The sequence below is a fragment of the Thamnophis sirtalis genome, unplaced genomic scaffold (genome assembly GCF_051295495.1).
Source record: "Thamnophis sirtalis isolate CommonGarterSnake01/CBP01778 unplaced genomic scaffold, rThaSir2_p1.2 scaffold_2, whole genome shotgun sequence".
Classification (NCBI taxonomy): domain Eukaryota; kingdom Metazoa; phylum Chordata; class Lepidosauria; order Squamata; family Natricidae; genus Thamnophis; species Thamnophis sirtalis.
Genome location: NW_028261382.1, coordinates 104526354 through 104579736, shown reverse-complemented (window position 1 = coordinate 104579736; position 53383 = coordinate 104526354). Strand labels below are relative to the sequence as shown.

The 53383-nt window shown below is 46.2% G+C and overlaps 1 protein-coding gene across 1 annotated transcript; it reads right to left on the bottom strand.

The window, feature by feature from the left end:
• Window positions 1-13647: 13647 nt before the first annotated feature.
• GPR20 (G protein-coupled receptor 20) lies at window positions 13648-24609 on the bottom strand. Its single transcript, XM_087703816.1, has 2 exons — window positions 24448-24609; window positions 13648-15016 (listed from the first exon to the last, which is right to left on the bottom strand). Exon 2 carries the CDS (start codon window positions 14993-14995, stop codon window positions 13964-13966), a length of 1032 nt encoding a protein of 343 aa, XP_087559942.1. The 5' UTR covers window positions 14996-15016; window positions 24448-24609; the 3' UTR covers window positions 13648-13963.
• Window positions 24610-53383: the final 28774 nt, after the last annotated feature.

Below are 53383 nucleotides of genomic sequence, written 5' to 3'. Positions count from 1 at the left end.
CAATAGAATAAACACTAAAAACAGGATATTTCTCAGCTGATTTTTCAATTTTTTAGCTTCAGCCAAGCACTGAAAAAAATGGAAGTCCGTCAGTGAGATCCAAGCAAGATTTTATATTCCTGGCCATAAAACTTTATGGAATCATTTCATGCAAAATACTGAAAAAACTTTAGGAAGTTTTGAGGCCTCATAATCCTCAAAAAATGCATAGAGTTTCATCCTCCGAAAATCCCTTCTCCGTTACGTAGTGGGACCAAGACTGATTTTTATTTTACTTATTTATGTCTATGTCAACTTTGGAAACCATTCATGTCGCCCGTGAAGCCATTCTGGGCAGTGTACAAATAAAAAGGCAGAATTTCAGGTTTAATGCTGCTTTCATAAGCCATCCCCTATTGAGTTTCTCCCTTCCTTTTTAAAAAAAATTCAGTATATTTTTTTTATTTAGTGCTAGCATTCATTTGCTTTGGTTCCTAATAAATTTAGCTCCTAATAAACTAATAAGGGCTAGCAACATTTTTCTTAAAAATGAATATTTTGTGAACGGGGCATAAATATGAGCCAGGTGTGTGATGCAGCTGCCAAAAAAGCCAACACAGTTCTAGGGTGCATCAAAAGAGGGATAGAATCAAGATCATGTGAAGGGTTAATACCACTTTATAATGCCTTGGTAAGGCCACACTTGGAATCCTGCATCCAGTTTTGGTCGCCACGGTGTAAAAAAGATGTTGAGACTCTAGAAAGAGTGCAGAGAAGAGCAACAAAGAGGATTAGGGGATTGGAGGCTAAAACATATGAAGAACGGTTGCAGGAACTGGGCATGGCTAGTTTAATGATAAGAAGGACTAGGGGAGACATGATAGCAATGTTCCAATACCTAAAGGTCAGCAATGAGATTTAAAAGGAGAAGAGAAAAATCAGACTTACAGGTTCCTGTTACTAGAATATAACTCAGTAGAGTAAATTCTACTCTTCCTCTTGAATTGGTTCCTAACCTGATCTGCCTTGTCCAGCTGACAATTAACTAGATTCTTACTTCTTATATACCCCCAATGGTTTAAATGAGTGTTTGAATCCTGATGTGGAATTACTGTCTGCGCAGCCCGGTTTGCAATTAAATTAGCCTCCCTCAAGGTCTTCGCTGCGATATAATAACCTGTTCTGCTTCTCTCTGTCAGTAAAGGATAAATGTGGATTTGTCATTTATTGGCAACGACCATTCTGTTTTTAAGCCGACTTCATTCTTTCCTTGTTTCAGGGTTTGCTATGTTCTTTTGAAACTATGAGGAAGTGTGGCTTGTTTTTCACACAGCAGTAAATTCGATTGTCTTGGAGCATGAGCAGGGAGACTTTGGGCAAAGAGCAGTAGAAGAGGTGCGAGGGATGATGGCGAGGAAGAATTTGTGGGCCCTTGAATCTGATTTATTATGATACGATCTCATGCTAATAGGATCTGCCTAATAGCAGACTGGGTGGGCGTGCCTGGATGGGCGTGGCCAACTCGATGTCACTCATGTCAAGGGACGGCTCACAAGCTTCTATGGCATGCAAAAACCCACCACTGTTCTGCACAGCCTGTTTTCGGCTGGCAGGCTGCTTCTGGAGGGCGGGGAGGCTAAACATTGGCCGCAAGGGGGCTGCATGCAGCCCCCACCCCCATGGCCCATGTGCGCCCCCACCCCGTGGCCTATTTTGGCTGCAGAGGCATTCTGGGCCGGTCCTTTGATATTTCCAGGCTGGCCCCGCAGGCAAGATTTAAGATTTAAGTTTTACACCCCTGACTTACTGTCTGTTTCTTCTGATTCTCATCTCTCTGTAAAAAAAAATTCTCCTCTATAAAAAAATGGGGCCGAATCATGCTGTAATCCATAACCATTTTGGAGGTGTTCCCCCCCTCCCCAACATAGATCCAACCCTTCTCTCTGGCTATATCTATATCTTGGAATTTACCCATCTTTATTCAACATCCTACCAAGGAAGACAAATTCATCTATTTGGCTTTCCCCATTTATTTATAATTTGCAATCATTCACTCCATTTTCCCCGTCAAACACAACTAGCGATCTTGGTCCTTGATATATTAATTTTCCAGTCCATTGCTCCTCATCGCACCATGCAATTGGCTGTAAATCACTCAGGTTCTCCATGAGAGAGAAAGAGAGAGACAGAGAGAGAGACAGACAGAGAGACAGAGAGGCAGAGAGAGAGGCAGAGAGAGGCAGAGAGAGAGAGAGAGAGAGAGAGAGAAGCAGAGAGAGAGACAGAGACAGAGGGACAGAGAGACAGAGAGAGACAGAGAGAGATAGAGAGATAGATAGAGAGAGACAGAGACAGAGAGAAAAAGACAGAGAGAGAGAGACAGAGGGAGACAGAGAGAGACACACACACACAGACAGAGAGACAGACAGACAGAGAGAGACAGAGAGAGACAGAGAGAGGCAGAGAGAGAGAGAGAGGCAGAGAGAGACAGAGAGACAGAGAGGCAGAGAGAGAGAGAGGCAGAGAGACAGAGAGGCAGAGAGAGAGACAGACAGAGAGAGAGACAGAGAGAGAGACAGAGAGAGACAGAGAGAGGCAGAGAGAGAGAGAGAGGCAGAGAGAGACAGAGAGACAGAGAGGCAGAGAGACAGAGAGGCAGAGAGACAGAGAGGCAGAGAGAGAGACAGACAGAGAGAGAGACAGAGAGAGAGACAGAGAGAGAGAGGCAGAGAGAGAGAGAGACAGACACACAGAGAGAGACAGAGACAGAGGGACAGAGAAACAGAGAGAGACAGAGAGAGATAGAGAGATAGATAGATAGCTAGAGACAGAGACAGAGAGAAAGAGACAGAGAGAGAGACAGAGAGAGAGAGACAGACAGAGAGAGACAGACAGAGGGAGACAGAGACATACACACAGAGAGAGAGAGACAGACAGAGAGAGAGAGAGAGAGGGAGACAGAGGCAGACAGAGAGAGTGAAAGAGAGATCTGAGAGAGAGAGGGAGAGAGAGAAAGAAAGAGAGAGATATATCTCTGAGAGAGAGAGAGAGAGACAGAGAGATAGATAAATAGATAGATAGTGAGAGAGAGACAGAGAGACAGAGAGAGACAGAGAGAGTCTATCCCCTATAAATAATTCCCCTGTATAGGTAGTCCTCAGCTTACGACCACAAACGTGCCCAACGTTTCTGCAGATAAGAGAGACAGTTAAGCGAGTTTTGCCCCATTTTACGACCTTTCTTGCCACCGTCGGTAAGTGGATCACGGCAAATTGTTAAGTTGGGGACAAGTTTGTTAAGTGACTCTTGCTTTCCCGTTGACTTGGATTGTCAAAAGTTCATAAAAGGGGATTACGTGACCCCCAGGACACTGCAACGGTCATAAATACGAGACGGTCGCCAGGCACCCAATGTTTAGATCAAGTGACTTTGGGGATGTTGCAGTGGTTGAAAAACGGCCATAAGCCACTTTTCCCCCCCAGTGCTGTTGTAATTTAAAACCGTCACTAAATGAACTAAATGTAAGCCAACGACTACCTGAATATTAAATGATCAAGGGGACCCCCAACCCCCACCCCACCGGTCCTCTCTTATAGCCTGCTCATTGCTACGGCATTTACTGAAAAATTTATTTAGACTCTACTTCCAGAAAGAGTGCAGAGAAGAGCAACGAAGATTGCAGTTAGGAACTGATATTTTAACTCTCTGTTTATGCAGAACTTTTCAGAATTTGAGCCCACTTCCTATTTACTGATACCCTTTCAGTAAACTTTCCCATGTTCATCAGTTCGCAACCAGCCACCGGAGAGCAAAATTCTCTTCTGCAGATCCAGGATTTGGCATCAAGATGCTACACAAATCCCAAATACTGTTCATTCTCCCCTCTGATTGGTCCTTTTGATCAGATTTCTGCCAAACCCCTTCCCGGACATCTGTAACACATGAAGCCTCTTGTAGGTTCTTCATCGGCTTTGGTGTTGCATAACGCCATAAATAAAGACATTCTTGCAATTGTCAAGTGGGGTGCAGTCTTCACCCATACATTATAGAGGTTTCGTAACTATCCAGTTAGTAAACTAGCTCCTTATCTTCCTTCCTTCCTCCCGCCCTCCTTTTCCTTCCTCCCTCCCTCTCCTCCCCTTCTCCTTCCTTCTTCCCTCCTTCTTCTTCCTTCTTTCCATCCTCCCTCCCTCCATTTCCTTCTTCTCCCTCCCTACTTCTCCTTCCTGCTTTCCATCCTCCCTCCTTCTTCTCCTCCCTCCCTCCTCCTCCTCCTTCCTTCTTTCCATCCTCCCCCCTCCCTTCCTCCATCTCCTTCTTCTCCTTCCCTCCTTCTCCTTCCTTCTTTCCATCCTCCCTCCTTCTTCTCCTCCCTCCCTCCTCCTTCTTCCTTCTTTCCATCCTCCCTCCTTTCCCTTCCTTCCTTCCTCACTCTCCTTCCTTCCTTTCTTCTCTCCCTCCCTCCATCTCCTTCTTCTCCTCTCTCCCTCCTTCTTCCTTCTTTCCATCCTCCCTCCCTCCATTTCCTTCTTCTCCCTCCCTACTTCTCCTTCCTGCTTTCCATCCTCCCTCCTTCTTCTCCTCCCTCCCTCCTCCTCCTCCTTCCTTCTTTCCATCCTCCCCCCTCCCTCCCTCCATCTCCTTCTTCTCCTTCCCTCCTTCTCCTTCCTTCTTTCCATCCTCCCTCCTTCTTCTCCTCCCTCCCTCCTCCTTCTTCCTTCTTTCCATCCTCCCTCCTTTCCCTTCCTTCCTTCCTCACTCTCCTTCCTTCCTTTCTTCTCTCCCTCCCTCCATCTCCTTCTTCTCCTCTCTCCCTCCTTCTTCCTTCTTTCCATCCTCCCTCCCAGTCCTTCCTCCCTCCCTTCTCTCCCTCCCTTCTTTCCATCATCCCTCCTCCTTCTAGTCCCTCCCTCCTTCTTCTTCCTTCTTTCCATCCTCCCTCCCTCCCCTTCCTTCCTTCTTTCCTCACTCACTCTCCTTCCTTCCTTCTCTCACTCCCTCCGTCTCCTTCTCCTCCCTCCCACCTTCTCTTTCCTTCTTTCCATTCTCCCTCCCTCTCCTTCCTTCCATTCCTCCTTCCTTCTTCCTCTCTCCCTCCCTCCCACTCCTTCCACCTTCCCTTCGCCCCTTCCTCTTATTCCTTCCTCCCCTCTCTCTCTCTCTCACTCCTCCCTCCCTTCCGCCCTCCCTCCCTTTCTTCCACTCCTACCCCCTGCCCTCCTCCACTCCTCTAACAGGGCAAGCCACAACACATGCTGGGGCTCCCATAGATACCCTGCCCTTGCATCAATCATGACTGTCACATAACTCTTTTTAGAGCAATAATCAGTCCATTAAATCCTCCTCCTCCTCGCCAAAGCCACCATGCCTATAACTTTCTGTGCTGGCAGTCAGATCTGCTGGAGCATCTTTTGATCCGATGAGTATCCGAAGAGAAACCGAAGGCCAGTGTTTACCTCAAGGATGCTCCCAAGATTCTCCTCAAGCCGGGATCTCTAATCTGGAGAGAGTTTTCCGGCCCCATCGACCACTCCTTAGATCAGGAGGCATCCCACCAGCTGCTGACGCCTTCTCCACCTTCCCCATTTCCTCGGGTCTCATCTCCCTTCCTGCCTGCAGGCAAATGGAACCGTCAACAAATGGAAAAGCTGTTGCTGCTACCGGCCTTGAAATATTTCAAAGTATTCCTTCTCCGAAGCAAACTTACAAACTCTAATTAGAATGATTATTTATGCAATTGGGTGAGAAGGAAAGTGTGAAATCGATTGGCTGGAAATGCTCAGCAGTCAGGGAAATGTTGACATGCCTCCCTTCTAAGCAGCTTCTAGGGGCGAGGCCCCCCTCCCCTCTTAAATGGATGGGCGTTGTTGGTACGCTGAGTGTTGATAAGCCCCCATTAGCAAAGTGGAAAATAAAACGGGCTGAACTTTAAAGGAGGGTCATGAGGGTAGGTGGGTATTGCAATTAAGCAGCTCATATTACTGGCTTCCAAGAATAAAATAATGGCGTTCTTTGCCCAATTAAATGCCTTTCAAATAGCAAAAGCACTTCGAGTTATCTACTGTTTTCCAGGACTTTCCAGCTCCCTCTGCATCTCAATGACTTGGGTGACCCTGAGGACACCGATAAACCTCCAAGTGGCCTCAACAACCCTCTCAAAGGATGCAAATGACCAGCTTTCTCTGCAAGGAGTATAAATCCTTCCATTCCCCACCATCCAGTCAGAGCTGAAGAAGCTTCTTGGGTGAGACGCGGTTTAGTCGAGCGCGGTTTTGTGGTGGAACCCCATTCCTGCAGTGATATGTATAAAGAAATATAACAAATAAAAAATGTGATTGAAAAAAAGAAAAGAAAAGAAAAATCTGTTTGGAAGCACAGAGGAGAAACGGAGAGACCCAAGGGCAAAGCTCTCTCTGTAGGTGGGGGCCACCCTGTGGCCAAATGAGGAACAGCACATGGGTACCAATTCTCCCCTGCAGGAATTGGACGGCCTCAAAATACCAAATCTGGATGATGCGTTGAAGCCCAACTGTAACGTACCTGAATAAAAGAGGCAGGAGAATCCCCTTTCAACGTTGACATTCCACCATTACATTGCTCCTGGGGGCTGGGGGGGGGAGGATGAGCAAAAAATGGCCTGTTTTTCACGAAAACAGGCCTGGTTTTTTGTCAAAAAAAAAAGGACATACATAGCCTTTAGGAGGCTTATAGAGAGCTCCTGGGGGCTGGGGGGGGAAACAGCCTGTTTTTTGCTCATTTTTGCCCTCCCCAGTCCCCAGGAGCTCTCTATAAGCCCCCTAAAGGCTCTGCATGGCCATTTTTGAAAAGGGGGTGGGGTTTCAGGAGGCCAAAAATGCTGTATTCAGTGTATAAGACGCACCCAGATTAGACGCACTCCATCCCTTCCCCCCTCTCTCTTATTTTAGTCTTTGAAAAATTGTTAATAAACATCAATAACATTTTTAAAGAGAGAGGTTACACCTGCCTTTCACAGCAGCTTTAGGCAGCCTCTGGAAGGGACCACAGAGGGCAAGATGACTCAAGGCCTAAAGATGGGACTTTTCCTAGTCAGAGTTGGGAAAGCAGCACCTGTTGACATTCTGCCTGATTGACACACAGCTGTTAAAAGGACAGAGCACCTTTCTGCCCACGAAAAGGAGATGCCTTAAAGCAGTGTTTCTCAACCTTGGCAACTTTAAGTCCTGTGGACTTCAACTCCCAGAATCCCCCAGCCAGCATAGCTGACTTGTTCTATTGTTTTTGTTCTGACTTGTTCTATTCTATTTTCATTGTTATTCTATTCTATTTTGTTCTATACTGTATTATTCCATTCCGTTCCATTCTGTTTTATTCGGTTCTATATTGTATTATTCTATTCTATTCGGTCCATTTTTGCATCATTTTGGACGACGGCTGGCTCTCCCATTTCTGTTACCCTGGATTGTTGGATTCCTTTAATCCAGTGAAGCCAAGTGTGACGATCATTGGCACCCGACCTTTGAACAAAATGGGACACCCCATTCAAGAGGGCAGCAAAGGCTTTGAGCGCTGTTTCTTTAAGATGGCTGGACTTCAACTCCCAGAATTCCCCGATCTTAAAGGGGCCAAGGTTGAGAAACTCTTCTGCAGAGATTTAGGAACCCAATGGTCATCACCCAGCAGATCTATATCCAAGCCATTTTGATATAGCGATTAAAGCATCAGGCCACAAATAGGAAGAGTTCAAGTCCTGTTTTGCGCTGAACACCAACTGTAGGGACGTGGGCCAGTCCTCTCTCTCTCTCATCCCGAGAAAAAAGGGAAGGGAAAAGTACTTTTGAAAAATCTTAACCCCCCCCCCCAATTGCAGAGAACAAATCCCGGCAGGTGCCAGACCAAGCAAGATTATGGGATATTTCCTTGGCAGTTTAAGAAATTATTAGGCACGCTTGTAACAAATAGTTGTGGTCACCAGGGGTGAGATTCAGGCGGGTTGCGCTGGCTCGGGCAAACCGGATGTTAATTTTACATCCAGTTCTGGCGACCGGCTGGCCATGCCCAATCCTGCCCCACCCATCCTAGGACTCACCACGCGCCTCATTCTGGTTCCAGGTAAGTGCAGGGAGGCCTCCTAGGCCCAAAGTGGGGCGCGAGTGCTGCCTGTCACACCCCTGGCCACGCCCACCATGACCCCACCCATCCAGCCGGTCATTAGGGCGGAGAACTGGTTGCTAAATTAGTTGAATCCCACCACTGGTTGTGGCGATGTTAGAGGGGTGTGGCAAATGCCCATAGGATTTTGTATGCAGATGATACAGTGTTGTTGGCTGAGAATGCACACAATACTACACAAAGCACCACCACAAGCAAAAACTTTTAAGTAAAAACGCAGAGCAACACATCCATTTGAGGAGATGAATAAAAATGAGGCTTGAGATTGAGAAAAGAATAAAAAAAAAAACATGTAGGGATTGCCTCAACAAAGGCGAATTGCATGCTTTATCAGAATAATTACATCAAAACATGGCATGCAAGTTTTAAAAAGATATCTCTGGGTGAGTTAAATTGCAGTTGTTTCTACTGGGAAGAATTTCCATAATCAAAACGAACAGATTCCCAAGAATGTTATTTTTATTCCAAACAATATCTATTTTGAATACGGACCCATCCTTTAAACAATGGCAGAAAGAGAGATTTAAGTTTATTTGGCAAGCAAAGTTAAATATAAGACTTTGCGTGATGCGAGAGAGAGAGAGGGGATTCTTAGGCCCTGCCAGAGTTCAAATTGTATTTTGCAGCCTCTTGCCTTGTTTGGTTAAAAATCATGGGTGATGTTGAGAGATACACCATTATTAGATTTAGAGGGTCACGATTTGTGATTTGAAATGGCATGCATATCGATGGTACGGTGAGGTCAGGATTAATGTTGATTTTAGAAATCACTTCATTAGACATGCCATTTTGAGAATCTGGAACAAAGATAAATCAAGATTCTGCTGGGAAAAAACCCTTTACGATTCTCCCCGCCTCCCCCCCCCCCGGTGAAATATACCATAGAAAGGAAATGATGGTTGGGGAAAAAAACAGTCCTTTGGTGCGGTCTCCGATCCCAGATATTTGGTCTAAACCAGCCAAAAATGCAAGTAGAAAAATAGGGGCCACCTTTGGTGGGAAGGGAACAGCGTTCTGTGTGCACCTTCGGCATTTAGTTATGCCGGCCACATGACCACGGAGGTGTCTTCGTGTCCGGTTCAAAGATCTTGCTTACAGTTTTGGGAAGGACGCAGTGGCTCAGTGGCTAAGATGCTGAGCTTGTCCATCAGTTGGCAGTTTGGCGGTTTGAATCCCTAGCACCGCATAACAGAGTGAGCTCCCGTTACTTAGCCCAGCTCCTGCCACTCTAGCAGTTTGAAAGCACGTAAAAAATGCAAGTAGAAAAATAGGGACCACCTTTAGTGGGAAGCTAACAGCATTCCGTGCCTTTGGCGTTTAGTCATGCTGGCCACATGACCACGGAGGCGTCTTCGGACAGCGCCAGCTCTTCGGCTTTGAAACGGAGATGACCACAGTTTCCCAGAGTCAGGAACGACTAGCACATATGTGAGAGGGGAACCTTTACCTTTATAGTTTTGGGATTGTGACTCCATCCAAAATTACAAATTTTAATTTCTTAGATTGCCACCAAAGATAAATTCCTCCAATTTTTTCCCAACCGTGAGAACCTTGCAAGATTCAGAGGCTGAGGGAGAAGGTGTGGCCCAAAGCTTCAGGAAAGTTCTAAACCAGGAATGTCCAACCTTGGCAACTTGAAGAGTTGTGGACTTCAATTCCCAGAATCCCCCACCAGCATGGGGATGTCAACTCTGGGAGTTAAAGTCAACAACTCTATAAGCTGAGAAAAACTTACCAATATTCCTTTCCCCCCTGAAATACAGCTGGTCCTCGACTTACGATCATTCATTTAATGACGACTCAAAGTTACAACGGCACTTTAAAAAGTGAGGTATGACTCACTTTTATGACATTTTTTCATAAACTTCTATGAAGATTCTCCATCATCCAGGTCATGGTTGTCCCAAAGGTGCTTTTTTAAAAGAGGCAACAGAAGAAGATCCAGCCGATCACCTGGGACTCGGGAGGCAGCGAATACATGGGGGCGGGGCCAGCCAGAAGTGGTAATTGCCGGCTCTCCAAAGTACTCACAATTTCCACTACCAGTTCTCCAGAACCGGTCAGAACCGGCTGAATACCAGCTCTGATGTTATCCACATATCCTTCTGAAGCTTAACATCTAAGTGGAGTTTAACTACATGGATCCACCCGATTCTGGAACCTTCCAGTTCCACCATCTTTAAATGAGAAGCCTATAAGTTGCAGGAATATTTTCAGCCCTTAATAACTTTTCTTCTCTTTTTCAACAACGTTAAACAACAGAAATATTTATTTTTCCTCTCTGCTTCTTGGTGTCCAGGCTTTTGAATTAATTGCCCTCAAGTCTTTATTTATTTATTTTCCCCTTATTTTTCTCTCCCTGGGGATGCAATCTTATTTTAGCAACTGCGAGCCCTTATTTATGCAATCCTGTTTCCCAGCTCTGCTTCGAGCCAGAAGAAGAAGACAAGGGCTTGGGGAATCTTTCCTTCAACGATGAGAACATATTTTCATGATATAATATATTCCAAGTTTAGCTTGTTGGCGGTTTCGTGCTGAAGATACAATGATGAGAATGGCTTTGAAATGGCCCCAAGAAATCACAACTCGAGTTGTTTACTGCTGAAAATCCTGCTGTGTGATGTGCGTGTGTGTGTTGTGAGCCGAGAATTCCAATGTGCATCTGCGTAGGGCAGACCCATGGAGGAGTCAAAAAAGTCAAAATGTCAGACACAACTTTGCAAAGCCCTTCCTTTTGATATGTGTTGCACATGATAAATACATGGAAAAGGGCCAGGTGTCAGGCCTGCATTTATATTCCTTTTAGAATTTTGGCCTGCCACACTTTCTCTTATTTCATTATGCTGTTTCTTTAGTATAGTTGATGGGAGGGGGGAATAGACAGGAGTGAGATTGTGGAATGTATTGTTTTCATTCTTTACTAGAAGCCAAGGTCATCCTTTGTCTCCGCACCAGTATACCTGACCGGAAGCAGCTGGGTGTGGATGCCAGCGTGGAAGAAGAAGATTGGACCATGTGAGGGATTGTGGGTGTGGAGACAAGATCATGAACTTTTAACTGGGTGGAATTCTGATGTCACTTCCAGTATTGGGATTCCATAGCATGATGCCAACATGTCTGTCTTATTAAATTGGAACTTTAAGGATAGTTTTGCCTTCGGGGTGTCGGGGTGTAGAGGCCTGGCTGCAACTGTCCGAAGGTAAGTAGTAGGGCAGGTCCACCATCACCCCATCCCCACCCTGGCCTTCATTTTTACCTGTGCACCCTGGAGTGGGCGGGGGTCTTAATTAGGGCTTTTTGGGGGGGTAGTGTAAAAATCAAGCTAGGACTTACTTTTGGAGTAGGTCTTTTTTTCCAGGGAGGCATGGTAATTACGTTTGCTTTTTTGTTTATCCCTGTGAACAAAAGATTGTGACTGCCCTGTTATAAAAAGGGGGTTGTTTTACTTGCGAGTAAACATCTTATCACAATGGTGATAATGGTGAAATGGTGAAATTCAAAATTGTTTACTACTGGTTCAGTGGGCATGGCTTTGTGGCCATCACAGGAGAAGGATACTGCAGCCCTTGAAGAGCATTCGGCGACTTCAGCTTGTCCAGAATGCAGCCGGCGAGCGATTGTGGGTGCACCTCGGTTCGCCCATGTAACACCTATCCTCCGCGAGCTGCACTGGCTGCCTATTGGTCTCCGGATACGCTTCAAAGCGCTAGTCGTCACTTATAAAGCCCTTCATGGTATTGGACCTGGGTACTTGAGAGACAGCCTGCTGCCAATTACCTCCACTAGACCGATTAGATCCCACAGATTAGGCCTCCTCCGAATTCCATCCGCCGGCCAGTGTCGACTGGCGACTACTCGGAGGAGAGCCTTCTCCGTGGCTGCTCCGACCCTCTGGAACGAACTCCCCGTGGAGATTCGTACCCTCACCACCCTCCAGGCCTTCCGCAAAGCCCTTAAAACCTGGCTGTTCCGACAGGCCTGGGGCTAAAGAACTTGCCCCCGTCTCGAATTGGTATGACTGTTGTGTGTTTTAAATTATGTATTGTTTTGTGTCGTTTTTTAATTTTTGTTTGTATCCCCCTTCCCTGGTTGAGTTGTGAGCCGCCCTGAGTCCCCTTCGGGGGGAAAAGGGCAGCATATAAATAAAATCCACATTCAACATGCAACATTCAACAAATCCCCATTCCCTCCAGATCACCTGGGACTCGGGAGGCAGAAAATAGATGGAACAGATAGCATTGGGTGTTTTTTTTTTTTTAAAAAAGCATTGAAACGGCCTGCTGGGATTTTACTTTCAGCTCCATGCAGCGTTTAATTTCAGACGTCCATCCCGGCTTCCTTTTTGCAGGAATCAAAAACATTCCTGAGAAGTAAATTTCTCTCACAGCACAAAGTACAGTGTATCACAACTGCAGATGTTACTTTTTTATTACTCTCATGCTTTTTGGCATTCCGTGGGGTTAGGCGTCAAGTCCTTTCAAATGACCGGTCCCGTTTACCAGAGCGACGGTAATCCTGAATTATTCTCATTTCAAAAGTCAAGCTTTGTTACGCCCCATTTTTTGTCCAAAGTATAAGAACAGGCACTATAAAATCCATTTTTCTCCCTGGTCCTCTAACAGATCATCATAAATAGATACAAGAGCACGTGAAGTATTAGTACCACTTTAAAAAGCCTTAGTAAGACCACATGTGGAATACTGCATCCACTTTTGATCACCACAATGTATGTATGTATGTATGTATGTATGTATGTATGTATGTATGTATGTATGTATATATGTATGTAGTGTCACAACCCCTGGTAAGCCCCAATTATGGGAGGAAGCTAACAGCTTCCATTATCTGTCAATCGGCTCGTCACAAGAGTCCATCACGACAGAAACCCAATATTTTTTTACTGTTGCCTTTGTTACACATTTTGTGTTATATTTGTGCTGATAAATAAATAAAGGGAGACTAGTATAGATCTATTTCAAGCTATTTAGCTCTCATCAGCTAGCCATACCCTTCCCTGGCTTCTGCTGATAAGGAGCAGAACTTGTGGCTTAATGGCTAAGACATTTGCCTAAGATGTAATATAGCACAGGTTTGAATCCCAGTAAGGGTATGGCTAGCTGATGAGAGCTAAATAGCTTGAAATAGATCTATACTAGTCTCCCTAGGGGGCTGGAGGCTAAAACATATCAAGAACGATTGCAGGAACTGGGCATGGCTAGTCTAGTGAAAACAAGGTTTCATGATAGCAGTATTCCAATATTTGAGAGGCTGCCCTAAAGAAGAGGGAGGTCAAACTGTTTTCCAAAGCACCAAAATGTAAGACGAGAAACGGTGGATGGACACTAATCAAGGAGAGAAGCAACCTAGAACCAAGGTGAAAATTTCCTAACCGTGAAAAAAATCAACCAAGGGAAGGGGTTCCTTCAGAAGTTATGGGTGCCCCAACACAGGAGGCTTTCAAGAAGAGGCTGGACAGCCACTTGTCTGGTCCAGGGTCTCCTGCTTCTGTAGGGGACTGGACTAGATGACCTCCAAGGTCCCTCCTGACTCTGTTATTCTATGCTTTCTACGCTAGCAAAGTACAGCGCTGGGTGCGTTCCTTTCTCTGTAAATTCCCGAATGAGGGGAAACTCTTCGGTATCTGGAATTCCAAATGCAATCCAAGTAATTTCCCAGATGACAACACCAGCTGCCATAAATAAACTCGAGTGTGTGTCATTGGAGAGCTTGGAAAATTCTGCAACCCAGCTACGATGCTTTAAGTGGGGGAAAAATGTTTTAGGCCCAAAGGAATAGCAGACATCCTCTCTGTCCTTCTTAAGGCCGCTCAAGTCTAGGAGTTTGCGGTGTTGCTGGGCAAAGACAACCCCATGGGGTTCCCTATCGCGTTGGCAAACGCCATGAGCGCGTTTGATCCGGACCCTTTGTTGACGCTGATGACCTCCCCGCTGGCTTGCTCGAGCTCCGACTTCCTGAAGATGCCTTTCATGGTGGATTGGAAGTTGTTGGTGACGAAGCAGTAGACAATGGGGTCCATGCAACTGTTGAGGCTGCTCAAGGTGACCGTCACGTGGTAAACCACCAAGCTTAGGTCGTACGACATGGCCGGATTGATGGCGATGGCCAGCTGGCGCACGTGGAAGGGGGTGAAGCAGATCATGAAGATGACGAGGACCGTGATGAGCAGCTGCACGGCGCGCATCCGCCTCTCCCTACTCTGGTGCATGAGGGTGGGCTTGGAGAGCGCGCACATGATCCTGGTCGTGAAGAACGTGAGGACAATCAGGGGGAAGAAGTACTCGCAGACCATCAAGGGCAAAATCTGCGCAATGCAGCAGTGGGAGAACTTCATGGCCATGATGAGGATGGAGAAGGTGATGACGGTGGCGAACGTCCAGATGAAAGCACAGATGACCTTGGCGTAGTTGGGGTTCCTCCACTTGCGCGAAGCTTCTACCTGGACAATAGCCAAGTACCGGTCAATGCAGATGCAAGTCAAGAAGAGGATACTACAGTACATGTTGACAAAGTAGGTGAAAATGTGGACGAGGGCACAGGAGCGGCAGTCCTTGGCGCTGTAGTGAACAATGATCCGGACGGGTAAAGAGAAACCCACCAGTAGATCGGTGACGATAAGGTTGATGGTGTAGATGACCGAGGTGGTTTTCGTTTTGGTGCGGAAGCAGAAGACGTAGAGCGCTACAGAGTTCAACACCACGCCCATGAGGAAGATGATGGTATTGATCACTACCAGGACAATCCACAAGGTATGAAATCTCTCCGATAGCTCTCCGTCCAGGTGGACAAACTTGTTGAACATATCACTGTTGTTGGGGGACGTCGTAGAGTTGTTGGAAGGCTCCATGGTCAACGCCGCTAATGGTACCTACGAGACAACAATCAAAGATACAGGTTCAATGGCGATTTTTATACTGCTCAGTAGTGTAATCTTGGTAAGATATCCCGAGGTCATGAATAACGTTTTTAGAGGGGGGGGGGACCCAAGGAGGTTAGGACCCAAAGCTTCCTGTGTCTATTCTTATTTGCAAATATCTTTCAGGCCTGCAGGCATCTTTTCTTGTGGATCTCAGACCTGCCACACTTTCTATTATTCTACTATGCATTTTCTATTGTGGGGAAATTGGGAGTGGGGATTGTATGGAGTTAGATGATATGCAGCCATAACAGCATTCTTTCTAGAAAACCAAGGTCATCCTTTGTCTCTGCACCTCTGCACCTGACCGTAACTGGATGAGTGGAAGCTGCCAGCATAGCAGTGGGAGATTGGACTGTGTGATGGACTTATGGGCGTGGGGGCAAGATCTTGAACAAAATCATGATGGTAAAAGACAGGAAGGCCTGGAGGAACGTTGTCCAGGGGGCCGCGATGGGTCGGACGTGACTTTGCAACTAATAACAAAAATTGGAATTTCATAGAGGTGATTTTTTTTTTAAATGGCTAAATGCCTTTTAAATGCCTGGCAACTAAAATACCAGCCATTAAGTGAGAAAACCAACCATTCTGGCTAAAACCGTAGTCTCTCTGATACCCAGGAGCCCTGGTGGCGCAGTGGTTAGAATGCAGTATTACAGGCCGATTCTGCTGACTCCCAGCAGTTCGAATCTCACCAGGCTCAAGGTTGACTCAGCCTTTCATCCTTCCGAGGTGGGTAAAATGAGGACCCAGATTGTTGGGGGGGGGGGGGGAGAAGCTGACTCTGTAAACCGCTTAAAGGGGCTGTAAAGCACTGTGAAGCGGTATATAAGTCTAAGGGCTACGGCAATTGCTTTGAACATCCAAAGCATGGAATACAGATAGCACAATGGGGAACTTAGTTAAACGATGGCTTCCAACAGATTTGTAGGAAGCCACCATTTAACTGGGTTCTCAGTTCTTCCAGTAGAAGTAGTCCTCAACTTAACGACCATTCCTTTGGAATGAAGTTGCAACGGCACTGAAAAAAGTGACTTATGACCGTTTTTCACACTTACAACGGCTGCAGCATCCCTATGGTCACCTGATCACAATTCAGATGCCTGGCAACTGGATCATATTTACGACGGTTGCAATTCCCGCAATGTCACGTGATTCCCTTTTGCGACCGTCTCACAAGTCAAGTCGGCGTGGAAGCCAGGTTCAACTTAACAACCATGTGACTAACGGCAGTGATTCACTTAACGGTGGCAAGGAAGGTCGCAAAACGGGCAGCATTCATGGTATTGGACCTGGGTACTTGAGAGACCGCCTGCTGCCAATTACCTCCCAAAGACCCGTCAGATCTCACAGGGTCGGCCTCCTCCGGGTTCCGTCCACCAGCCAATGCCATCTGGCTACTACCCGGGGGAGGGCCTTCTCTGTAGCAGCTCCGGCCCTTTGGAATGAACTCCCCGCGGAGATCCGGACCCTCACCTCTCTCCAGGCCTTCCGGAAAGCCGTCAAAACCTGGCTGTGCCGGCAGGCCTGGGGTTGATGAGTTCCCCTCCCCTCTCGACTGGTATGGCTGTGTGATTCTCGTGTATTTTAATTATGTGTATTGTGTTTATGTTCCCTTTCCCCCCTGAGTTGTTCGCCGCCCTGAGTCCCTCCTGGAGAAGGGCGGCATACAAATAAACTAAAACTAAACTAAACTAAACTAACAACGGACTCACTCTGACAATAGAAAGTTCAGGCTCAGCCAAGGACCTCCTGTAAATCTTCTTCATCCACCAATCAATATGTTTTGAAGCTGCACTTGTTCTACGTTTTACAGTAGAAGAGCCGATCTTAACTCTCTTTTTTTAAACAAAGCTCAAGTGATTTACAACCGTTGTTTAAAAAGTAAAGAAAAAAGCTGCGCGCGAGCCCACTTTTAAAAGAAAAAAACCCACACCAGAGGTTTTGGACCTGCGAGGGACTGTCGCGTATTCCCTAATATGGATTCGTGGCCTTTTTCCTTCAGACAACTTGTAGTAAAGGCAGCTTTTCAAACTGTTGCAAAGGCCTTGCTAACCGATTTTGGGCTGCAGAGGAGGAGAAAAACCCCAGGCAGAGCGAATGGGGAAAGGATGAGGACAGCTGCTTTTGGGCCTTGTGATTAACCTGCTTAATGCACTAAGCCCGTGATAGCAAACCTATGGCACGCATCTCTGCGGGCAGGCAAGGCATCATCCCAGCTCAGCTCCACCAGCGCCACGACCACTGGCCAGCCGATTTTCGGGTCTCTGCTGTGCATGTGTGGGGGTGGAGTGCATGCAGGAGAATACGCATGCATGCGGGGGTGGGTGGGGGAGTCACACACTCATGCGTGGGGGTAGGGGGAGCGTGGGGGGTGCAGTGGCTCCCGTGTTTTTGGTCCCAGGAGGCTTCAGGGAGGCCTGCTAGGACCCAAATGGGGCGTGGGGTGGTGGTGTCATGCGTGCATGTGCGGCAGTGGTGGGTTTCAATTTTTTTTAGAACCTCTTCTGTAGGTGTGGCCTGCTTTGTGGGAGTGGCTTGCTGGCCATGTGACTGGGTGGGAGTAGCTTGCCAGCCATGGGACCGAGTGGGAGTGGCTTGGCAGTCATGTGACTGGGTGGGTGTGGCCAACCTGTAAAATGTGGTGAAACTCACTTAACAACGCTCTTGCTTAGCAACCAAAATGTTGGCTCAGAAACTCTGGCATCTGAATATAGCAATAGCAGTTAGACTTATATACCGCTTCATAGGGCTTTCAGCCCTCTCTAAGCGGTTTACAGAGTCAGCATATTTGCCCCCAACAACAATCCGGGTCCTCATTTTACCCACCTCGGAAGGATGGAAGGCTGAGTCAACTCTGAGCCGGTGAGATTTGAACAGCCGAACTGCAGAACTGCAGTCAGCTGAAGTAGCCTGCAGTGCTGCATTTAACCACTGCACCACCTCGGCTCTTACAATCTGAAGCACGCAAGTCTTAAAGCTGTCAAGTTACAAGACCCTCGCACCCCTAACCCTTTAGAAAAAAAAACCCCAGGGGTGTTCAAACTTGACAGCTTTAAGACTTGTGGACTTCAACTCCCAGAATTCCCCCTCCAGTCATGTTGGCTCAGGAACTCTGGCATTGAAGTGTGCAAGTCTTAAAGCTGTCAAGTTACAAGACCCTTTATAAAAAAAACCACAGGGATGTTCAAACTTGACAGCTTTACGACTTTAAGGTTTAGATAGGACTCTTAGAGGTGGGCGGGGTGATTGGTGAGCCATCCAATCAGTGAGCGGCGGGCGGAGCAAGCGTGGTGCGGATGGGCGGGGGGAGGGAGATGGAACTGGTAGATTTGTGGAACCTCTTCTATAGAAGAGGTTAAAACTGGCAGGAACCCACCCCTGATGCGCAGGGGTGGTGGAGCACGGGGGCGTGGGAGCGTGGGGGGGGGCATCCGTGCATGCGCAGGGGGCAGGGCACATGGGGTGTGTGTCACATGCACATTGCATTATAGGTGTGGGCATGCGCTGTCACACTTTCGGGATGCAACTACTTTCAACACAAATTTGACAAACAGCTGGATTTCCGTAACACCCAAAGCTGAAATACTCCCTATCCAAGTTTATATGAATCAAATTTACCATGTCACGTAAATGCAGCGTAGGAACACACCCTCAGAGGAAAAGGGGTGAAATTAAGGAATTTTTTTACTTTCAGTAATATAATTCCAACACACATTTAACTCTGCCGTCTCAGCCTTCTGCATCTCTTGTGGCTTGAAACGAATCCTTTATTAGATATTTATTAGTCCTGCCGTGCTCTTAATAGCCGGATCCTATCTTCTGGTCTGTCCTGGTTTAATTTTCCAACAGCTCGGTGTTTAAATGTTCCTCGGGTAATTTGTCCCATTATTTTTACCCAAAGGGTTAAACGTTTTCCCTCCTTGCAGGAACCTCTTGGCCAGTTCTGGCTTAGCTGGGGCAGAGCTTGGCCAAATATGGTATTTTGCTTTGGGGCAACGGGTGAAGCTGCCGTCGGCTGCGGCCCGGAGGAACGGAAAGATCTGGCAGCATCAAGATTGAAGGGGGATATATCTGTGCGGAGATATTTAGAAACCTATATCTAGAAACCTCTTTCTCACAGTTATGTTCTCAACAACTTTTTCTGACAGTCAAAACAATTAATCTATGGAACAACCTGCCTCCAGAAGTTGTGAATGCTCCAACACTGGACGTTTTAAAGAAGAGATTGGACAACCAATCTCTGGGCTAGAATACCTCCAAGACCTCTCTTCTCTTCTCTTCTTTTCTCTTCTCTTCTCTTCTTCTCCTATTCCATTCCATTCCATTCCTCTTCTCTCCTCTTCTCTTCATCTCCTCTTCTCCTACTCCATTCCATTCCATATCTCTCCTCTTCTCCTATTCCATTCCATTCCATTCCTCTTCTCTCCTCTTCTCTTCATCTCCTCTTCTCCTACTCCATTCCATTCCATTCCATTCCATATTTTCTCTTCTCTTCTCTTCTCTTCTCTTCTCTTCTCTTCTCTTCTCTTCTCTTCTCTTCTCTTCTCTTCTTCTCCTATTCCATTCCATTCCTCTTCTCTCCTCTTCTCTTCATCTCCTCTTCTCCTACTCCATTCCATTCCATATCTCTTCTCTTCTCTTCGCCTCTCCTCTCCTATTCCATTCCATCTCGTCTTCTCTTCTCCTTTCCTATTTGATTCCATTCCATGTCTTCTCTTCTCCTATTCCATTCCATTCCATATTTCTTCTCTTCTTCCATTCTCTTCTCTTCTCCTCATCTCCTCTTCTCTTCTCCTATTCCATTCCATTCCTCTTCTCTTCTCCTATTCCATTCCATTCCATATTTCTTCTCTTCTTCCATTCTCTTCTCTTCTCCTCATCTCCTCTTCTCTTCTCCTATTCCATTCCATTCCATTCCATATCTCTTCTCTTCTTCTCTTCTCTTCTCCTACTCCATTCCATTCCATTCCATATCTCTTCTCTTCTCCTCCCCTCCCCTCTCCCATTCCATTCCATATCTTCTCTCCTCTCCTCTCCTATTCCATTCCATATTTTCTCTTCTCTTCTCTTCTCTTCTCTTCTCTTCTCTTCTCTTCTCTCCCCTCCCCTCCCCTCCCCTTCCCTTCCCTTCCCTCCTCTCCTCCTTTCTGTTCTATTCTGTTCTATTCTATTTTCTTACCAAGACATGATATCCAGTGATCTCAGGTGTTGTGGGATGTCCACATGTTCTGAGGGCTTCCTTGATGTGTTTCCGTTCTCTTCCTTTCCCCTCTTTGCTGGTAGGCAGGCCTTCAGCTCTGTGGAGGATGGTTCTGAGATGACTCCCATTTTGTGCTCCGCTGGGTGGTGGGAATCAAAATATAAATATTGATCTCTGGGAGTGGGTGTTCTGTAAGCTTCAATGTTAAGGCTTCGGTCTGGATGTGGACTGCACAGCCTCACAACTTCCCTTGGCTTGAAGTTTCCTCAGTTCATTGGAAGAGCTGTGAACTTTCCCAGTAGCAAGATACAAAAAGCCCTCTGGAATGGCATTTCTAAGCAAGGTTAAAAGGGGACCTGGAATTCTGAAAACATCTACTTGTTTAAAGTGGGCCACTGGAGAAATGAAAACAAAAACTTCTGCAGTATTTGGAGATCGGGAGGTCCTGCAGGAAACTATGAACATCATTTAACCATTCGGTAATGATTTGGTAAACATCATCACAGCTTCAGAAGTTGCAGGTACTTCATCATCACCTGCGGTTTTGAAGAAAAGGCTGGACAATCACCTGCCCGAAATAGTGTAAGGCTGTGATGGCAAACCTTTTCAGCACTGAGTGCCCAAACCAGAAGACATGCGCCAGAAGACACGCGCCAGTCGACCGGAAATCCAAAGACCAGCTGGCCAGTGCACACATGCCTGTTTTTTGGCCATTTGGGGGGCTGTTTTCATGCTGTTTTTAGGGCATTTTCATGCTGTTTTTAGGGCATTTTCAGGCTGTTTTTATGGCCATTTTCAGGCTGTTTTTAGGGCCATTTTCAGGCTGTTTTTAGGGCATTTTAAAGCTGTTTTAGGGCATTTTCAGGCTGTTTTTATGGCCATTTCCAGGCTGTTTTTAGGGCATTTTCAGGCTGTTTTTATGGCCATTTCCAGGCTGTTTTTAGGGCATTTTAAAGCTGTTTTAGGGCCATTTTCAGGCTGTTTTTAAGGCTATTTTCAGGCTGTTTTAGGGCATTTTAAAGCTGTTTTAGGGCATTTTAAAGCTGTTTTGGTGGCCATTTTCAGGCTGTTTTAGGGTGTTTTCAGACTGTTTTTAGGGCATTTTCAGACTGTTTTTAGGGCATTTTCAGGCCATTTTTAGGGCATTTTCAGGCTGTTTTAGGGCATTTTCACACTGTTTTGGGGCCATTTTCAGGCTGTTTTTATGGCTGTTTTCAGGCTGTTTTTAGCATCATTTTCAGGCTGTTTTAGGGCCATTTTCAGGTTGTTTTTAGGGCCATTTTCAAGCTGTTTTTAGCGCCATTTTCAGGCTGTTTTTAGCGCCATTTTCAGGCTGTTTTTAGTGCCATTTTCAGGCTGTTTTTATGGCTGTTTTCAGGCTGTTTTAGTGCCATTTTCAGGCTTGCTGATGCTCGAAGGAACAGATGAGGTGTGAGGCGGCTGAGGTAAGTCTAAGTCAAGGGAGTCAAACTCAAGGCCCATGGGCTGGGTCGGATCCTGCCCGTGGGGCTGTCTTGGTCTACCCAGTGCGAAGAGGAAACATGCCAGCAGTTTGGGGAGTGGTGTCAAGTTGGCCATGCCCATCCAGTTGGCCACACCCACCCAGTCGCCATGCCTGCCCAGCCCCCCAAGGTCTCTTGTGGCCTGCTAGTGACCAGTGGAGCTTGCAGCAAATTCAGAAAGTGAGGAGGTTGGGGAGGAAGATGGGCCAGTCCTGGAGTTTGGGGAAAGCTCTGAGGAGGGCTCTGTGTCGTAGGCCGAGAGGGGGCCAGAGCCGTATGCCAGTTATCAACTGCATTCAGAGTCAGACATCAGTGAGGCAGAAGAACAGCTGGAGCCTGTTCCCAGTGTGCACATGCGCAGAGTGGCCAGACGAAGGGAACAGCTAAAGAACAGGGGTTGACTTGGGAGTGAGGCCACAGGTGGATAATGAATGGCCCCTCCTAGAGGAAATAAAAGAGGAGCAAAAGGGGAGTGGAGTTTGCAGGAGACAATTAGTTCGCTTAATTGGTTCGTGACTCTCAGAGACTCCTTGCCAAGTTTTGCAGCTATCGGCCTGGCAGCTCTCCAAGCCAGATAAGGTCTGTGACTATAAATCCTCCCTTGAAAGACTTTGCTGGAGGTGAATGAGCAGAATTCACAGGAAATTAATAAAAGGGTTTTTTTTGTTGGGACAAGGAGTTTGCTTCAGGCTCTTGGTCAGAACAAGATCAACTTTAGCCCTGATGCCCACAATGAAATTGAGTTTGACACTCTTGGTCGAAGTGCTATTGCTATGGCTATCACCAAGTGGTTGAAGCTCTCAGATTGTGAAGAGACGCTCCTCATTATTAGCACGAGATCTGCCTTCGTAGGGTCATTTCCCTTTTTTGTCCATGCTGTTACGTTCTCTCACAATATAACAACCCGCCGAGCTTTTTCGGAGGGGAAGCTTCTGATACGACGATGCCAATTTGGCTCAGTGCGCCGGTATTTATCTGGGTGCACATTACAAAACTCATAAATACATTTTATTAAGGTTAGACTCAGACAGTTAAATGGCTCAAGTTGTCTTCTGCTGCGCTTGTAAATCCTTCACAACCCTCAAAGTAGTCGTAATGAATGCTTATTTACATTAAAAGTTCAGTCTTGGCAGAGGGCACTCGAGATAGGTGTCCAGCATGATGATGATAACTATTCAATCTAGTCCAACTCTTGGAGATTCTGTGGTGGTCAAGAGTGAATCATTGGCAGCTACTTTCCTCTTTGCTTCAACTTATCCTTAGAGTAAGGATAAGTAAGGGGGGGGGTGTTGATTACAAACAGGTGAGTTTAGCCGAACGAAACTTCTCCAGTTCCACTGAAGCTTGTGAGAGTCTGGAAACTTTTCAAGGACGTCTTAACAGGTGTGAAGAAGAAGGCAGATGGTTCCCACAACAAAGAGAACTTGTTGGCGTGATCTATGTTGAAGCCTGGGGGTTTGGCCTTGGAAAACCATTGTTTAATACTGTGAACCCACCCCTGCTTCCAACTCTGTTATTTTAAGTCAACCTTGAACCAGTCAGGATTGAACTCCTGGCAGTGGGCAGAGTTAGCCTGCAATACTGCATTCTAATCACTACGCCACCTGGGCTCTGCAACCCAGGTGGTTGGATTGAATGACATTTCCCATGAGGATAACGACATTCCACTGTGATATCAACAGTGATAAATGCAGATCTCTTTCTCACCTGCTCTGTCCTGACACCTGATATTCAGTGAAGGGTCTGTGCGAATAAACCCTGGGAGACAGGAAGAGGAGACTCCGCCTCTCCCGCAAAGTGATTCTCATAGGCCGTTACATCTCGTGATCCTAGAACCGTAATGGCGAACCTATGGCACACGTAGAGTTGTTAAGTGGCAGCGGGGAAATTCTTTGTAATACTTTAAAAAAAAAGTTTTCAAGAGAAGTTTCAGTTTTAAGTTAAAGAGACATTTAAGTGTGTTTGTGTGTGTGTGTGTGAGAGAGAGAGAGAGAGAGAGAGAGAGAGAGGGAGAGTGAGGGAGGGAGGAATAAGGGAGAGAGAAAGAGAGAGGTGGGGGAGGGAGGTGGGTTCCTACCGGTTCAGCCGAATAGGTAGCAACTTGGCAGCCTGGGTCGCTGGAACCGGTAGCGAACCAGGCCTGCCATGCCCCTGAACCAGTTCTCCTATGGTGGCACCATCTTGTATCAGAGTAGAGATCCAGATAGATTTGAAATAAAATTTTGAAATTGACTGTGGGAATCCTTCCCATGGGAAAATGCTGTTGTTTGGATTTTTTTGACAGAAAATATGATAAGACGGTGATTTGAATTGGACACTAGAGGGAGCCAGAGCAACTAAAGATGACAATTAAAGGAGAAACAGCCCACTCTAGCCCTCCACGCTTCCCAATAGATGTATATTTTTAACTCCTACAAACATTTTCCACGCTCCCTCGTCTGCACAATATTAAAACTAGGCATACAGCATGTAAACAGCTTTCGGCTGAGTCCTTAAGGAGATCCAGAGTCCCAGCTGGAGAAAAGCAACCCCCACCCCCACCCCCCAAAAAAGCCACAAAAATGCATCTTGACACCTTCTGTGAAATAAAAGGCATTCCTTCCAAAGGGGCTTTGTTGACACACGGATTGTAAACATCCTCTTGTCAAGCTAAGCTCTTGGGCAGCTGTAATACTTACATAAAACTGCTGAAGTGCCTAATAAGGGGTGAAACGACACCGGGAAAGATTTACGATCCCAAACATGTGGGTGCAAATTCAAACAAGATTTCGGAGAGCTGGCAGCGGTGAAGAAAGCCCGGCACCCAAACAATGGAGGATTTCTCGCAAAGGAAACTTGCTGCTGTCCTGCAAACAAAGAAATGTCACTGAGAAAATTGAAAAAAGGTTTTACAATACAATACAATACAATAGCAGAGTTGGAAGGGACCTTGGAGGTCTTCTAGTCCAACCCCCTGCCTAGGCAGGAAACCCTATAGCGTTCCAGACAAATGGCTATCCAGCATCTTCTTCAAGACTTCCAGTGTTTGGGGGCATTCATAATTATGAACCAGTCTGAATTTTGTTCACATGACCCTGGGGATGCTGCGAAGGTCGTAACTCTGAAAAACGGTCATAAGTCACATTTTTCAGTGCCGTTGCAACTTTCAATGGTCACTTTTAAACCTTTGGAATTTTCTTATTTATGACTATTCATATTTCTCCATACAGCAGTCAAGAAACTTTCAATGGCTTACACAGAATACAAAGCTGATACACTTCCATGGCATAGAATTCCACAGAAGCAATAAAAGCAAACAGCTATTAAATATAAGCCTATAAACATTAACAATACAGATTAGTGATTGAATGATAAAATAGGGGGAAAACTCCCTAAAACGACGTCTTCAAAAGATTCCAACATACAGGTAGTCCTTAATACAATACAATACAATACAATACAATACAATACAATACAATACAATACAATACAATACAATACAATACAATAGCAGAGTTGGAAGGGACCTTGGAGGTCTTCTAGTCTAACCCCTTGCCTAGGCAGGAAATCCTATACTGTTTCAGACAAATGGTTAACCAACATCTTCTTAAAGACTTCCATTATTGGAGCATTCACAGCTTCTGGAGGCAAGCTGTCCCACTGACAGGATAAGAGCACCCATTATCATTACAAATACTTCCAACTTCAACAAACAATGGGCACCTTATTTTAGAAACCCATCTCCAGGATTCATGAGGACTACAACCTTGGCAAGTCGCAATAGATGAGAATGTTGACTCTCCACGCCTTAGCCGTTTGGGGTTACGACCACTGCAGAACACCGATAAGGAGTTCTGGAGAAACATCATCAAGCAACAACTTTTCAAGAACCTAAATATAGATTAAAATAAGCCCGTAGGATACAGATGTTGTGAAGCCGGTGCCACGTTGGGATAACAAAGCCATCCTTTTCTCCAACAGACGAAAGGATAAACCATTCACACAAACACACCCACACCAAAATAAAAATTAAGGTCAAAAGAAAGAAAATAAATGTTGTATTTAGCCCCTGTCTCAAACTCAGTTGGGAGATGTACTCCTGACTCACCCAAACTCGCATTTCTTTTTAAAGCTCAGAGCAATGAAACTATTTTTAAGACCACATCTGGGGGTTGCAATTCACGTTTGTGACATTCACAGAGGAAGCTGTCTAATTTCTAGTGGGGGTGGGGGCTCAATCTGCCAGCTGGTTTTTCAACCTCTGCCAGCTGAGACTTTTGGGAACTGGACCCTGGGTCTTCCTGGAGGGCCCCACGTTGGAGGAGTAGCCAGGAGCCGATGGAGAGAAGCAAAGAAGTCCTTAACTTTTGGCAAATAAGTCCCAGCTTTGCCCCGTCTTCTACTTACTGTGCATCCTTCAGATCGTTCATGGTTTAGCTGAAAAGTCAGCGTGTTTCAGCCGGTTGGGCTGCAACATTTTATAGCAGTGGTAGTAGATGCAATTAGGTGCCTTCCTTCCTTCCCTCCCTCCCTCCCCTCCCTCCTTTCTCTCTCTTTCTCTCCCTTCCTTCCCTCCCTCCCTTTTGCCTTCTTTTCCTCCCTTCTTTCTCTCCCTCCCTCCCTTTTGCCTTCTTTTCCTCCCTTCTTTCTCTCCCTCCCTCCCTTTTGCCTTCCTTCCTCCAAGCCTACCTTCCTGCTTCCCTACCTCCCCTTTTCCTTCTTTCCTTCCTTCCCTCCTTTTTCTCTCTTTCTCTCCCTTCCTTCCCTCCTTTTTGCCTTCCTTCCTGCAACCCTACCTGCCTACCTTCCTGCTTCCCTCCCTCCCCTTTTCCTTTTTTCTTCTTTCCTTCCCTCCCTCCTTTCTCTCTCTGTCACGCTCTCCCTTCCCTCCCTCTCCTTTTCCTTCCTTCCTACATTCCTGCCTCCCTCCCTCCTTCCCTCCTTATCTTCTCCTTCCTTCCTTCCTTCTCTCCCTTCCTCTCTCCTTCCTTCCTATCTTTTTCTTCTTTCTTCCTTTCCTCCCTCCCTCCTCCCTATCTTCTTCTCCTTTCTTCCTTTCTTCCTTTCTTCCTTTCTTCCTTCTCTCCCTTCCTCTCTCCTTCTTCCCTATCTTTTTCCTCTTCCTTCCTTTCCTCCCTCCCTCCTCCCTCCCTTCTTCTCCTTCCTTCCTTCCTTCTCCCCCTTCCTCTCTCCTTCCTATCTTTTTCCTTTTTCTTCCTTTCCTCCTTCCCTCCTTCCCTCCTCCCTATCTTCTTCTCCTTTCTTCCTTTCTTCCTTCTCTCCCTTCCTCTATCCTTCTTCCCTATCTTTTTCCTCTTCCTTCCTTTCCTCCCTCCCTCCTCCCTCCCTTCTTCTCCTTCCTCCTTCCCTCCTTCCCTCCCTCCCTCCTTCCCTTGCCTACAATTTGAAGGTAGACATCGGACAGCAGAAGAAAAGGAAGACTGTTCACTTACCATTCAGGCTGTCCTGAAATGAACAAATGCTTGAAATGAAGGAGGAGATCTAACCCTGCTTCGATCTGGAACTTGGGATCCCCGCTCTCTGAAAGGGAGCCAGAGCAGAGAGCCAGGCATGGGTCAGAGAGTCCTGCTCTGTTCCTTTTCCCTTCTAAATCTCTAAATCTAGCCCTGAGAGCAAAGTTAGGTGCTGGGTAAGGCACAGTCACTGGGAACCAAATAATGAAAAATAAATCAGAACTCAAACTCCTCGTTTCTCTTCACTTTTCTAAATGTCTCTGCAAACTGTTGGCCGAGTGCCCCGTTTTGGCTGGGAAATTTATGAAGTGATAGAAAAGCTGCTGAATATTTAAGCCCTGCAACGTGCTTGCAATTATGGTCTTATCTGCAAATGGGCGCCCTTTTGCTTTTAAGCAGATCTACCCAAAGCGCTTAAAGATAAGGGTGGGGAAAAAAAAGAACCAATAAATATTAATTTCGAAGCACAACATGAAACGTGCAAAAAGACCAGCAAATTCCCAAAAAAACAAAAACAAAACAATAATGGTTTCTAGCGGTTCATCCTGTATGCCAAGGGAAGAATATCTTCATGGATCTGTTGGGAGAATGTTCTGTGACTTTTCTAAACTCTCCTTCTATATCAAGGCTCTCCAAACTTGGCAACTTTAGCAAATTAACAGAGTCGGAAGGGACCTTGTAGGTCATCCAGTCCAACCCCTTGCCCAAGCAGGAAACCCTACACTATTTCTGACAAGTGGCAGTCCAATCTCTTTTTGAAAGCTTCCAGTGATGAAGCTCCCACACCTTCCGAAGGCAACTTCCTTTTCCATTGGTTGATTGTTCTCACAGTCAGAAAATCGCGCTTTAGTCTACCGTGGTTTCGTAGACAGGGCGGGAAAGAGGAGAGAATGGGAGGGGGAAGGGAGAGGGCAGGGATGATGGGCATGGGAGTATATGGAGGAAAGGCCCCTCTCCATGGCTCCCTGTCAGACAAACGCTTCGACGTCTATAAATACCTGTGCAATGCCGAGTTATCAGCTAATAACTCAATAAACCATCAGAATTGGTTCTAAATTCGAGAGGGCCAGCTCTCTCTCTTTGAAATTGGGATTAGGATTCATCTTGTATCTTCGGCACAAGATCCCTTATGTGCAAAAGCATTGTGGGTCTCTCTCTCTCTCTCTCTCTGTATGCATTCGTCAGAGTTTCGCATAGTTATAAAGATTAGAAAGGAGAGACTGAGAAAATCTTCCCTCTCCTTGAGGGATCCTCTCTCCGTGAGATGGTCTCCATCACTGGACTATTCTCAGTAGACTATCAGTCAATCACTGTGTCCTGGACATCATTGTCTATAATTTAATATTATGTGGGAACTGGTCAACAAAACATGATGCTTGCTCCTGGGGAGGAAAGCTATGGCAAATCTAGACAGCATACTAAAAAGCAGAGACATCACCCTGACAACAAAAGTCCACATGTCTTAAACGTGCCAAGTTTGGAGCCCCCCTAGTCTTGGCTGAGCTCAAACAATGTTTAGGAAGGCACAACCTGGTTAGTCCATGTTTGGGAGATCACCAGGTGCAACAGAGCTAGAGACAGGTTAGGAAGTTGAGTAACCACTGCAGAAGAAGACAATAGCATTCTGTATTGTGGCTAACAGGGTGGCTCAGTGGCTAAGATGCTGAGCTTGTCTATCAGAAAGGTCAGCAGTTTGGAGGTTCGAATCCCTAGTGCCGCGTAACGGAGTGAGCTCCCGTTACTTGTCCCAGCTTCTGCCAACCTAGCAGTTCAAAAGCACGTAAAAAATGCAAGTAGGGAAATAGGGACCCCCTTTGGTGGGAAGGGAACAGCATTCTGTGTGCCTTCGGCATTGAGTCGTGCCGGCCACATGACCACGGAGACGTCTTCGGACAGCGCTGGCTCTTCGGATTTGAAACGGAGATGAGCACCGCCCCCTAGAGTCGGGAAAAATTAGCCCATATTTGCGAGGGGAACCTTTACCTTTACCTATTGTGGCAAAGGAAGATACCTGGGACTCGAGCCACCAGATGTGGAGTTCAACTCAACAGAGTTTCTGGATAGTAGCGAGCGAGAGAATTCTCATGCATGGAGAAATACATTGACCTCAGCAGCAGGGACCAAATACAGGCAGACAGAGAGAAGTGGAGACATTTGATAAATAGATCTGCCCTGGTTAAGTACACCCCACAACCTCTGCTCTCAACTACTTGAAATTGCTTACAAGAGGGTCTCACCAATTAAGAGCAAGAAGCGTTTCTAGGAGGAGTTCAACACTCCCGGTTGAAGCATTGCTATGCGACCCAACAAAAAACTGACTGTTCACCCAAGATTTAAGAAAGGACCCAGCTGTAGATCATAGCTTCATAGCTGGGCTTGTTTAAATATAGGTGGAGCTGACATCTTGACTTTTTTGGACCATCCCCTGAAGATACCCTGCTGTGGGTTGTGCCATGGAGCCACCATGGGCATCTTTTCTGAAGAACCTCAGGGTTCACCATTCCCAAGACAATTAACAGCTTTGATCTCCCAGGCACCAACAGCTGGAAAGTGATTTTGATCCAAGTCCATCCCATGCAGAGTTGGTATTCAGCCGGTTCATATCGGTTCGGCCAAACCAGTAGTAGAAATCATGGGTAGGCTTGCCTACCCATCCCGACTCTATGCTGTCCTATTTAGGCACATTTTTTGAGGCCAGGCACATGTGAGGAAAGGCACATGCGCGTGCAAAGCATGTGGGGCAAACCGGTAACTAAATGTGCAACCCACCGCTGATCCCTTGCTTTGGCTTTCTCAGAAGCGTTACAACTTATGTTTATTGGCATACAGACGATGGAGGCATCTCTGGACCTTCAGAAGAAACATCTTCTGAGCCGTAAATGCTCTGAAAGAGACTTTGTCAACAGATCCAAGGCTTCCATGATCCCTCAGAGCACTCTTCTTTCAAACTTGAAAACTTTAAGAGGGATGGACTTCAACTCCTAGAATTATCTAGCCAGCCTTGCTGGGTGGGGAATTCAGGGGGTTGAAGTCCACGGATCTTAAAGTGGTCAACTTTGAAAATAACAGCTTTGCCTCCAGGAATCCTGAGAGCTGAGGTCCACACATCTTAAAGTCACCAAGATGGAGCAATAGTGACCTTAATGTGCAGAATAAGATGTAATCCATGCAGGGTTTAGTATTGGTGCAACGATTTAGGTAGCCAGTTCAAACTGTGGCTAGAACCAATGTAGACCTAGAATCGATATAGCAATTAGCAATAGCAATTAGACTTATATACCGCTTCATAGGGCTTTCAGCCCTCTCTAAGCGGTTTTCAGAGTCAGCATATCGCCCCCAACAATCCGGGTCCTCATTTCACCCACCTCGGAAGGATGGAAGGCTGAGTCAACCTTGAGCCGGTGAGATTAGAACCGCTGAACTGCAGATAACAGTCAGCTGAAGTGGCCTACAGTACTGCACCCTAACCACTGCGCCACCTCGGCTCTTATCAGAAGTGCCTCTTGCAAGTGAGATTCCATAAAGTCCAAATGCGGGTTGACACCTCATGATTGACACTCTGGCCCAGCATTGTACCCAGGAGTGGGTTTTCAAGCACCCAACTACAATGAGGCAGGGCTTCAATCATAGGGGAGGTGGTGGCCACCATCTTAACTTCTGGGATACTTTCCCCACTATCCTGTCAGAGCTGAAGAAGCTTCTTGGATGAGAAGTGAAATGTCTTCAAAAGAAAAAAAACAACAAGAAAGTCCAGTTGCCTCCTGAAAAAGCACCTTTGGGACAACCATGACCTGGAGGACGGAGAATCTCTACAGACTTTTAGCTATGCAATTTGGGATGGACACCCTTTGAATGGTGTGGGAGTAGGGATGGATTCCCGGAGGAAAAACTTGCAGGCTAGAGGAACCATTTGCACCCTGAGTGACCTGAGGATGACCCTGAGGACAGTGATAAACTTCCCTGAGGACAGAGATAAACCTCCAAGTGGCCTCAACGACCCTCTAAAAAGATGCAAATGACCAGCTTTCTCTGCAAGGAGTATCAATCCTTCTATTCCACCCCATTCAGTCAGAGCTGAAGAAGCCTCTTGCGTGAGAAGCGAAATGTCTTCTGTCAGGGAAACACTTTAAGACCTGACCAGTTGCCATGATGCTATAATGCGGTAATGATGATGCAACGATAGGAATGAGTCAGCAGGGTTATTTGACTGCTACCACTTTAAGAGTCTGTATTATAAGAGAGGCCCTGTTGGAAAGTATCTCTCTCTCCCTGTGTTCTTTCTCTGCTGCAACTGCTGATTGATTGTTTGACCTTTTGTCTAGTACATATATGTATATTCTTTTGTAGAGATAAACCACTATTTATTATTATAAACCTCCGTTCGATGTGATTGCTCCTGGGTTGTCTCACGTACTCACACGGTGCGCGCCTGAAAAAGCACCTTTGGTTCTGGGACAGCTGTGGATGCCCCAATCCTCCCTCTACAGATGTCTCAAGAAATGGCATTTGACAGGGGAAGGAAGGCTTAGGTTTCTAAGGCTGCTGGAAAGAGGTGTGAAACCCCTCCCTCCAATTGTTATGTAGACCCCTGAGCTGATAAGATCAAGGCATTCAGACAACCTTCACCTCCCCCTCCCCAATATCCCATTGCCCTCTGCAATTTCTGCTCTGCAGGACGGCCATCCTTGGTCAACAGCTGCAACGTTTCCAGATGGCTGTTGGGAGACTGCCAAGGGAAGAAGACAGGCTTCCCAGGCTGAGTGATGGATAGCAGAGCAAGAAGAGGCAACTCTATCTGTTGGCGGCTTCCAGAATGAGAACGGCCAAAGAGGACAGGAGGATCGCAAAGGAGCCCCCATTGGAAGGGAGGCTGTGCCTTGACCTTTGAGAAATTACATTTTGGTGACCGACGGCCATGGTTGCTCACAGCTTCTCACCAGAAGACATGCCTGTCCATGGAACCTACAGGTCACGAGTGCAAAGACATGGCTTTGAATCACGTTATAAATTTAGCTGGGGTCTCTCTGTTTCTGTCTCTGTCTCCATCTCTCTCTCTCTCTCCCATGTTAAGAAATGCCAATCTTCTTGGGAACTGGAATGCCTTGAACTAGCTTGGTTGATTCATGACACCACTTGGCCTTTCTGTACGGGTAAATGAAGCAACAGAGCCGTAATTTGGTGTAGTGGTTGAGGTATCAGGCAAGAAGCTGGGAGACCATGAGTCCTCGATTGGCTGGGTGACTTTGGGCCAATCCCCCCCCCCTCTCAGCCTTAGGAAGCAGGCAATGGCCACCAGCCATTTCTGAAATCTTGCCAAAACTATGAGACATTCTCTAGAGATCAATACTGACTTGAAAGGAAAGAAAGAAAAAAAGAAAGAAAGAAAGAAAGGGAGGGAGGGAGGGAGGAAAGAAGGAGATAGAGAGGAAGGGAAGTAGGAAGGGAGGGAGGAAGGAAAGAAGGAAAAAGATACAGAGGGAGGGAGAGGGAAAGGAAGGAGATAGAGAGGAAGGGAAGTTGGGAGGAAAGGAGATAGAGAGAAAGGGGGAAGGAAAAGAGGAAGGAAATAGAGAGGAAGGAAGGGCAGAGGGAAGGAGAGAGGAAGGGAGGGAGGAGTTAGAGGGGGAAGTAGAAAGGGAGTGAGGAATGAGATAGGGAAGAAGGAAGGAGAGAGGGAGAAAGAAAGGAAGGAGATAGGAAGGAAGGAGGGAGAAAGAAAGGAAGGAGATAGGAAGGAGGGAGGGAGGGAGGGAGGGAGGGAGGGAGGGAGGAAGGAAGGAAGGAAGGAAGGAAAGAAGCCAGAAGATCGGTCTCAGAATAAAATAGGACAAAACGCTTAAAGATTTTACGTAACAGCAAAATGATGAGAAGCAGGTAACTGTAGGTAGAGAAAACAGTTTTGTTACTCCTTAACAGAGGATTGAAGGCAAGTTGTTAAATAGCTGGTGCCTGGAATATTGAGATGCAGATGATATAGATAGGGATAGAGATACACACACACACACACACACACACACACACACACACACACACGGACACACAAACACACACAGTACACACAAATCTGCTTTGTGTTGCTCTTGAATTCTGATGGATTTTTAACCTTGTGTTATTTTTCTTGCACGTTAAACCATATTTTTATGAATGCTGTACAGAATGAAGTGAGCTGCAACTTCATAAGGTTTCACAATTCACATTTCGCAAAAAGTGTAACAGTCAATCTTAGAATTTAGAACCTTGATGAAATGAATGCTTTGCAGTAAGATGTCACCCGCTTTATTAAAAAAAAAAGGAAACTTTCAAAGGAAACTTTCTGTAAACTCTTGGTCGCATTTAGTAAATCTTTCTTTTTATTTTTGATTGGGGGGGGGGGATTGGGATTAATCTCCTGGCGCCCTTACTCATAAAGTTTATTCGTTCACGTCTTCCTCCCTTGTTAACCTGTTATGGCTTTATTCATTTTCAATCTCCTTTCTGGGACGGGCACTATTTTACTAGTGTTATAGCTCTCTCTGCTGATCAAGAGAAAACCTTGCACCATTTTTTTTTTGTTTCTCAATAGAAGGAAGGGCAAAAGGAAAGTGGAAACTGTTAGTATTAGGTGGAGTTGAAGATTTGAACTGGGTTTTCATTTTTTAAAAGTGTGGGGAGGTGGATTTAAGGAGGAAGATCTCCCAGTGATGGACACTTTTGAGTGAAACTCTGGGAGATAAAAGACCCAAAGTCTGAAGGAGCCACAGATTTGGAGAAGCAAGGAACACTCAAACACCAAAGATATACTAGATGGAGTAGGCATTGAGTATCTTACCTGTTCTCTTCATCTTACAAGATAAGGGCCGCACGCTTATAGGGAAAAGTGAGGGAAGGTTGAGATAGGTCAGTGACGGCTCATCTTTTCCGGACCGAGTGCCTAAAGTGCGCATGCGTGCACACCAGAACCCCCAAAATGTAATGCCTGTACAGCCCCATGCATGTGCGCCACCCCCCCCACATTCATATGTGCACACAAGGGCCCCTGCATGTGCCCCGCCCACCGTGCATGCATGGCAGACACCTGAAGACCATCTGGCTGATGGGAGGTGCGTGCACATGTGCGGTAGACCTGAACTGGGGCAATGGCTCACGGGCTCACGGAGGGGGCACCGCCTGCCACCTCTGGAAGGCATGCCATGGGTTCTCCATCACAGATATAGGTCAATAAAAATGCAAAAAATCACACATGCACAACGATTGCAAACGTTCGAGTTAACGCATGGAGCTTGGATGTGGGATTAGAATAGTATTCAACTTTCTTTCTTTTTAGTAGTTTATTTATACATTTTCATTTAACATACAAATGTTCTTTTGAACAGCGTATTGTCTGGGTCAATTTGCTTACATCATAATATTTTTCCAGCTCCTAATTTCTACCTCTGTTATCCAGCCATGTACAGAATAGGTCTAGGCAGAGGGTTGGACTAGAAGACCTCCAAGGTCCCTTCCAACTCTATTATTCTATTCTAAATCCCATGTTTGAAAATATTCCGTATCTTCCTTTTCTATTATCTTTTATCAGTCTATCCATTTCTGCAGTTTCATTTTTTTCTCTCAGTGTTTCCTCGTTTTTCCAATACTGTGCAAATACCGTGACCCGTCAAAAGGGCGAACGACAAAACCGCGCCCGACTAAACCGCGTCGCTGACGTCATCAACGCGCCGACAACAGCCAATGTGGAGAAAGAAGGGCGCTTTAAATAGCGCGTTGAAAGCAAGCCGATTCAACTTAAGGTAAGGGTTAGGTTTAGGGTTAGGTTTAGGTTTAGGGTTAGGGTTAGGGTTAGGGTTAGGGTTAGGGTTAGGGTTAGGTTAAGGGTTAGGGTTAGGGTTAGGTTTAGGGTTAGGGTTAGGATTAGGATTAGGGTTAGGTTTAGGGTTAGGTTTAGGGTTAGGTTTAGGGTTAGGTTAAGGGTTAGGATTAGGTTTAGGGTTAGGTTTAGGTTTAGGGGTTAAGTTTAGGTTTAGGGTTTACAGCGTGCTTCTGTCTCCACGCTGTTGTCGCCCTGTTGATGACGTCAACAACGCGGTTTAGTCGGGCGCAGTTTTGTCGTTCGCCCTTTTGTTGGTGAACCTGCAAATACAATTCTTGCTGCCATCAAAACACACAATACTAAATAAAAATCCCTCTTATTATATTTTTCTGTACTATACCTAACAGAAAATGTTTCTGGCTTATAATCTATATGTAGCTTTAGTATTTTTTCTAACCACATGTGCATTTTTATCCAATATTTCTTTGCATTCACACATGTCCACCATAGTAGTAGTTTTAGTAGTAGTAGTAGTAGTAGCCTAGTAGTATTCAACTTTTTAATTAACTGTTTAGTCCATTAATTTATTAATGCATTCATTCATTAATTCACTGATATTCACTAACTTCAGTAACATTCAGTAATTCACTAATAAATTAATTTATTAATAAGTTAGTTCACTAATTAACTGTTCAAAGAGATTCAACAATTAACCAGTGGAAGAAATTGCCTTTGGAAGTTGGGAATGTCCCATCAACTGGAGGCTTTTAAGAAGAGACTGGACAGCCATTTATCAGAAATAACGCATGGATCTCTCTTGCGAGAGCAGCGGGTTGGACTAGATGACCTCCAAGGTCCCTTCCAACTCTGTTACAATTCCTTGGTATTTTTCAACCGGAACAACTTTAAGATGGGTGGACTTCACTTCCCAAATCTGTCTGGGGAATTCTGGGAGTTGAAGTCCTCACATCTTAAAAGTTGCCAAGACTGAAAAACACTGGATTAAAAGACGTAACTTGGCGTATATACATAGTTTTAAATAGTATATTTTGGATGTTCGGTAGTAGTAAATAAATAGAGAAATTGTATCTCATTGAGGCCTTTGAGGCGAGGAGAGGCCAGGCAAGGCGCCCCCTTGACATGAGTGATGTCAAGTTGGCCACGCCCACCCAGTCCCACACAACCGACATACCACGCCCACCCTCACATGACCAACAAGCCACGCCCGCCCAGTCACATGACCAACCAGCTACGCCCTCCTAATCACATGGCCAACCAGCTACGCCCACCCAGTCACACGACCAACCAGTCACATGACCAACCAGTCACATGGTCACAAAGCCACACCCACCCAGTCACCCACCCACCCAGTCACATGACCAACCAGTCACATGGCCACAAGGCCACGCCCACCCAGTCACATGACTGACATATCCATGCCCCCTCACATGACCAACAAGCCACGCCCACCCCAATCACATGACCAACACGCCACACCCACCAAACAAGCCACGCCCACAGAACCGATAGTAAAAATTTCTGAAACCCACCCCTGGCAATTCAGTTCATCTTTTTCCTTTCTTTCAAAATTAGAATATCTTTCTAAGAAATATTTGACACTCGCTCCTAGAACTCCCTGGAAATCACGCACCATTGCTGCTGGCATCTCTCCAAAGCACACCAAAGCACAACTTAATTTCCCGGCAATCACCGACAAAAATGATTGTCTTCTTCCACAGATCAGTTACAGCCAAAGCCAACTCTACCCTCATCAAAATGTGAGCCCGGAGGCTTTGTAAATGGAATTTCTTCTAAGAGTCTCCTGCAATAATCCACTTTAAAGACTTCTTCCCACGTCCATCACGCAGTAATTAAGCTTCTCTGCCTTCATTACCCAGATTGTTGGGGGCAAATATGCTGACTCCATAAACCACTTAGAGAGGACCGTAAAGCACTGTGAAGCGGTACATGAGTATAAATGCTATTGCTATTATTTCAGAGGTTTTTCAGGGGCCCACAGGAGTGCAGGCTTAGCGCCAAATTCTTTACGTCCTGGGACATGGAGAAGAAGCGAGAGGACCCTGGGGTGATTTGTTTCTTTAGGTATTATTCACACTGGAGAATAGAATATAAATTCGACTGAACTTTGACTGAAGCTGCAACCTAAAGAATGGCTGTCCACCTTTCCTCTGTCAAAATGGCTTTGCAACGGTCCAATGATGACGTTACCTAGTTTGGTAATGAAACATCTTCAAGGAAACCACCATGCTCAGAGAGCACCAAGGGACCCACAACCACCAAGGGACCCACAATCCTCCTTCTTCTCTTCCTCTTCCTCCTCCTCCCCTCTTGCAAACAGCACTCCTTCTAGCACTGATGACGTGACCTAGTTTGGTAATGAAACGTCTGCAAGAAAACCACCAAGCTCAGAGAGCATCAAGGACCACACAATCCTCCTCTTCCTCTTCCTCTTCCTCCTCTTCCTCTTCCTCTTCCTCCTCCTCCTCCTCCTCCTCCTCCTCCTCCTCCACTTATCCTCCTCCTCCTCCCATCTTGCAAACAGCACTCCTTCTAGCACTGATGACGTGACCTAGTTTGGTAATGAAACATCTGCAAGAAAACCACCAAGCTCAGAGAGCATCAAGGACCACACAATCCTCCTCTTCCTCTTCTTCTTTTTCTTCTTCCTCCTCCTCCACTTATCCTCCTCCTCCTCCCCTCTCGCAAACAACACTCCTTCTAACACTGATGACGTGACCTAGTTTGGTAATAAAACATCTGCAAGAAAACCACCAAGGTCAGAGAGCATCAAGGACCACACAATCCTCCTCTTCCTCTTCCTCCTCCTCCCCCTCCTCCTCCTCCTCCTCCTCCTCCTCCACTTATCCTCCTCCTCCTCCCCTCTCGCAAACAGCACTCCTTCTAACACTGATGACGTGACCTAGTTTGGTAATGAAACGACTGCAAGAAAACCATCAAGCTCAGAGAGCACCAAGGATCACAGAATCCTCCTCCTCCTCCTTGCAATCCCTAACATCAAGGACCCAAAAGTTTTCCTCCTCCGTCCTCCCGTGTGAAAAACAGTCCTTTCAGTTTTTTTGGTACTTTTGTAACTTCAAACAGTCACTACGAACAAAGAAATGATGTACATCAGTGTTTCTCAACCTTGGCGACTTGAAGATGTCCGGACTTCAACTCCTGGAATTCCCCAGCCAGCGAATGCTGGCTGGGGAATTCTGGGAGTTGAAGTCCGGACATCTTCAAGTGGCCAAGGTTGAGAAACACTGATGTACAGTAAGCCAGTAAATTGAACTTCGTAGGAAGCTGCTGGAAATCCTTTTAGCAAACAGAGAATTGTTTTGCCGTCCCCCTCCTTGACAATTTCAGTAGCATACCATGACTCTGGGGAAAAAAAACACACCCCTCTATTTTTTGCTAGGACAATAATACATCACCTTGCTGGCGTTCACACTCAGTTTCTGGAGAAGAATAAATCACTAATTGCCTTACTGTGATGGTATCCAGCCACAGATAAGGAATGTACGGTAGTGAGATTCCAGTCTATAATAAATTGAGAAGACATAAAGTTTTCCCATGGGAAAAGAAGGACTAGGGGTGGGGTGGTGGGGCATGATAGCAATATTACCAATATTTGAGGGGCACCAAGAAGAGGCGGCCAACCTATTCTCCAAAGCACCAGAAGGCAACACAAGAAGCCATGGATGGAAACTAATCAAGGAGAGAAGCAACTTGGAATTAAGGAGAAACTTCCAAACAGTGAGGACAATTAACCAGTGGAACAGCTTGCCACCAGAAATCGTGAGTAATCCATCACTGGAGGTTTTTAAGAAGGGACTGGACAATCGCTTGTCTGAAATGGTAGAGGATCTCCTGCTTGAGCAGAGGGTTGGACTAGAAGACCTCCAGGGTCCCTTCCAGCTCTATTCTGGTTGATTATCTGGAGTATTTATAGAACTTGCTAGTCATTCTTATACTGCATAAATGTAAATTTGCAAGAAACCCAAATAAAGAATATTTGGAGAATAGCTTGACCCCCTCTTCTTTTTGGCAACCCCTGAAATATTGGAAGACTGCTATCATGTCTCCCCTAGTCCTTCTTTTCATTAAATTAGACATCCCCAGTTCCTGCAACCGTTCTTCATGTTTTAGCCTCCAGTCCCCTAATCCTCTTTGTTGCTCTTCTCTGCCCTCTTTCCAGAGTCTCCACATCTTTTCTACATTGTGGTGACCAAAACGGGATGCAGTATTCCAAGTGTGGCCTTACCAAGGCCTTATAAAGTGGTATTAACACTTGATGTGAGCTTTAGAATTTAGAATGGAATGAATGAGCTGGAAGGCACCTTGGAGGTCTTCTAGTCCAGCCCCCTGCTCAAGCAGGAGACCCTATACCATTTCAGATAACTGTCTAATAGTCTCTTCTTAAAAGCATCCATGATTCTATCCCTCTGTTAATGCAACCTAGAAATGGGCTGGCTTTTTTTGGCAGCTGCCACCATGTTTAGAATAACAGAGTTGGGAGGGAACTTGGAGGTCTTCTAGTCCAACCCCCTGCTCAGGCTGGAAACCCTATACCGTTTCAGGCAAATGTTGTCCCATCTCTTCTCAAAAATTTAAATTTCCTGACAGTTAGAATAATTAACCTGTGGAAACCGTTTGACCTGTTACGACTCACCAACCTGAAACCTTCTCACCTACCTCTCCAGCTATACCTCTCCTTTTTTTTTAACCTTCCTTAGGGCAACCTACAAAAGTAAGGCTGAGCTAGTTAGCCCACTTATTATTATTAGCCAACAACAATTCTCTCCTGCCTATAACTTTTCTTCTATTTTGCAAATGCTCTGTTCGGCTTCTGCCTGTCCCTGCTATCCCCTCCCCTCCCCTTCCCCTTTCCCACGTGTTTGCTTCTCCTATTTTGCAACTGCCCACTCGCTCAAAAGGAGGTTTTAACCACCAAAGTCCCTACCACCCACCTGGAATCCCGAAACGCCCACTAGTGGGCGGTAGGGACCAGGTTGACAACCCATCCGTCCTCAGTAGAGGAAAATATCTAAATGCAACAAAGGTTAGATTGGAGGAAGGGAGGGGCAGTAGGAAAGACAGGATGGAGAGGAGAAAGGAGAGGAACAGGGAAAAGGGAAAGGCAGAAGAAGGGGGGAAGGTTAAAAAGGAGGAAGAGAAAGGAGAGGAGGGAAGGGAGAGGTGGAAAGAAGGAAGGAGAGAGGAAAGAGAAGAAAGTGGGATAGGAAGGAGGGAGGGAAGAAGGTAGGGAAGCAAGGAGGGAAAGAGGGAGGGAAGGAAGGAGAGAAGGAGAGTAGATAGGAAGGAGGGAAGGAGGGAAGAAAGGAGGGAACTTAAGAGAAGAGAAAGGAAGGAGGAAAGGAGGAAAGGAGGGAGGGAAGGTATGAGAGAAGGAGGGGGGATGAAGAGAGGAAAGGGAAGGGGAAGGAAAGGAGGAAAGGAAAAGAAAGGAGGGAAGGAAGGAGGGAAGGAGAGAAGGAGGGAGGGAAGGAAGGGGAGTGGGAAAGCAGGTTGACCACCCATGATCTACGCGGAGGCCGACCAGCCAATCCTGCAGGACGATGAGAACAGGAGTTATACAAAAACCTGCCTCATCCTTTATGGCATGCATGGCATTCGTCCCCGCTGATCCAGTTCTACAGAGGAATCTTTGAGTCCGTCATCTGCACCTCTATAACTGTCTGGTTTGGCTCTGCAACCCAACAAGACAGACAGAGACTTCAATGTATAATTAGAACTGCAGAGAAAACAATGATTGCCAACCTGCCTTCCATTGAGGACCTGGACACTGCACGAGTCAAAAAGAGGGCTGGGAAAATATCTACAGATCCCTCACATCCTGGACATAAATTGTTGCAACTCCTACCCTCAAAACAACACTATAGGGCACTGCACACCTGAACAGCAAGACACAAGGACAGTTTTGAAGAATGCCTGCATGCATTCTTCAAAATTGGAATTAATACAGAGACAGATTGGGACAAAGGAAAAGGGTCAGACAACCTTAGCCATGGGTTGAAAGAAAATCTCTCCCTCTGTTTCTGTCTCTCTCTGTCTCACTCTCTCTGTCTTTCTATCTCTGTCTCTCTCTGTTTCAGTCTATCTGTCTGTCTGTCTGTCTGTCTCTGTGTGTGTGTGAGAGAGAGACAGAGAGAGAAACAGTGAGTGAGTGAGAGAGAGAGAGAGACAAGCAGACCGACAGAGAGACAAAGAGAGAGAGAGAGAGAAATACAGAGAGACAGAGACAGAGAGAGTGAGACAGAGAGTGAGATAGAGAGATTGAGAGAGAAAGAAGAGACAGAAAGACAGAGAAACAGAGAGAGAGAGACAGAGTGAGTGAGATAGAGAGTGAGATAGAGAGATTGAGAGAGACAGAAAAGAAGAGACAGAAAGACACACACACACACTCACAGAGACAGAGAGACAGAGACAGAGAATGATACTGTGTTTCCCCGAAAATACGACATGTCCTCATAATACAGCTATGCCACATTTTTCTGGTGGGCAAAAATATAAGTCCTCCCCCATAAATAAGCCCCCCGGATAACCTCCCCACCTCCGGCCAGGCAGAGTGCCACTCACCAACCTAGTGGTATCCCAAAGGTGCCAAGCCATGGGAACCGGAGGAGGGGAGGCAAAGGTGATCGCATTGCCTGGTGCCTTCGGGATACCGCTAGGTTGGTGAGCAGCGCTGTGCCCAGCTGAAGAGGGGGGTTCCCGGGCAGCTGCTCTCTTGCGAGCGGGCTCCCAAAGAGCCGGGCACAGCCTCAGGGGCAAACGGTTGTGTTCCAGTGCAACACAACAGTCATGAAGCGACCACACTCACAAGAAGCTACCTGGCAAACTCCCTTTCTAGTCGGGCACAGCGCCATTCAGTGATCTAGGGGTATTGCCAAGCCGCGTGAGCCCCTGTTCGCCATCGCCTGGCTCCCACGGCTTGGCGCCTCCGAAATGCCAGTGAATGGCGCTCTGAACGGCTGGAGAGGGGAGTTGTGTGAGCAGCTATTCCGCTCTTGCGCCTCCCAGCCTCACGATGCCCTGGCCCAGCTCTTTCTGCAGAGCCAGGGCACTTCCGCTGCTGCCACCGCCGCTACCGCCATCCTAGCATGACTTTCTCGGCGGCTTCCAAACTGAGTCTTCTAGCAGTGGCCGCTCTGGGCGTACGCTCTATGGTTGTGGGCCAGCTGCTGGCAGAGCGTACAACCATAGAGCATACGCCCAGAGCAGCCACTGCTGGAAGACTTGGTTTGGAAGCCGCTGAAAAAGCCATGCTGGGATGGCGGCGGCAGTGGCAACGGCAGCGGAGGTGCCCTGGCTCTGCAGGGAGACCTGAGCCAGGGCATCATGAGGCTGGGAGGCGCGTGAGCGAGAGCGGAACAGCTGCTTGTTCAACCCCCCTCTCCGGCTGTGCAGAGTGCCATTCACTGGCATTTCGAAAGCGCCAAGCCGCGGGAGCCAGGTGGCGGCAAACAGGCACTCACGTGCTTGGCGATACTCCTAGGTAAGTGAATGGCGCTATGCCCGGCTGGAAAGGGGGTTTGCCGGGTGGCTGCTTGTGAGCATGGTCACTTCATGGCTGTGCCCGGCTCTTTGGGAGCCCGCTCACAAGAATGCAGCTGCCCTACAACCCCAAAACAATAAACCCTCCCCCCATAATAAGGCCCAAGCCATATTTAGTGGGGGAAAAGAAAATAAGACCCTGTCTTATTTTTGGAGAAACACAGTAGAGAGAGAGAGAGTGTGTGAGTGAGTGAGAGACAGAGAGACAGAGAGAGAGAGAGTGAGGGAGAGAGAGACAGTGAGAGAGTGTGTGTGTGAGAGAGAGAGAAAGAGAGAGAGAGTGAGAAAGAAGTGTGTGTGTGTGTGAGAGAGAGAGAGGGAGTGAGAGAGGCAGAGAGACAGAGAGAGAGAGTGAGGGAGAGAGAGAGAGAGAGAGAGAAGAGTGTGTTTTTGTGAGACAGAGAGAGTGAGAGAGTGTGTGTGAGAGAGAGAGAGAAAGAGAGAGAGTGAGAGAGAAGTGTGTGTGTGTGAGAGAGAGAGAGGGAGTGAGAGAGGCAGAGAGACACAGAGAGAGAGTGAGGGAGAGAGAGAGAGAGAAGAGTGTGTGTTTGTGAGACAGAGAGAGTGAGAGAGTGTGTGTGTGAGAGAGAGAGAAAGAGAGAGAGTGAGAGAGAAGTGTGTGTGTGTGAGAGAGAGAGAGAGGGAGTGAGAGAGGCAGAGAGACAGAGAGAGAGAGTGAGGGAGAGAGAGAGAGAGAGAAGACTGTGTGTTTGTGAGACAGAGAGAGTGAGAGAGTGTGTGTGTGAGAGAGAGAGAAAGAGAGAGGGTGAGAGAGAAGTGTGTGTGTATGTGTGTGTGCGTGTGTGAGAGAGAGTGAGGGGGGGGATAGAGAACCACAACTTTAAGGAAACAATGTGCCACTGGATGCTGATTTGGCAGTGGGTCCTTCCAGGGAAGCTTTGTTTCCCTTTCATCTGCAGAGGTGGTCCGTGGATGGTCCCACAGGTGGGGGAGCTAAGGTGATGCATACGGCATCTCAGCCAGGAGAGGACGGAAGAAGTCAATGGCCACCACTGCCTTCCCTTTTTATGCGCTCCTTGCCGGAGAGGCACATCATGCCATGGTGTCCATCATCCTGGCTTTTTGGGGACAAATAATTTCAGTACCTTCACCAATCACTCCTGTCAACCAGAATCTCCACAACTCCTCCATATCTAAGCGAGAGGAAGATATAGATGTCTCCATACCTCCCTAAAGGGACACGATGACTAAGACGCTGAGCTTGTCGATCAGAAAGGTCGGCAGTTCGGCGGTTCGAATCCCTAGCTCCGCGTAACGGAGTGAGCTCCCGTTACTTGTCCCAGCTTCTGCCAACCTAGCAGTTCGAAAGCACGTAAAAATGCAAGTAGAAAAATTGGAACCACCTTTGGCGGGAAGGTAACAGCGTTCCATGCGCCTAGAGCAACTAGCACATATGTGCAAAGGGGACACTTAACTTTACCTCTATTTCCCTCTCCATATTCCATCTGCATGCCATAGACTGGAGATGTCTAGTTTAATGAAGAGAGGGACCAGGGGTGACATGATAACAGCCTTCCAATACTGGAGGGGCTTTCACAGAGAGGAAGGGGGAGGGTAATTTTCCAAAGCACCTGAACAGCAGGAGAGGGAGCAACTGATGGAAACTAATCAAGAAGAGAAGCAACCGAGAATTAAGGAGAAACTTCCTAGCAGTTAGAACAGTGAACCAGTGGAACGATTTGCCTCCAGAAGTTGTAGATGCTCCATCACTGGGTTTTTTTAAAGAAGAGATTGTCTGAAATGGTATAAGGTTTCCTGCTTGATTAGGGAGGGTTGGACTAGAAGACCTCCAAGGTCCCTTCCAACTCTCCTCTTCTGTAACATCGCTCTTCTTTGAAACCTTTTCAACCCAATATTTCCAGTACTTGTTGGCCGATAATTTGGATATTTGTTGACAGAGAATGTCTAGACCCGAAATGTTTTTAAACTCACCCTTTCCGTTTTGACTCTTAATGTCCTGGGGAAAGGAATTGGCTTTTGATTTACTCAGTCGCCTTCTTTTGATAGCCTAAGACCCAGGAGATGCAGACTTTTCACAGTCAAAGTTCATGTAGGCATATTTTCAAGACCCTGAATTGTAACCCCATTCTAGGAATAAAGTTCATGTCACCCATAAGATCCTCTTTCTTCTTCTTTCAACAATCACCCAGGTTCCAGTTTTATCTTGCAGAAAAAGCAAGGCTTTTTCAGATCCCACTGCCTGTGGATTTTTTAATCTCCCCTGCACCCCGAATCTGAGCCACTTTGCCATCTACTTACAGTGCAAATGAAGCAACCAAACTTTTCTCAGGATCCGCAAAAGTCCATTGCCAGGAAATCTACTGGCAGAGAAGCTAAAACTTCAGGAACGCATTTTCTGAGGTTTCCTGCCATGGACATATTTCCACGGACTTTTTGGCTTTTGGCCTCAATCTTTTCAATCTGCAGCACCTCAAAGACATTCAGTAGGTGATCTGCAGTCCCTTCTTCATCCCAAACTCCGATGCCTTCTTACAATTGGTTGGTCCTCATGGATAATATGATGATAAGACTGAGAGAGTCTTCCTTATTCCTCTTTCTTTCTTTCTTTCTCTTTCTTTCTTTCTCTTTCTTTCTCTCTTTCTTTCCTTCAATCCTCTTTCTTTCTTTCTTTCTTTTTCTTTCTTCTCTCTCCCTTTTTCCCCTTTTCTCTTCTTTCTCTCCCTCTCTCCCCTCTTTCTTTCTATCTCTATTTCCTTCTTATTCTCTCTCTCCCTCCCTCCCTCTCTCCCTCCCTCTGTCCCTCTCTCTCCTCCTCCCTCCTTCCCCCCATCTGTCTGTCTGTCTGCCTTTCTTTCTTTCTTTCTTTCTTTCTTTCTTTCTTTCTTTCTTTCTTCTTCTCTCCTTTCTTCTTTTACTCTTCTTTCTCTTTCTTTCCTTCCTTCCTTCCTTCCTTTCTCTTTCTTTCTCTTTCTTTCTCTTTCTTTCTCTCTTTCTTTCCTTCAATCCTCTTTCTTTCTTTCTTTCTTTTTCTTTCTTCTCTCTCCCTTTTTCCCTTTCTCTCTTCTTTCTCTCCCTCTCTCCCCTCTTTCTTTCTCTCTATTTCCTTCTTATTCTCTCTCACTCCCTCCCTCTCTCACTCCCTGTCCCTCTCTCTCCTCCTCCCTCCTTCCCTCCTTCCCTCCTTCCCTCCATCTGTCTGCCTTTCTTTCTTTCTTTCTTTCTTTCTTTCTTTCTTTCTTTCTTTCTTTCTTTCTTTCTTTCTTTCTTCTCTCCCTTTCTTCTTTTACTCTTCTTTCTCTTTCTTTCTTTCTTTTTCTTTCTTTCTTTCCTTCCTTCCTTCCTTCCTAACTCTATTTTCCTCTTATTCTCACTCCCCCTCTCTTATTCTTTTTTCTTTTTTTCTTTCTCTTTCTCTCTCTCTCTCTCCTCCTCTTATTCTCTCTCTCATTCTCTCTCTCTCTCTTCTCCTTTTTTACACTGGGCTCCCGTCTCTCTTGTGCCAACGCCGTTTCCCATCACCCCCAAAATCCTTACCTGCCTGTTCCCCTGGGCTGAAGAAGCTCCTCGGATGCGGATCCTCCGTCCAGATTGAAGATGCAACCAGCAGTTCTCGTAACTCCGGAGGGCTAAATCAATCTTTGAGCAGGGGAAGCTTCGGGGTTTACTTTGAGATTGACGTCAGAGTGCTTTTTCCAGTATCCAAAATTTTTTGGCAAAAGGCAGGAAGGGAAGTAGACTCATGCCCTGCTTTAAAGCTGTCCTCACGACTGGGAAAATATTGGGCTGCCAGAGCGTGTCTCCAGTAAATAGCCGCTGTAATGGCCCATTTATATCTGTCCTGATTTACGGAACGCACCTCTTTGGCTCTTCATTGGGAGGGAATTCAGGCATAAGGGTTTTATGGGCCATTGACTTTTACAAGGATGAGCTTAGCTAGGAAATCACTGTGCAGCTTTTCAGAACATTTTGTAAACTCTCTCAGAAAAAAAAAATCTGGCCAAGGGATGGGTCAGAGGAGGGCAGCCATGGGCCACTGGGAGGATTTATGTCTTGGCTTCGTGGAGAAAAGTTAGAGCAAGTGGGTCTTTTTTTAGCTTAGGGAAAAAAAGGAATTCTCGGAAGGAACATAGTAAAGCTTGTAAAATTAGACTCCAGGGAGAAAATGGAGATGGAAGGAAGGAAGGAAAAAAGGAAAGGAAGAAAGGAGGGGAGGGAGGAAGGAGGAAATGATAAGGATAGATGGAAAGAAACAAGGAATGAAGAAAGGAAAAGAGGAGGGATGGAGGAAGAAAAAAGGGAGGGAGAAAGGGAGGTGGGAAGAAATGAAGAAAAGAAAGGAATGGGAGGAAAAGAGAGAGAGAGGAAGGGAGAGAAGGGGAGGGAGCGAGTGAGTGAGGAAGGAAGGAAGGAAGGAAGGAAGGAAGGAAGGAAGGAAGGAAGGAAGGAAGAATTTAATATGCTCCCAGAATCCTCACAGTTTCTCAATCTTGATAATTAACTATGTAAAGGAGCTCAGTATAAGTATTCCTAGAGACTTAATTCCCACAATATATTTATTTGAATTACATTTAATTACCCCCCCCCAACAATAGTTTGGGTTCATATAACATATAAAGAATGAAGCCAGGTTAAACCCAATCACAGCAAGTATGTTGGGTGAATGTTTCAGCACATTCTTTTATCTGTGAAGGTTAAGAGTATTGCAGGAACTTCTGAGTTATTAATTCTCTCTGGGGATCATCATCCCCTCCTCCTCATCTTCATCCTCCCCTTCCTCTCCTCCTCTTATCATCCTCCTTCACCTTCTCTTTCTCCTTCTCTCCCTCTTCCTCTCCTCCTCCTCCTCATCTTATCATCCTTCATCTCCTCCTCTTCCTCTCCTCCTCTTATCATCTTCCTTCTCCTCCTTTGCCTCCTCTTCCTCTCCTCTTCCCCTCCTCCTCCTCCTCCTCCTCCTCCTCCTCCTCCTCCTCCTCCTCCTCCTCCTCCTCTTTCTCCTGAGTCTCTTTGAAGGTGGGCGGCATACAAATTAAATAAATCAAATCAAATCCTCCTCCTCCTCTTCCTCTCCTCCTCATCTTACCATCCTTCATCTCCTCCTCTTCCTCCTTCTCCTCCTCTTCCTCTCCTCCTTCATCTCCTTCATCTTCCTCTTATCATCTTCCTTCTCCTCCTTTTCCTCTCCTCTTCCTATCATCCCCCTCCTCCTCCTGTTCCTCCCCCCCTCCACCTAAACATCATACAGTATACCTGCCCTATTATAGCAAGAGCCTAACAGACTCCAGGTCTGGGAGCAAAGCCAAATTTCAAAGATTCAGTAGCATCGTAGAATGGGAGGAGGTGCTGAGAGGCCCTGAGTCAGGCCCTTTCGGGGGGGGGGGGATCTGTCTAGAATAACAGGGGGCTTGGAGCCTCCTCCTCTGTCCGATCCATCTGGATGGGCAGAAACCACCGGCTGCAGACAGTCCCTCAAATAACCAGCCCCCCAAAAGGTTCACTTTGGGTACCGGTGGTTTTGGGGCACCCATGGGCATTTGCGTGCGCAGGCATGCCCTTTGGGCACTTGGTCCGGGAAAGGTTAGCCATCACTGCCTTAAGGCTTCCTCCAGCACCATTTCCAACACTCAGTGGCCTGCTGAAGCTTTAAAAGGAGGGAAGAATATAGTTTCTTGACTTCTTTAACTAAAGGGGAATAAATACTACATCCAGTTCTGGCCACCACAATACAAAAAAAGTTGTTGAGGCTCTAGAAAGAGTGCAGAGAAGAGCAACAAAAATGATTAGAAGCTAAAACATACGAACGGTTGCAGGAATTAGGCTCTTGTTATAATGGGGCAGGTATACTGTATGATGTTTGGGAGAAGGAGGAGGAAGAAGAGGAGGAAGAGGAGGAGGAGGAGGAGGAAGAGGAGGAGGTGGTGGACAATCTTCTGATTTCTATGGAGATTCTCAATCATCGAGGTCATGATTATCCCAAAGGTGCTTTTCCAAAAGGCAAGGAGGGGGATAAGAGGAGGAGGAGAGGAAGAGGAGAGGAAAAGGATGATGATGATGATGATGATGATGATGATGATGATGATGATGATGATGATGATGATGATGATAAGAAGAGACTAGGATATGCCTAGTCTGGTGAAAAGAAGGACTAGGGGAGACACAATAGCAGTGTTCCAAAATCTCAGGTGTTGCCACAAAGAAGAGGGAGTCAAACTATTCTCCAAGGCACCTGAGGGTAAGACAAGAAGCAATGGGTGGAAACTAATCAAGGAGAGAAGCAACTTAGAACTAAGGAGAAATTTCCTGACAGTTAGAACAATCAATCAGTGGAACAACTTGCCTCCAGAAGTTGTGAATGCTCCAACACTGGAAGTTTTTAAGAAGATATTGAGTAACCCTTTGTCTGAAACGGTATAGGGTTTCCTGCCTGAGCAGGGGGTTGGACTAGAAGACCTCCAAGTCCCTTTCAGCCCAACAATTCTTTCTTCTACATTTCAGAAGATACGAAGGTGATTTCTCTCTTTAGGTCCAGGGTAAAGTTGCCACTGCTCAACTAACTTGTAACCTCATGGATTTTTTTTCTCCTTCTGTTTAATTTTGACAAAAGACATTACATATCTACAAAATAAATAAGTAAATAAATTAGGACAACAGGTGCAGGAGGGTTTAAAACGGAAGATGGTTTTATTTTTTGAATTCTCACTTTCTTTATAAGCTGATTTTCTCTCTCTGTTTCTCTGCCTTTCTGTCAGAAATGGAGTTGACTTAAGGCATTAGCTTCTCAATTTCATCTTTCATCTTGTTGAAAAATGAATGGCCCCATGCCAAAACCACATTTTGGTTTTTAGACAACCCTTGCTAACATCCTTGGTAAACTTAGCCCTCCACGAACAATTACAACTCCTTGTGTTTTGCCAACTAACAAACAAAAGGGATCACATCCGCCAAAATAAAATTACAAGCCACGTTAGGTTTCCAAGAGCATTTAAAAATTTTCTGCTCAATGGTCTTAGCTGGATTTTGACTACATTTTATTGCCATCTCAGTTGCTAGCAGACAAGCAGACTAGCATCTGCGACTCAAAGAGTTACAGATTGTAGATTAACAGAGTTGGAAGGGACCTTGTAGGTCATCTAGTCCAACCTCCCACCCAAACTGGAGACCCTACATCATTTCTGACCGATGGCAGTCCAATCTCTTCTTGAAAGCCTCCAGTGATGAAGCCCCCACAACTTCTGAAGGCAACTTCTGTTCTATGGGGGTGAATTGGGGGATGCTCCATCAATGGAGGTTTTCACAGATTGACAACTATTTAAGCCAGGTGGTATAAGGTCTTCTGCCCTGGGCAGGGGGTTGGTCTAGAAGACCTCTGCCATCCCTTCCGATGTTGCCTGTGTATCTGATCCTCAATTTTCATTTCCACGATATACAGGAATAGGAACACAATGTCAACACACAGCATGGTCCCCCCTTTTAAGAAAAGGACCATATCTCATGTTGATGACATGGGTCTGGTGCAGAGGTGGGTTCCTACCAGTTCACACCTATTCGGTAGAACCGGTTCGTCAAATCTACCGAACCGGTTAGAAGAGGTTCCGCCAGTGGACCCGGAAAGCAGGCCACACCTACAGAAGAGGTTCCAAAAAAATTTGAAACCCACCACTGGTCTGGTGCCAACCTTGATCTCCTTCAAAACTTGAGTGTCAACAGGTTGGGGACCTCAAGGAGATGGTCATCCAATGAGGTGGCTTCATTGTTTGTGATACCTAATGTTCTCTCCCAGCTTTTAATAATATGAATGTTTTCATTGTGGAATGCTTTTTTAAAAAAAATAGTGTTCATTTTTATGCCACCCAGGGTCACATCTAGAGTGGTACGCTGTATTAGGGACACGGTGGCTCAGTGGCTAAGACGCTGAGCTTGTCGATCAGAAAGGTCAGCAGTTCGGCGGTTCGAATCCCTAGTGCCGCGTAATGGAGTGAGCTCCTGTTACTTGTCCCAGCTTCTGCCAACCTAGCAGTTCGAAAGGAGGTAAAAATGCAAGTGGAAAAATAGGAACTACCTTTAGTGGGAAAGTAATAGTGTTGCATGTGCCTTTGTCGTTGAGTCATGCCGGCCACATGACCACAGAGACGTCTTTGGACAGCGCTGGCTCTTCGGCTTTGAAATGGAGATGAGCACCGCCCCCTAGAGTTGGGAACGACTAGCATATATGTGCGAGGGGAACCTTTTTACCTTTACTTTAGTAGGCTGTATTATTATGTATTTATACCTTTACCGAAGAAAGTGGGAAGTTACTGATTCACTTAACAAGTGCAGCGATTCACTTAACAACTGTGGTAGAAAGATCATAAAACCAGGCACGACTGACTTGAAAACCGCCTTGCTTAGCGACGGAAATTCTAAACCCCCAATTGTGGTTGTAGTCTGAGGAATATTTCCTTCTATTTACTGATACTGGTTTTTTTTTTTTCTTGGTAAGTTTGTCTCTGCTGCATTGATAAATTCTGCTTTTATTTTATTTTTCTAATGGTCAGCAACTTTTTAAAGTCATCGTCTTTGTTTAATGACTACATAATCCCTTGCCGGGTGGAGTCTGGGCCACTGAAAGAAGCAAGCCGAGTGCTTACTGGCCGGATGCCCTTCCTGTCGCCATTGTGGAGTTTTGGTTCAGCAGATACATTCTCATCATGCCCAGAGAGAGAAATAGGTGCCTCTACCTAGAATCAAACTCAATGATCAGAACTGCAGTGATCAATTCTGTTTTTATTTTATTTTTAAATGGTAAGCCACTTTTTTAAACATAATGGGGCATACATATAAGAGCTAATCACCCTCATCCTCCACCCGAGCTACAGATGTTTTCCACTATTGCAAACATATATGCTTGTGAAATTTACACACACACAAAAAAACCTTCATTGCGTGTTAGGCTCTTTTGCAAGTTCGGTAACAGGTCGAAAGAAACTGACCTTAAAGAATCTCCAAAATTTGATTATTGCAAAAGACTCTTACTGGAATAACTGGTCCAATGTCACAGCTAATCCTCCCCCCCCACTTGGAAAAAAAAATAAAGACCTTTTGTGACGTGGTGGGTGAGATTTACACGTCCACTGTCCGGATGTTATGTTTCTCACAACGATGGAGAGTTATGTGGAGTTTCTTCAGCTTGGCCCTTTCGCTGGACACACCCTTTGGGGGTGTGAATTCCCCCTTGGGAAATGAGGTCCCTTGGTTAAGTTCTCTAGTTGGTTAAGACAGACAAAAAAATGCAGATGCGCTGAGACCGTTCTGGCCTTTGGCTATATATAGCGGATAGATTTGCTATTTTTACATTGATTATTTGTCAGAGAAGGGCAGGAATCCGTTCCCGTTTGGGTACAGATGGAAACAAAAATACGATATTGTTCGGATCGAGGCTTCCCAAGAGCATGAAGCAAGCTCCTTGTCCCGACCAAAAACCCCTTGGATTAATTGACTGTGAATTCTGCTCATTCACAAAGTCTTTCAAGGGAGGATTTACAGTCACAGACCTTATCTGGCTTGGAGAGCTGACAGGCCAGTGGTGGGTTCCAGGTCCCACATACATCCACATGAATGCGCACATGCATACTTACCGCCCACATACTTACCGCCTGCACACAGCTGGCTCATATTTACGTGATTGTCCACTAAGACTCTAAGGTCACCACGATGTAGAAAAGATGTGGAGACTCTGGAAAGAGTGCAGAGAAGAGCAACAAAGAGGATTAGGGGACTAAAACATATGAAGAACGGTTGCAGGAACTGGGTATGTCTAGTTTAATGGAAAGAAGGACTAGGGGAGACATGATAGCAGTCTTCCAATATCTCAGGGGTTGCCACAAAGAAGAGGGAGTCAAGCTATTCTCCAAGGCACCTGAGGGTAGAACAAGAAGCAATGGGTGGAAACTAATCAAGGAGAGAAGGAACTTAGAACTGAGGAGAAATTTCCTGAACAATTAATCAGTGGAACAACTTTGCCTCCAGAAGTTGTGAATGCCCCAACACTGAAAGTCTTTAAGAAGATGCTGGATAGCCATTTGTCTGAAACGGTATAGGGTTTCCTGCCTAGGCAGGGGGTTGGACTAGAAGACCTCCAAGGTCCCTTCCAACTCTGCTATTGTATTAGATTGACTCCAAGATCCTTCTCACAGTTACTACTCTTGAGCAAGGTACCACATGTACTGCACCTGTGCATTTTGTGTTTTCTTTGCCTAAATGCAGAACCTTACTTTTTTCTCCCTTGAATTTTATTTTGCTAACTAGCGGCCAATTTTCAAGTTCATCAAGATCCTTCTGTATCAGGAAAGATAGGAAGGAGAGGAGAAAGGAGAGGAATAGGAGAAAGGGAAGGCAGAGGAAGAATGGGAGGGAATGTAAGAGTAGGAAAGAGGGGAGGAATGGGAAGAAGAGGGGAAGGGTAAAGGTGAGGAAGGGGAAGGAGAGAAGGGAAAGGAGAGGAGAAAGGAAGGAAGGAGAGAAGAAAGAGAAGAAAGGGGGGTAGGAAGGAGGGAAGGAAGGAGGGAGGGAAGCAAGGAGGGAAGGAAGGAGAGGAGAGAAGAAAGGAGGGAAGGAAGGAGGGAATGTAGGAGAGAAGGAAGGGGGAAGGAAGGAGGAAAGGAAGGGGGAAAGGAAGGAGAGAAGGAGAAAAGAAAGGAGGGAAGGAAGGAAGGGGGGAAGGAAGGAGGAAAGGAGAGAAGTAGGGAAGGGGAAGGAGGGAGGGAAGGAAGGGGAGTAGGAGAGAAGAAACGAGGGAAGGAAAGAGGGAGGGAGGGA

Coding starts and splice junctions, on each gene's coding strand:
- GPR20 (XM_087703816.1), bottom strand. CDS start 14,995: ATGGAGCCTTCCAACAACTCTACGACGTCCCCCAACAACAGTGATATG.